Consider the following 72,089-nt stretch of genomic DNA (forward strand, 5'->3'; position numbering starts at 1 on the left):
GAAAATTAGGTAATGCATGGAAAGACTGGAGTAGGAAAATAAGACAGTGTCTTATATTAACTTTTGCTCCTAAAGAGGCACTAGGTCTTATTTTCAGGGGATGTCTTATTTTTCCATTAGCAATACCGTATATACTCGAGTATAAGCCGACCCGAGTATAAGCCGAGACCCCTAATTTTACCACCAAAAACTGGAAAAACCTATTGACTCGAGTATAAGCCGAGGGTGTAGTATACAGCCAGCCCCAAGTGGTATACAGCCTGCCCCCTCATGTATACAGCCTGCCCCCTCATGTATACAGCCTGCCAGCCTGCCCCCTCATGTATACAGCCTGCCCCCTCATGTATACAGCCTGCCAGCCTGCCCCCTCATGTATACAGCCTGCCAGCCTGCCCCCTCATGTATACAACCTGCCAGCCTGCCCCCTCATGTATACAGCCTGCCAGCCTGCCCTCTCATGTATACAGCCTGCCCCCTTATGTATACAGCCTGCCAGCCTGCCCCCTCATGTATACAGCCTGCCCCCTCATGTATACAGCCTGCCCCCTCATGTATACAGCCTGCCCCCATGTATGTTGGGCACATTTAAAAAAATAAACTTAATTCTCACCTTCCGGCGATACTCACCCCCGATCCTCTGCGGTGGCTCTCGATCCCCGGCAGCGTCTTCTGTCTTCTCTTGCTGGCGGAGGAGCGTCCATGCGATCTCCCCGGCGGCGCTCACTATGATGCGGCGGTGTTGCCGCTGATTACGTCACACCGCTGCATCATAGTAAGCACCGGCGGGGAGATCGCATGGACGCGACTCCGCCGGCAAAAGAAGAAAGAAGACATCCGCAGCCGGGGATCGAAAGCCACCAACGAGGATCGGAAGCCGGCGCCGTGGATCGGGGGTGAGTATCGCCGGAAGGTGAGAACTAAGTTTATTTATTTAATGTGCTGAACTTCGGGAGCCGCCGCCGGGTATCGGGAGCCGCCGCTGGTGGATCCGGGCACCGGAGGGTGAGTATTAAATTTTTTTTTTTTTTAATTGACTCGTGTATAAGCCGAAGTGAGGTTTTTCAGCACATTTTTTGTGCTGAAAAACTCGGCTTATACACGAGTATATACGATAATTCACATTTATTATGAATCAACTTCTCTAGCATCCTTATAACTCTCCAAACAGAATTTCATGCTGAATTTCTTGTCACTCAATTTCTATTGGAATCATTGCCCCCAAACTCTCATGAATAGTAATATCACTTTCCTTGAATGAGCCCTTTTTTGTCTGGGCACCTGCTTGTATCACATTTGCAGTGCAACAGCCAGTGATTTTTTCCATGAATTCTTCACTTGTGTCCCAGACTCTTGCAGCATCTAAAAGATCTACTAATACTAATGTATGGTGTGGAGCGGAGATCTAGCAATGACTGCTGCTAGGTCTTATTTTCAGGGGAGGCCTTATATTTCAAAGTTTAAAAAAATTGTACTAGGTCTTATTTTTGGGAGATGTCCTATTTTAGAGGAAACATGGTAGTAATCTACACATATCACTACCTTATGACTTTTTAAGGGGTACAAATAGTAAAGATTTAAAATGTGGAGTGTCATAAAACTCACTTACTCATAAATCCAGCCACAGTGAGGGTAATTTATCATTGTTTTTTTTTGTCTATGTTTGGCATTGTTTTGGCGCAATTGAGGTACAAATCGTGTTTGGTGACTTTCCATTGCGCAAAACAAACATAGGACTGTGCAAAGTCACTTTGTGCAAGTTTCATTATTTGCATATACTGTACCAGTTTTCACAATGAAACAGAATTCATGATTTTTTGATTTGGTGCAAATTAACATTTAGGAGCACATTTTTGCGAAAATTCACGCCAGTTCCCACCCTGGTTGTTGCAGCTTGTGATGTTTTTTGAGACTTTCCAATGGGACAGTTGCCATAAGACACAAGCAGGTTTATCAAGTGCCGAAACTACTTTTATGAATCTGACTGTGGCAGAACTCCGAAAACAGACTTAGAACTGCTGTAAGGAGCCGGGATAAAGATAAATTACCCACAGTGACTAATATTCTTCTTATATTTGTTATCCATGGCCTCCTTCCTTCTAAGCTCAACTTTAAAAAGTATGCTATTGAATCTGAAGAGCTCTGTGGAGTATTACGAGGGAACCTCCATGCTCTTGGTTCATTGACTCTTAGACTCACCCAACCTCCTGCTCCTTCTCCCCCAGACCTCTTCTGACTCAATAACATAATAGTAAAAGTTAGAAGTAACCACTTTGGTTACTATTTTCATCAACTGCATCTATAAGATTATCTGCAAATATTAGGTATCTTTTTATTTTTCTCTTACTCTTCTAATGCAGTGTTTTCCCTGAGGTTTTGTAACGATGTGTTTCACATCCAGACCAAACTTAGCCCGGAGTAAGTGAATGTGGGAGTGATAATAACACTTGAAAAACCCTGAACATTGGCCAGCTATTAGTGTATTTATAATATAGAGCTGGTGATGTTAGAAAATCACAATTTTATGTATAAACTACTAAAATATTTAAGGTTGCTAAACCATAAATTTACAACTCCATTATAAAAATGGTTGTTGAATTTTATTAACTTCTGTCATGATGGCTGTCTTACGCTACTATAAAATGGGAAAAATCAATCACATCTATAAATGAGAAGATGAGTGAAATATTGGGTACTTGTAAATAATACTCTTCAAAAGTTTTGTGTATTAATGAATAAACTGTCTTAATAAAGCTGATATCGAGAAATTATTTGTTTATTAAAATTTGAGAAGAATGAAATGTGATATACTTAATGGCTGCCATTCAGCATTATGAACAGATACATTATTGTATAGTACTTTTCTATAGATCCTATATTCTCTGTTGTACATTAAACTCAATTGATTTCAAAGTAAAATACCCATCATTTAGTGATGAAAAATATCTTAATTAAATCCAAATACAGTTTACAAAATTGATGTTGAAGGCAATACAATGTAAAGGGCTTGTCTGACTCAAAGACATTGCTGCTTGAATGTGGCAATGTGTTTGAGTAAACTATAGTTACCCACCCATTCTCCATAGGTCATTAAAGGGGTTATGCCACAAAACAATTGACTTCAAAAAGCGGTTAAAATATTTCAAAAATCTATTTGTAATGGTTACCTGGAATTAAAGATACCTTTCTATTTGTTATTATGATGCTTGTTCAGCCTCTATTCAGCTTCACACAGAAGCAGATGTGGGAGGGGCCTAGCCAGGCACATGCACAGCACTGACAGAGGCAACTCACTGGCCTCACCTACAGAGCGCTCAGCCTTCAGAGTCTCCTTCCACCTGCTGTGCTCAAATAGTCCCTGCATTACTGATCCAATAGAAGTCCAATTGAAATGTGTCATACGCCCCATGTTAAAAGTGCACCAAAAAAAGTTGGTGCAGTCTGTCAAAGCAGTGCAGGGGGCACCAGATTCATGAAGAACGTGCGCCAGAAATCCTGAATCTGGCGCCCCCTGCACACTACACAGGACACTGCACATAGTACACGTGTACTATGTATTCTCACAGCATCATGGTCGGTCAGGCTGACATGCATGGATGCATAGATAAATAGGTGACAGCTTCTCACATGTTGCTGATCTTTAGCTACTTCCCTGCTAGTCAGGCACAGGGGCCCCTTTGCAGGAGAGCAGTGTAGCATGGAGGCACAGTGAATGGAGGAGAGCACAGGAGGAGGACTGCATCAGGAGAGGTCAGAGCTCAGCCTGTTACTTGTGTTATCTCTGCAGCCTCCTGTGTGACCTGACTAATGGTGGAGGGAGGAGAGGGCTGCTACATTGCTATGATCCATGTTAGGGGAGGACTCCTCTGGGCAGCAGATAGTCATGTATGTCCGCAGTTACCTTGTATCTGCTGCTGGAAGCAACTGTGGAGCAGTGGAAATCACCTCATTCAGTGGTGTAGACGGCTGAGCTCTCTGCCCCCTGTCTCACTTCCTATTGGCTGCAGTGTGTCAGGTGATCTCTCAGTGTGAAGAGGAGCAGTGAGCCCGTGGAGTGATCTGTAGTGCAGAGCAGCTGCTGCCTCCTTGTGCGCAGACTCGGCCAGATCAGCTGTTGCTCAGGACGGGACACAGCTACCACTAGAGGGCGCCAGCAACCAGGACAAAAGGAGTTATCTCAGTAAGGCTGCAGATTTTGTAATAAGTGTAAATGGTGAAAGTACTTGTCACAATGCATTGGACCCAATTACAGCCATGTGCTATGGTGACACAACCCCTTTAAGTAACATTAGCTGTTGCTCTGGCATTTTTGCTTTGGAGCTGTGCAAGGGAAAACTATAGTAAAGGCAACAATCCAGGAAAACTTTTAATCCTTCCCTGCCCCCTCACCTCGCACAGGGTAATGTGCACAGCTACAGACTGTGTTATCACTAGCTGCTAGGAGATTGTGTCACTGTAATATGGTACAGAGAGCCTTAAATTGAGTACATAAAGTCACCTACACAAGATGGCGCCTTTACACTAAACCATACTCACTTAGCCCTAGAACTCTCTTTCTTCCATTAATACAATGCTCAAAAATTAAAGGGAACACACAAATAACACATTGGAGACACATTACAGGCTGATCAATTTTGATTGAATGTCCTTAAAGCAAGACAAAATGAGGCTCAGTATTGTGTATGGCCTCCACATGCCTGTATGACCTCCCTACAACACCTCGTCATGCTCCTGTTAAGTCTATAGTGCAACGTGTTAATTGCGTATGGAGCGAGACATCCCAGAAGTGCTCAATGCTCAATTGGGTTCAGGTCTTGGGAACAAGTGAGCCAAACCACAGCTTCAATGCCTTCATCCTGCAGGAACTGCTGACACACTCCTGCCATATTTGTTCAATAATGAACAAATAATTCACAGATTATATCTCCCAAATAGAGAATAAAATTATGCAATTATCTATACAATAACTCGCATATTTGCAGACTTTTGTCTTAATCTTCTTAATTTCCCCGAGACCAGAATATTTATACCCCAACATTGCTCCCCCAAATACTTTTCTGGCTACATATTGTGACCTCAGAAAAAAAGTTGGCCAACAAGAAATGCAAATAATAACAATATCCCCCAATTGTGTCTGATAGGAAACTTTCATACTTGAGAAAGGCTCCTGTCCTTGTGAACTGAAATGTTGCTTTGGACACTGCATAAATAAAGAACCTTAACTTTTGTCACTGAAATCCTTGGAGTGCTGTTGTTCTTTTTTAACCCCTTAAGGACTGAGGGTTTTTCGGCTCATTTCTCGCTCTCCAACTTCAAAAATCCATAACTTTTTAATTTTTTTGTGTACAGACCTGTGTGAGGGCTTATTTTGTGCGTAACAAATTTTACTTTCCCGTAATGTTATTTATTTTAACATGCCGTGTACTGCGAAGCTGAAAAAAAATTCCAAATGTGGAAAAATTGAAAAAAAAAACGCACATGCGTCACGTTCTTGTGGGCTCAGTTTTTACGACTTTCACTCTTCGCTCCAAATAACACGCCTACTTTATTCTTTGGTTCGGTGTGATCACGGTGATACCAAATTTATATAGGTTTTATTGTGTTTTAATACATTTTCAAAAATTAAACGAATGTGTATTCTGACGCTAATAACTTTTTCATACTTTGGCGTACGGAGATGTGTGAGGGGTCATTTTTTGCGAAATGAGGCGACGTTTTCATTGCTACCATTTTGAGGTCTGTGCGACATTTTGATCATTTTTTATTTCATTTTTTATGTTATGTAAAAAGGTGTAAAAGTCGCATTTCGGACATTTGGGCGCCATTTCCCGCCTCGGAGGTCACCGCCGCCTGTAACCGTTTTTATATTTTGATAGATCGGACATTTTAGGACGCGGTGATACCTAATATGTTTGTGATTTTTACTGTTTATTATGTTTTATATCGGTTCTAGGGAAAGGGGGGGGATTTGAACTTTTGATATTTTATTAATTTTTTTCATTTTTTAAACTTTTTTTTTTTTTTTTTTCACTATCTTTTAGCCCATCTAGGGTACATTAACCCTAGATGGTCAGATCGCTCCTACCATATACTGCAATACTTCTGTATTGCAATATATGGCATTTTTGCAGCACATTCATTACAATGAGCCACTGGCTCATTGTAACGAATCTGCAGCTGCCAGATAGCCTCGTGTCAAAAGAAGACACAAGGCTACCATGGAAACCGATCGCCGCCCCCCGATGACGTTCGGGGGCGTGGCGATCGGAAAAAAGATGGCGGCGCCCGCGCGCCGCCGTCTTTTAAATGCCGCCGGCGACTTTGCCGGCGGCAACGGGGGGGTTAATAGCCGCGATCGGTGCTAGCACCGACCGCGGTTATTAGCGGTGGGGGTTTTATGCATTATGCAAAAACCCCACCTTTGTATGAAGAGGACTCAGCCCGTGAGCCCTCTTCATACATCCCTTATACCTCTGCGCCGTAGAGCTACGGCGCAGAGCGTTAAGGGGTTAATTCCTTATAGTATATATTTACTTTATGTATATGTCTGCATACATTTTTTTGGGGATCAATTAAACTTTATGTTTCCACTCATATATTTGGTGGATTTATAAATGTATATAAATTATGCTTTGATAATTAATTACTATTTAACATTAAGTAAGAAATTATATTTCCATTTCTCTTTTAGTATTTTCTGTAATATAGTCAAAAAACATAAAATAGTGTGCAGTTTCAGTTTCCCATGATTTTTTGTTCTTAGTCTGATGTATTCCAATATTTCAGGGAATGGATGTGACAGTATAATTCTCTATTTGCTGTAACAATCTGTTGGTAACTTCCAGTTGGCAGAAATATGAGTAAAATATGCACGAAAAAGATGTTCTCAAACCTTTTATTGTGAGTGTCTTGGCTATTATTATGTCACTTATATGGTTATCTCTAACTGAATAATTTGTACCAAAGCCAAGAAATAGAATTGTTTTATATCACACTTCTATCAGGCCTCCACAGATAACACCTCACTTGATAACACTCCCTTTTACAAGTGCCTCTGGCTATCTTTTCGTTAGTTCCCCAAAGGGATATGAGCAGTACAATAATAACACTTAAATATTTATTATAATTTTTACATGATGAATGACTAATTTCTTACTGTGGAAGAGGTACAATGTCAAACTATTCCAAATTACTAACTTTCACTTGTCAATGCAGCTTACGATATTTGTGATTAGATCTACTAGACACGTATAAAACATACAGCAAATAAAATATAAAGGCATGTAACTGCATTTGGCTAAAGTTAAATACATCAAAATTACCAATACACCTTCTATATATGGCTAAAAAAAACAAATGACCCCTGTATATAGAAGCAAAGTTATGTTAGGGATTGGAAAGTTGTCCTGCCTTAGGGCTCATAAAGCACACACAATCAAGATATGTGACTGAGCTGAGTAGAACCTTTTTACACTTTAATACCAAAGGCTTGAGATGTAAAGAAAGACTAGGTTTTACGAAAGTTAACTGTGATGGACAGGTTTTTTGCTCTATTCATTTAATTTAATGCATATGAAACCTTCTATGGACCCTGGGATGTCTGTTGGTAAGTAAGTTCTCAGATGAAATTATGGCCATTGCTCATTCATAGCCTCACTTTTTTCATTGTGACATGGAACTCAGTGGGTTTTAGCATCTTCCCTGCCCTTACTACAGAATTAAATGAATATAGAGTCAGTATTTATCAACATGTCTGATTCATTGTATTACCAAGACACAAAATTGAGACACATTACTGTATTACTGAGACACAAAATTCTCAGGTCCCCACATACAGTCCCTCTTAACTTCCGCCAACAATGCTAACTTGCTGAAGAGAAATCATCTCACTCATTGCCCTTTCCTCAGGAACTCTCTTGAGCAAGTCACACAGAGAGCCAAAGTCTCTCTAAATTCTCTTCAGTGAACCATACAGCCAGAAACTTTCTCAACTCCCTAGTTATCTGTCCCTTCATTCCTGAGGGGTGTCCCGGGTTAACAATATCAATGACAGTTAGGATATGGGGTAGCTTGACTACATGCTATAGCTCCTGCTGCTTCTGTGACTGGATCTTTAACCCCTTAACGCTCAGTGTCCGATATATCGGACGCTGAGCTCAGTGACTTAGCGCTCAGCGTCCGATATATCGGACGCTGAGCTGATGCCGGTTCAGCTCAAGATTTGAGCCGAACCGGCATCGGGAAAAACGGGGTGCCGGCTGTGACTGATAGCCGGCACCCCAGTGTAACACCCGCGATCGGAGTTGTCTCTGATCGCGGGTGATTAACCCGTTAAATGCCGCGGTCATCGCGACCGCTGCATCTAACATGCATATGGGGTGTCTTTCCCCCACGATCGCCCCCCCCCGAATCATTTTCGGGGGGCACCGATCACTGCTACGGTATCACTGGGGTCCGATCTGGACCCCAGTGTTACCTGCAGGAACTGCCGGTAAGATGGCGTCTGTGACGTCATCTTACTGGCACAGTGCCACCCTATGCAAGTGCATAGGCTGACACTGATAATGCCCTGCAATACATAAGTATTGCAGGGTATTATTATGAACAAGCAATCAGATGATTGCTTGTTCATTTCCCATGGTGGAAAAAGTAAAAAAAAAATTATTCAATAAAAAAATAAAGTAATAAATCACCAAAAATGCCCAAAAGCCCCAAAACATATAAAGAGACATATAACTAAAAAAAAAGTCTAAATCATAACACAAACCCCACATATATAGTATCACCGCGTCCGTAACAACCCGTAGAATAAAAATAAATAATTATTGAACCCGCACGATGAACGCCGTAAAAGAAAACTGTTATAAACCCTCCAAAAATTATGATTTTTACCTATTCAATCCCACAAAAAATGCTATAAAAAGTCATCAAAAAACCATATGTACTCTAGAATGATACTGGTGCAAAGTACAGCGTGTCCCGCAAAAAACAAGCCATCAACCAGCTCTGTAGCCAAAAACGTAACAAAGTTATGCCACTTGGAAGATGGCAATACAAAAATGATATATTTTTCCCCACAATAGGGTTTTATTTTACAAATTTAGTAAAATGCAAGAAAATATATTCGTGTCTGGTATCCCCGTTATCGTATCGACCCATAGAATGAAGATAATATGATTATTAGTCTATACGGTGAACACCACAAAAAAAAAAGTAAAAAAAACAGTAGAGAATTGATGCTTTTCTACTCCTGCTCTCAAAAAGAAGTTCCTAAATTTTCAACAATAGGTGATACCAACCCCAAAATGGTAACATTGGAAAAAGCATCTCATCCCGCAAAAAAAATGCCATCACATGACCCTAAAAGCGCAAAAGCGAAAATTTTACAGCCTTCAAAAGAGGCCAATGAGGAAAGTAAAATCCTGGCAGCTGCAGGGTGCTCCTTCCCTTCTGCGCCTCACTGTGCGCCCATAAAACAAGTCACGGCCACATGTGGGGGGTCTCTGCACTCGGGAGAAATTGTAGAACAAATTGTATGGTGGGTTTTGTATTTTTATCTTTTGTAAATGTGTAAATTTTAGGGCTAAATGAACGTATAACCGGCACAATTTGACTATTCTAAATTTCGCCTCCATTTTGATGTAATTACTATGAAGATCTCAAGGGGTTAACAATCTTCGTAAAATCTGTTTCTGATAGCTTGAGGGGTGCAGATTTGAAATTGGGTTGGTTATATGGGGGGTTTTGATGCTAAATATGTAAATTTTCATTCAAAACTGTATTTATCCCCAAAATAGTCAATTCTGAAAATCCGGAAAAGAGCTATTCGATTTGTAAGCTGCGTGACATCAAAATAAATTATCCAGACATTTCAAAAATGGTGAAAATGTAAAGTAGACATATGGGAAATGTTATTCAGCAATTTATTTAGGTGGTAAATCTATCTGCCTTAAAACGCAATGATTTCAAATTTCAAAAATGGCAAATTTTTCAGAAAATTCATCATATTTTCTTTTTTTTTGTAAATAAACGCAAAACTTATCAGCCAAAATTTACCACTAAAATGAAGTACAACATGTGGGGAAAAAACAGTCTCAGAATCGTTTTGATAAGTAACAGTGTTCAAAAGTTATAACCATATAAAGCGACGCATGTCAGAATCCAAAAAATGGGACTGAGCCTTAAGCTGTAAAATGGCTGTGTCCTTAAGGGGTTAATAACAGAGGGCATCAATAAAAGTCTTTTTAGAAGAATGAAGGCCCTTATCCCATGGATAGAGCCATCAGTGAAACAATGATCATCTAAAAGACATCTAAATGGTACTGTGTGTGATTTGTGGTGGAGAGCCCTGGTGACAGGATCCCTTTAACCTAAGGGAGGATATTAAAATTAGTGTTGAGTGGTTAAGAACCCTTATGAAATAAGGAAAAAGACCTTTGAAACTTAACAGATATTGCCACAGGTATTCATTGGCCCCGAACATCAATTATCTTTGTGTGTTTCCTTTCTGCTGTATATAGAAATGTATAATTCTACATACCAGGACATAATAAAAACAAATCTGGGCCTGTACTTTAAGTATACGATTACATGTTGTGGCCATGATGTTGTTGAGATGTGGTTATTTATACAAAACAAAGGTTTTTTTTTCAGTAAATGGCTGTTTTGGAACCTGCACAAACATGTAACTGTTGGCTTAAAACACTCAAACAACAAACAAGCATCACTTTGTAATAAAGTAATTAAATACTGTGGTAATTTTCAATTTTCAGCAATTTTCAGACCCATCATGATTGCATAAATATTGTACTATGGAATTCTATGGCTGTGGCAATACTCTGTAATTGCCCCACCACTTTACTGTATCTACAATTGAAGAGCCCAATCAGCCCAATATCACACCTTCCTCCAGGCTCAGTAGCCATGCCTAAAGGCCCCACCACGCCACAGGTAGAACAACATGAAACCATGAGACCATACAGTACCGCAAATAAATAAAAAAATAAACAGTCCAAACTGCATACACATACTCTAAACTACATACAGTAGTAAAATCTAGCAGTTATTATAGTGCAAAAGTATTTAGGGATTCAATTTATGATGTCACTTTGCAAAAACAACAAGGGTTAAAATGATTATTATCTACTTGTTTGTCCAGATAGTTGACGATTCATTGATTTATTTGGAATATAAGATTGTATCAATCAGTAGACATACTTTCTCCACACATATTTAAAGATGAGTTGATTTAGTCTTTTAGTTTTGAATAAGTAAAAAATAGTAGCTTAGCAGCTGTATATGTAAGAACAAAGTGATGAAATCGGAGGCAACAAAGTTTCCTAGAGGAATGTCAACTTTATTTAGCAATTCAATCAACCAGTTGTATAATACCTGTCCAGTAGCTGGGATGCAATGAGGCATATCTAGAACCTAATTACATTTTTTGCAAGCCTCTGATCAAAGAAACAGACTAGAATGATAAATAGTTTATCGCATCCCAGAGTATTTTCAATTCCACAGGTATGCTGAGAATACCGAGAAATTGGCAAAGTTTTGTGTTACTAGTTTATTTACTTAATTTTGAATCAGAAGTTTGATTTCTTATGTTATTTGTCTGTTAGTATATGGAGATCATTACTAGAACTTTATACAGTTTTAGTGCAACCAGTATAACCTTTAATTGGAGACTCATTTTTTTTTTCATTTTTGTCATGAGATTTCTTTCTTTTGGTAATCTGTCAGCTAGTGTAAGTAGATAACTCTATTTGACAGCTTTTAGAATCATAGATTGTCAGTCAAAAACTGCTGACCAACCTGGTTCCTTTCTGTATACAAACCTATTTTGTCAGTACTGGATTAATGTCCAGGCAAAATGTTCCTCTACCCGGAGTTGGCAGATTAGGTGGCAGTAATTTGTTTTGTGTTTCCTGTGTGTGAACTGCAGCTTAGGCTTTTCTTGTGTTTGGATAGCCACACCCTGTTCTCTGCAGTTCAGCTATGTCCAGCTAAGGGTTACTAGCCTGCTGGACAGCTGATTCAGTCTTCTGCTGGAGGTGTTTCCAGGATCTGCTTTATATACCTGTCTAGTCATATCAAACCTCGCTGGTTATATTATCTCAGCTTGTCTCTCGCTCGTTTTTCTTTTTTGATATTTGTTTTCTATCGCTTACTCTGGTTATCTCACCTTGGCTTTGAAATATCAACTATTCCTTTTGTACTCCAATTCTTTACTATAATGCTATCTCATTGTGACCCAAACATCTGACCTTGCTTTCTGGTTTGTTTGTCATTCTTTTTTGTTTCTCCACTGTGACTTAGGGAGCGACCGGTGCCCAGTTAGCGACCAGGAAGTAGAGAGGTGACAGCTTGGGGGCTCAGTTTAAGACTCACCATCCTGTCTGTCTTTCCCTATGCTCCAAGCCACCCCCTCTTCATACTATAACCAGCCCTAAAACTAGGCTTTTCAGGTTATGTTTTTTCCTGGATAACCAAGTGGAGGGCCTAACAGACATAGGGTGTCATTTACTAAGGGCCCGAATCATTATTTTTCGTCGTGTTTCCTGAATATTACAAAATTGCGCCATTTTCCCCTGAATTGCCCAGGGTTTTGGCGCATGTGATCGAAGACCTGAATCCTCGATGGAGAACGCCGCTGGATAGCGACAGGACCTGGTAAGTATGACCATTCCTTTGCTCTAGGAGGGAGTTTCAGGGCCTATTCCTAGGAGTCTCCCTAAAACAAAGAAATCACTACTCCTACCATCTGAGAGAGACAAGAGGATTAATATGGAAATATAGCAAACATGACTCCCGGAAAGTCTCAAATTTTTCTCGGCCACTGGAAAAATGAGCTGAGAGCAACATTTTTACCTTCTGCTGAAAACTAGGGGAAGAGGTTGCTGGGCTACAGGAGGTATAGCAACAGCACCAACAGTCAAGCTGTTTTAAAGCAGGGACTTGGTTGGTTGAATAACTCTGATAGAAGGTCTCCAAGGCCCTCCATGCAGGTCTGTAAATCAGACACTATGGGGCACATTTTCCTGAATACATTTTTTTGTTCCTTGGGGTCCATTTATGCAGAAGCAGTCCATGTTACGCTTGCGGGATCCCAACTCCTATCCATGTGACAGGGCAGACACTCCACTTTGCTATTTTGAACTGGTGTGAACCCTCCTTAAAGGCCATCTTTAAAAGAGGCTTTTAATATTCAGAGATGCCTGGGTTGGTCATCCTGATCCTAGTTTTTTGGAACAAACTATGGCTCTAACAACATGTATTGACCGCAGACTCAGGGATAAATGCAAGGCCATAACAGACTCTGATCAGCCCAGTGTGTTACCGCCTATGTCCACTTAAAAAATCTGTCCCTCCTGTTACTGTCTCTGAACCTGAGCCTGTGGTGCTGGGACAATGGATGCCAAAGCCAGAAGGGATTGTTGTTGAAGAACACCTTGTGTTTCTACTGTGGAAAGTCAAGTCATTTCATACAAGACTGTACTACGAGACCCATGTCATCACCTGAAAATCTGCAGTGTCTGAGTAGTAGTCGAGGAAGCCACTTAGGCATCCAGGTACCCTCTGTGTAAGATTTGTTTGCCAATCTCCTTGAGTGGTAAAAACAAGTCTGTGTCTGGACAGACACTGAAAGATTTGTTTTGGCTTTAGGTCTGGAGTTGATGAAGCTGGATACTGCATTCCTAGTTACTGGTGTGGATTTTGACTCAGTTCACACTGATCAGATCGAGTTTTTTTTCTGTGAAGTGGGACCGCCACAACAATTAGTGTATTAAAGCGCCAAAGCAACTTTAATAAATCTGATGGGCAGCGGCCCCCCAAAAACAGACATTGAACTGTTGCAAGGAGCCAGTCTCATGATAAATAACAATTACAAATGAGCGGGCACCATCTTCAGGTTTAGTCACATGCACACTTATGCCAAAATGGTTAAAATATTTAAAGGTATTATACACAATTTAAATCATATAAAATACATAAGAAACACATAAAGGTTTTTTAAGTGATTTATACTATTACACATATGGGTATGTCCTTGTATATCATACATCGGTATGATATTTACTAAATGTGTATATTAATTTTTCTATATGTAGTAAAAACTCTGCCGGATTTATGTTTGGAATCCAGATATTGATATTTAAAGTAATGGCAAAAAGAATCTTCTTTTAAAAAGTTGCAAATGACCAGTTGACTCATATGTTAGATTTAACAGATAAATAAAAGGAGCCCAAACCACCCAAACCCAAAAAGACAAGCCTTAATAAAGTTATGAGGCCTTAAGATTTTATAAAGTAAGTAACTTAAAGGGGTTAGCTTACCTTCAGCAATTGCAAGTTAGAAGTCACATGACCCTCCATCTGCGGTCATTTTATGATCAGGAATGTTCGGTTGATTATGTAAAAGCCATGATGCTTCACTTATCAAGAAAGCGGAGCAGAATAACAGAATAAACAGATGTATATTAATAAATTACCTAATATCCTGCCTTACCCACCCACACTTACACACACATGAAAAAAACATGAGGTAGAGTGGCCAACCCCATTAACTTATAAATCATGGTAGTTTCCGTTTTTTATTATTGCTGATATAAATTTGACACTGTTTAATTGTTTTCAATATTTTTCAATATTTGATCAATTACAGTTACAGTATGTATTCCCTCCATTTGGCTACTACCTATTTTATTACATTACAATCCTGTTAACATCTTTTTTTAAGTTAATAGTCTACGTTGGTAAAGTAAACATTATAGTATATTAATCCTAGAATGTAATCTGAAAGCTTGGCAGTATCAGGCACTAGTGTGCAAACATTGAGACTTTTGAAATTGAGTCCAAGCGTAGCTAAATGTTCATAAAAATATATTTTGCTGGAGTTTTTAAAACTGATGACTAGGCTCCTCCATCCAAATATTGACAGAGAAAAAAGTTACTGGCTTTAGACTCCTTTCAGAGATTCTTAATGTCATATTTGGCCCAACCAAACGCTCAATGGTCTAGGTATATAATTCTAGGTTTATTATAAGTCAGCAAGTGACAGCAATTCATTTATACTGATACATTTTGTATTCCTTCAATGAAAAAGCATGACGTTTTATGTATATGTAAACGTTCCTAGTTCCATTCTATTCCGTCTATGTCCTAATCTTGAAGGAAATCTGCCACCAAAATCCCCCATGATAAACCTGGGGCCTTAGGTTTATCATGGTGGATTTTGGTGGCAGATTCAGGCACTGTGATTGTGGTAATCTTCTTCTGAGCCCTCTCCATAGCCGGTAAGTCTTTGCTGCATATTGCAGCAAAGGCTTACCGGTAACACCCGCGATCGGTGCTAGCGCGTCATACTAGGCGCCTGCCGGGGAAGATCAATGGCGGCGCCCGGCAGAAGAAAGAAGACGCCGCGGACATCGGGGGAGCAGCGCAGCACATCGGGGCCACCGGAGGGTGAGTATATAAGTTTATTTATTTTTTTTTAATGCTGGGCTGGGCTGTGCTGTATACTAATGGGGGCAGTGCTGTATACTACTGGGGGCAGTGCTGTATACTACTGGGTGCAGTGCTGTATACTACTGGGGGCTGTGCTGTATACTACTGGGGGCTGTGCTGTATACTACTGGGGGCAGTGCTCTATACTACTGGGGGCTGTGCTGTATACTACTGGGGGCAGTGCTGTATACTACTGGGGGCTGTGCTGTATACTACTGGGGGCTGTGCTGTATACTACTGGGGGCAGTGCTGTATACTACTGGGGGCTGTGCTGTAATGGTAATGTTGTTGTTGTATGCCTTATGTTTATGAGCGACAGTTTTCCTGCTATATACCTGCATGTCATAAGAATTTACATTAAAAAAAGGACCATGTTAAATTCAAATCTGTTTTTTTTTAAATTTTTATTGGTGTTTTGTATGCGTTGGAAAAGGGGTAGTCTTATACGGCGAATATATCTTAAACTCTATATTTTAAACAGGAAAGTAGGGGGGTCGTCTTATACACCAGGTCGTCTTATAAGCCGGAATATACGGTATCTCAAATTAAGCTTTCCAATATCTCTTTAAGTTCAGTATTTGATTTTTTTTTTGCCATTTCTAAGCAATTGGATCCAGTTGTTAAGAACCATAGACAACACATTGAATACTTCTAATAGTTGTGCATCACAGAAACTTTCTCAACTTTCTACTTTGATTACTTTTAAATAACCCAATGATATTGGCATTCAGAATATGGCAATTAATTTTAGGACAATTTGGGTTTTATTTGATCCAATACGGTGGCTTTCAATATGGTAGCCATGTTTCAAACATAGCCCAAAAGATAAACCACCTGCTGGAGATAAGCAGTTTTGCCAAACGAACCCGGACATATTGCTGGGTCAGAGGCATTCCAGCAAACTGATGCCCATGGCTATGGCTATGCCAAATATCCATGGCTATGATTAGTCCGGGGGCTATTCAGATATGTAATTTCCCCTTTTGTTTCTTAAATAGAAATATTACATATGAATATATGGATCATGTGTGTGCACCGAGCCTCAGTTCCTTCAACAGTTAGTGTACAACTGTCTTTCTGAGAAAATCCTCACTCAAATCTTCGTAATGTCACCCTAAAATGTTACTCTATTTAATACGTTTCCAATACATGCAAAAACGAAAGCCTGGGATTGCTCACTTGAAGTTGAATTCAACTTCCTACTGTATATTTTCTCATATTTTGATTAAAAAAGCCCTTGCTCTGAATATCAAAATCTTTTCATCTGAAAAGAATCTAATAGACATCTCACAGAATTCCCTATGTCCAACGCAGCAACAATAGTACAACAATACAGTATTCTTCTCCATTCATTTCTCAACAGAAGGCTCATGTGAAATGTTCCATTCTGCAGAATGTGTGTCCTGGAAAAATGTGCTTGGTTCATGCATTACATTATAATTTGTGAAAGAAGATGCGCTATGTTATCAGCAAGTACAATAAATGAAGAAATCTATGTGTTATGGGCACATCTCTTTATGAAAAGACATAAACCCGTATTTATAGAGTCGGAAAATAAAATGCTGACTGTCTCCTCTTCACTGTCTGCCATGATTAAAGTTGAAATGAGCTGCTAGCTCAGCACTACGCTTTAATATCACAAGCGCAATGTTACTATGGAGCGAGTGGTTTAAACAGCCAATTTGTTAGTTAAGATTGTACTGTATGTTCCAAAACCACATCACTCAAACGCTGCGGCGCTATGTTCTTATGTAGTTCATCGTGTACAGTTACTTGTGTACAACAATTACTTTGTATCTTTTCAATGCTTGAAATCTGTACAACTTTAATAGAGACGCTGTATGCCAAGTTCTTTTCAGGACATGATTGTGAAAGTAATAGATTCTGAAAAATGGAAAAAAAAAAACTAAGTGAAATTTTCGAGACTGGGCAAAAGCGAGTAAATTAATGAGCTATGTCATTGCCCATGAGACGGGGACTTTTATTGATTGTTTTATAGTCTAACTTCAGGGAGTGTCAGCAAGGGGTACCCTTAATTTAATTTATTTTGTGTGAGACCATTAAGCACAGAGATACCTCAGGGTTCTCTACTTGCCCACCCGCTGCTATTCAAAGTCATAAATACATTACCTGTCATACCACAGCAAGGTTTTCTCTGACTTTTAGTATTCGCCTTTGTGTGTAAGGATCATAATATCACACTATGAAGTTTATCTAAAGTGTTTCATATTGATTCTTCAAATTAATTAGTTTATCAAAGCTAATGGAAATAAAATGAGTTGCTGTTTTGAATCAATTCACTGGCTTTTCAGAAAGTTTTTGACAGGTTCGGGATCAGGCCTTTTGGTTGCTTTATGAAAAATACTTCTCTAACTTTCTTCTTTCCTAGTTAGGTCCAGATTTGCATCTCACAGCCTGACATGTTTTTAATAAACATTCTGATTGCCTAATGTTGAATTGAATATTTTTGAAGTGTATCAGACGGTTTCCCTTGTAGCAATATTATATTGTCTTATTCAAATTTACAATTAAGCAACATATACTGTGAATTTAAACATCCACTGAATATAATTAATTTTTTTTAATGCATAATAGAAGCCATAAGTATATGGAAACACAGTAATAAATAATTAACCACTTCTGCTGCTGTCGTGTTATCCCTTTAAACTCTAAATGGACATAGCCACAGTTTCTATGAGTCAACATTTCCAATGGTAAGTTCCATGTAAACACTAAGTGCAGTAATACTAGTTATGTGTTGCTATATATTCTAGATTTACCTATACAGAAGTGATATATAGGCGTTCCCCAACTTAAGGAAACCTGACTTACAGATGACCCCTAGTTAAAAACGGACTCCTCTGCCCACTGTGACCTCTGGTGACGCTCTCTGGGTGCTTTACCTTAGTCCCTTGCTGCAATGATCAGCTGTAAAGTGCCTGTAATGAAGTTTTATTGATGATCCTGGGTCCCATTATAGCAAAATATTTTGAAACTCTAATTGTCACTAGGGCAAAAACAATTTTTGTTTGGATCTACAATTATAAAATATACAGTTTCGACTTACATACAAATTCAACTTAAGAACAAACCTATGGGCCCTATCTTGTATGTCACCCAGGGACTGCATGTACCTATATTTATTAGTGATGAGTAAACCCATTTAAATGGGGTTGAACTTAGACCCAATTAATAACATATGAACGGTGCTGAAACCAATAGCAGGTGTTAATTGTTTAACCCCTTAAGGACGCAGGGTTTTTCCGCTCATTTCTCGCTCTCCAACTTCAAAAATCCATAACTTTTTCATTTTTACGTGTACAGACCTGTGTGAGGTGTGAGAGCTTATTTTGTGCGTAACAAATTTTACTTTTTCAGTAATGTTATTTATTTTAACATGCCGTGTACTGCGAAGCTGAAAAAAAATTCCAAATGTGGAAAAATTGCAAAAAATCACGTTCTTGTGGGCTCAGTTTTTTCGACTTTGACTGTGCACTCAAAATAACACCTCAGCTTTATTCTTTGGTTCTGTGCGATCGCGGTGATACCAAATTTATACAGGTGTTATTGTGTTTTAATACATTTTCAAAAATTAAACGAATGCTAATAACTTTTTCATACTTTGGTGCACGGAGATGTGTGAGGTGTCAATTTTTGCGAAATGAGCCGACATTTTCATTGCTATCATTATGAGGTCTGTGCGGCATTTTGATCATTTTTTATTTCATTTTTTATGTGATGTAAAAAGGTGTAAAAGTCGCATTTCGGACATTTGGGCGCCATTTCCCGTCTCGGAGGTCACCGCCGGCCGTAACCGTTTTTATATTTTGATAGATCGGGCATTTTGGGACGCAGCGATACCTAATATGTTTGTGATTTTTACTGTTTATTATGTTTTATATCAGTTCTAGGGAAAGGAGGGTGATTTGAATTTTTAATATTTTATTATTTTTTAAACTTTTTTTTTCTTTTTTTTCCCACTATTTCTTAGACCATCTAGGGTACATTAACCCTAGATGGTCAGATCGCTCCTACCATATACTGCAATACTTTTAAACGCTGCCGGTGTGTTAAGGGGTTATATGTCACTGGCAAATTCACTAGCGGCATTTAAATTACTGCAGCCTAATCTGTTGTCATTACATCTGATGCTTCCATTAGGAGTGACCATTGTTCTAATAATGGTTGACAAGTTATTGCTCCGCTTTGCAGTTCTGGTCCAATCAACCTAGAGTAGTTGTACATTTTGCTCTGCCCTATTTTGACCTGTGTTCCCCAGAGAATTTATTCAGGGATGGGATCCGGTTATTAAAAACATGACCAGTTTGCCAAGCCAAGGCAAAGCAGGTCAGCGCTCTAGTTCCCACACCTTACTGCAGCAAAGCATGGGAGCTCTCTTGCTCCGTTGCTCTTCTCCCATCCCACAGGCCAACATCTTGGGGCCATGTGTTGGTTGATCCTGCGCAGGGGAAGACTGATGACGCATCCACCTGTGCCAGGTCAAAAGGGTGGACATTTGAAGAAGCTTCGGGATCAAGGTGCAAGTAAAGGAAGAAAGATATTTAAGTTTTTTTTAAATTTGTTTATACAATTAACTCTTTAAAGGGGTTATGCCACGAAACTATTTACTACAAAAAGCTGTCAAAGAGGTTAAAATATTTCAAAAATCTATTTGTAATGGTTACCTGGAAGTAAAAATACCTTTCTATTTGTTATTATGATGCTTGTTCAGACTCTATTCTGCTCCACACAGAAGCAGATGTGGGAGGGGCCTAGCAATCAGCCTTCAAAATCGCCTTCCACCTGCTGTGCTCAAATAGTCCCTGCATTTACTGATCCCCAGGACAGCAGGAATCTGCTATTGGTGCTGTGTGTCACCTACCAAAGCCCTGACACTGCTTCCTCTCCTTTTAATCATTGTCAATATATACTTGAATAAGAAAATACATGTCAAATTAGGGGGCGTTCCAGTGCTCAGTCTGACCATGCGCCAGATTTAACATGCAAAGTCCAATAGAAACGTGTCACACGCCCCATGTTAAAAGTGCAAAAAAGTTGGTGCACTCTGTCGGGGCAGTGCAGGGGGCACCAGATTCATGAAGAACATGCGCCACAAATCCTGAATATGGTGGCCCCTGCACATTACACAGGACACTGCACATAGTACACACTGCACTGTTTTTAGTAAAGGTGCCCCTATGTATTCTCACAGCATCATGGTCGGTCAGGCTGACATGCATGCCGGAGGTCTAGGTGGGTGCAGGGGAGACAAACCCGACGTGTATCGTCACTCCAAAGTGACTTCAAAGTGAGGATACGCATGCAGTTTGCCGTCCCTGCATTTTTCTAGACCTCCGACATATTTACACTTTACTGTCCGCCTGACTGACCATGATGCTCTGAGAATACATTGTTTTGCTCTACTTGTATGCATTGATTGTACAAAATTAGGTGCATTAACATGGACCTTTTTAGTTGTTTTTATGACTTTTACTAATAAACTTTTGTATTTTTGTATGTTACTTTGGGGGCGTTAATTGCATCTCTTTCTATGTATTTTGTAAGGAATTGCAACTAATTCACTAGATAGATAGATAGAGATAGATGGATGGATGGATAGATATGAGATAGATAGATAGATATGAGAGATAGATAGATGACAGGTGATGGATAGATAGAAGATATATATGAGCTTGATGGATAGATAGGAGATAGATAGATCGATAGATCGATAGATAGGAGATAGATAGATAGATAGATAGATAGATAGATAGATAGATAGATAGATAGATAGATCGATAGATAGATAGATAGATAGATAGATAGATAGATAGATAGATAGGAGATAGATAGATAGATAGATGACAGATGATAGATAGATACATAGATAGATAGATGGATATGTGATTGATAGATAGATAGATATGAGATGGATGGATGGATAGATAGATATGAGATGGATGGATGGATAGATAGATAGATGACAGGTGATAGATAGATACATAGATAGATGGATATGTGATTGATAGATAGATATGAGATGGATGGATGGATAGATAGATATGAGATGGTTGGATGGATAGATAGATAGATAGATGACAGGTGATAGATAATAGGACTTGGATAGATAAATAGGTGACAGCTCCTCACATGTAACTGATCTTTAGCGACTTCCCTGCTAGTCAGGCACAGGCAGGGTCGGACTGGGGTGCCAAGGGCCCACCAGTGAAATTAATTCTGGGGGCCCACCAGCTGCTTCATGGATACGTGCGAGCCACCCCCATGTATATTTTCATTGCGTTTATGAACGTGCTGAAAATGCAAGGTGTGAATGCAGCCTGTGGCCATGTTCACACATTGCGTTTTTTGTTGCGTTTTCAAAGCTTTAGAAAGACGATTCTCCTCTTCCATTTGAATGCATTTCTTTTTGCCATTCAGCCGACAAACTTAAAATTTTTGCAACAAAAAAAACGTAATGTGTGAACGCAGCCTCAGGCTTTCTGCACACTACACTTGTGCAGTTCTTGGGATGCAAACAATTGTCCCATGGAATGATGCATGAGGGTTGCTTGTCACCGGATGTAAGTACATAATAATAGCCTGAACAGCAAACATGGTTAGGACCTGCTCTGTCATTTCAGCTCAGACATATTCACAGCCATGTGCAGGAGCCCATAGAAGTGAATGAGGATGTGTAAAACAATCCTGCAGAAAACAGGCCTCAGGCCCCATGCACACTTTTTGGTACTGCATTGGAAACCTCAAAACGCAGGGCTTTGCCAGAACACATATGTCTTTCTACTGAAACACTTTTGTTCTGGATGAGCCCCTCCCTGTTGCGTTTTTTAAATGGAATTAAAACAGATCAAGAACTGCAAGGTGTGAATGGGGCCTGAGGCTTGTTATCTGCAGGACTGTTTAACTCCCTGGAATCAGTATTTAACATCTTAAAGGAAATCTATCATCAGGATCTCCTCTGGCAGGATCTCCTCTTCTTTTTTTTTTTTTTTTTAAAGTGTTTATTTTTGGGTTATTTGGAACATTTGTAAGAACAACAGTAATCCAACTTAATACAGAAATACAGTATCATACATACATTGCGGCATCAATATTTTGACAGGAGTGGCGTGCCTTGGCCTTATAAACGTAATTAGACACAAATATTGCTGCTAGATATGATATAATATAAATGGAATGCTACCGCAGCCCATGCTACCTACACACTCATACAACACACATACATCAACAACAACACCATACATTCGCTTCCTCCCCCTCCCCCCTTGACACATCAAGTGGGATTAAAAGTGTTAGAAACAAGAGTTGATACCCTTACACAGCAGTACGCGGGGTGCTACACCACCTTGCCCAAATCAGGTCTAATTTTTGCGGACAACCTCTGTGTTGATAGACTGTACGGTAGTGGGGTACAAACTTATTTATTAGTAGGATCCACCGCTTTAAGGTGGGGGTGTCATGATCTTTCCATGACATTACGACTACCTTACGTGCATAATAAAGGGCAAATCTACAGAAGATCTTATCATAATGTCCATGAACTAACTCATTAATTATACCCAGGAGGCAAACTTTGGGTGACAGGACTCGGGGCATGTCAAAGTGTGAATGCAGAAATTCCATAACTGCGACCCAGAACGGCTGAACCCTGCTGCAGGACCACACACAGTGGAGAAAGGACCCAGTGGCAGCCTGACATCGGAAGCAAGTGTCCTCCTCTATAACGCCTATACGATGTAGATTTTCAGGGGGATAGTAAATGCGATGAAGGAACTTTGTTTGGACCAGAGAGTCCCTAGCGCTTACAATGTTTTCAGGATGAAAGGATGATTCAACTTCTTTCCATTCCTCATCCAAAAGGTCTGGGATATCTTCCCTCCAGCGCAAAAGGGCCTTATCGAAGGGCCTTCTCCGCGTGGACTGAAGAAGAGTGTAAGATTGGGTGAGTGGTCTAGACAGCTCCGGGGAACTCAGTAGTTTTTATAGAGAAGTAAACTCTACAGACAAGTTGAGGGAGCCAAACTGTGCTTGGAATGCATGACGCAGCTGGAGGTAGTGAAAAGAAGCTATTGCCGGTAGGCTAAATTGCTCACTTAATTCAGTATAAGAAAGAAATTCAGAGGTTGTAGACAAGAGCTGACCAAGGAATTTGATTCCTACACATCCCCACATGGTCCAACCAGGGAGGGAGACAAAGTGGACCAACCACGGGTTCCGCCAAAGAGGAGTTCTAGGGGACTGAGGAGCAGGGGCAGCAGTTTGGACCAACCCCTGAGCCCGTTGCCAATTTACTGCAACTGCTCTCAATGGAATAAGGACAGATGTAGATGACTTGAATCTGTATAGTAAGCTAGTGAGGGCTTCATACGATCCCAGAAGAGCCCCAGCCAGCGCAGTGACCGCGTTTGATCTATCAATATCGATCCACCACCTAGCGTAAACTAGTTGGGAGGCCAAGTAGAACAGATACATGTCTGGGGCTGCCATACCCCCCCCCTCTCTTTTGGGGCCTGCAACAGTTCCAGACTAAAACGAGGGGAACCCCCCTGCCAGTAGAACGCACGCAACATGCTTTCAATGCGCCTAAATAACCTCCTAGGGAGCAGAACCGGGCAGACATGAAAAAGATATAAGAATTTGGGGAGGTATATCATTTTAAAAAGATTGATACGGCCCAGTAGGGAGAGTGGGAGAGAAGACCAACTACGTAAGCGGGATTCTGTGTCTGCCATTAGAGGATCAAGGTTAAGTTCTGGGTAGGCACGGACATTCCCAGAGACCCACACACCCAAGTACTTAAAACGAGAGACAACCTGCAGGGAAACTGGGAAAGACATGGATGATACATTTATTTCTGATAATGGGAATAACACAGACTTGCTCCAGTTGACCCTGAGACCCGAGAATGAGCCAAACCTATCAATCAGGGATAAAAGGGACAGTAGGGAGGGCCCTACATCTTGCAAATAGACAATAGCATAATCTGCGTATAATGACACCTTTTCTACTATTGAACCATGGACGATGCCACGTATGTCAACAGATTCACGGATCGCCAGGGCAAGGGGCTCTATAGCAAGGGCAAACAGGAGAGGGGACAATGGACAACCCTGCCTTGTGCCTCTCCCCATAGAGAATGTCCCAGAGACATCCAAGTTTGTTCTGATCCTGGCTTTGGGCTCATGGTATAATAACCTTACAAAGGCAAGAAATCTAGGGCCGATCCCTATTTTCGATAACAGGAGCCATAAATAAGGCCACTCTACCGAATCGAATGCCTTACAAGTGTCTAATGATAACACATAACCAGGATCAGTAACATCCCCAGCAGCCGCTATATTCAAAAACAGCCTTTGAATATTAATGTCTGTGCTCCTTCCAGGCATAAAACCAGTTTGGTCTGGATGTATCAGGGAGGTGATCACTTTATTTAGCCTTGTAGCCAATATTTTTGCAAGGATTTTAACGTCCGAATTTAGGAGAGAAATGGGACGATAGGAATCGAGAAGTAGAGAGTCCTTTCCTGGCTTAAGCAGGACCACAATTAGGGCCTCCCGCATAGAGTCCGGAAGAGAGCCCCTCTCCAGAGCTATAGAGAAGATGTTAACCAAATGGAGGATCAGGATGTCACTGTTATCTTTATACCATTTCCCCCCCAACCCATCCAGACCGGGAGTCTTACCCAGAGGGAGAGAATTAATCGCCAGCTCCACCTCCTCGGCCGAGATCGGAGCATCCAGTTCAGAGGACTGCGAGGGGGACAAATTCCATAGGGGAAGATTTTCCAAAAAGAGCTCCATATCCCTGGCAGAGGCGGGGGACCTGGAGGAATACAGGGAGGAGTAAAATTCCTTAAATACAGCATTAACTTCCTTGGGAAGAGATACCAGGGTATTATCAGTATTAATAATTGATAGAACTGAGGCTCATGGCCGCTCAGCTCGGGATAAATAGGCAAGCAGCTTCCCGTTCTTGTCCCCGAATTCAAATACTGATGCCTCAGTGGCAATCAATCGTTTCCTAGTCTGCTCCTTGGCCAAACCCAGGTGCTCCCTTTGAGCGTGTGCCCATTTGCGTTTGTTTTCCTGACTAGGGTCATCTAAAAATTCCCTCTCCCTCTCCCCCAAAACCCTTGTCAGGTCTGTCTCCCTCTGTCTGTGAACTCTCCTCTGTCCAGCCACCCCCGAGATGAAAGCCCCCCGGACACTAGATTTGTACGAGTCCCATGCGGCCAGCGGATCAGGGTGATCAGTGTTATTACTCCAGTATTCTAGGTGCGTGGCTTGCACCACCTCTTTGACTACCGGGGAGGTCAACCAGGCCGGATGTAGCCGCCATATACGAGAATCTGCTGGAGGGCCAATCAATAGGGTTAAAAGCAGAGCAGAATGGTCTGAGGCACTACGGGGGCAGTAGGAGATCGTATCAACTGCTGGGAGTAGATCAGGTGAAACAAAAGCTAGGTCAATGCGTGAAAAACTTTTGTGAACTAAAGAATAAAAGGAATACACCCGTTCCATGGGGAATTTCCTCCGCCAAACATCCACCAAACTAAGAGCAGTGCCCCAATTATTCAAATGTGCTGAAGCAGGATCAATACCACTAGTACGGTCTATAGATGGATCCGGTACAGCATTAAAGTCTCCCACACACACCAATGGACCGGGAGGCATAGCAGCTAATTTATTGGAAATAAGGGTTAACAGTGCCGGGTCCATTGGCGGAGGGATATAAATAGAAGCAATATTGAAGGCAGTACCCCACAAAACACAATGCAGTATGACAAATCTTCCAAAGTGGTCACATGCTACTTGAACTACCTCAATAGGGAGGGCCTTAGTAACTAGTATGGAGACTCCCCTAGCATATACGGAGTAAGTGGAGTGGTACCCCCTTGCTATCCAAGCCCGCTTTAGCGCTAGTACCTTCTGCCCAGTCAAGTGAGTCTCCTGAATACAAATTATATGCGGTGACTGTTTCTTAAAAAAGTCTAGTATTAAGGCCCGCTTAAATTTAGAATTAAGACATTCCAGCTTAATATCTTTAGCGGAGCCATATTATCTCAAGGGGTAAGGAAAAAGAGAGGATATTGATACCCATATATCAACAGAGCTTGGGGGGGGAGGAGTCACAGTCAGCCATCCATTCACTCTCACAAGCCACACAATTACCATACTAGGTGCCAACAGCACAATGTAGACACAAAACTAAAACAACCTATTCCCCAACTAAGTAACCCCCTGTAGGATCTCCTCTTCTTTAAGGTGGCTATGCCCTTGTTTTTAAGAAAAAAGGGCCACTGTGACCTCTCTGAATGTTACTTTAGTCCCAGACTGTAATGATCATCTGTAAGGTGTCTGTAATGAAGCTTTATTGATAATCTTCAGGTTTCATTACAGCAAAAAATTTTGAAAATCTAATTGTCACTGGGACAAAAAATTTTTTGTCTGGATCTACAATTATAAAATATACAATTCCTACTTACATACAAATTCAACTTAAGTACAAACCTAAGGAACCAATCTTGTAAATAATCCAGGGACTGCCTGTATATGAAGAAGGTTCACAGGCTGAGTCCTCTTTATACACAGCGGGGGGTGCGATTATAAAAGCAACTATGCCACCTCCATGACATGTGGGCGTGAAGGGGTGCAGGTTGGGCGCGGGGCTTGCCTGAATTATTTTGAAAAACCTACAAACTTTTGTTTGCTGTTTTTATACAAAACTACATCAGGATGGACCTGGTGTGATTTTGCCCGGCGGCTGCTTTTTCCAGGAGATACATCAAGAACCAATGTAACCAATTGCATATTTGTTTGTATAGAAACAGATGTGATCGGCAATCAGCGCCGTTGTATTGTGCAAATGCAAGACACCGGGTGCGGATTGTCGATCGCATGTGTTTTCATACAAACGATTACTGTATGCGATTGGTCGCGGCACAACACACTGCATTTTGAATGAGTTACAAAACACAATTAAAATGCTAACGTGTGACAATACCCTAAGTCTCTCCAGATATCCGGGAGGACATGGGGGCATGGCCGATGAATACCCCCCTAAATGGATTGCTGGTACCAATCACAGGTATTAACCTACAAAATGCCACTGTGAGCATTAAAAGGGCATTAACACCTGTGGAGGAGCCTGGAGCCCCTCAGGCTCATTTGCATACAGGCTTTCATCCAGGTCGCCAGATATTGCGATGCAGCTATATTGTTGTAAATGGTAGGAACGAGAAGCCCTTACGGCCTGCAAATACAGTAAAAAAAGGTCAGTGGGACCCCTCGTTTTTGCAATTTGCACTGAGACCCCACTGATCAGTAAGTGATGCCCTATCCCATGGATAGGGCCTAACTTGTCTTTGTGGGAAAACCCCTTTAAGATATTTTTTTTTTTTGTAACAAAGGTTTATTTTTTTATATAAAAACTGAATAAAAGCTTTATGAATTTGGTGTCCTCGTGATCACACTTACCCAAGGAATTAAGGGGAGGTATGATTTGGAGCATACAGTGAAAGCCATACATACGTAGCCCACAAAAAAATGGCATAAGTATGTTTTTTTGTCAATTTCAACACATTGGGATTTTTTCCCGCTTTCCAGTACATGGCATAGAATATTAAGGACAATTTGTTATGCAGAAAACAAGCCTCATACAACTCTGTACATGGAAATAACACCAATGGATTTTTAAAGACACTGAAGTAAAAATGGAAAATCAAAGATGAAAATGGTCTGGCCTTTAACCCTTTAAGGGTTAATATTCCGTTGAACCTGGAGAAAAATTCCAAATGTGGTATAAATGACAAAAAAAGTTGCATTATTTTTATTACAGGCTCGGTTTCACACACCTCTTACTTTTTTAAACTTTAATGTACGCAGCTGGAGAAGCTGACGTTTTCAGTGATATCAGTTTGTGAAGTGAAGAAGCTTTTCATCACTTTTTATTCAAATGTCTGTGCATTGAAATGGTGATGAATCTGCAATTTGGACACCATGACGGGTGCAGGGGGGAGGGTCGTTGGTAATACTGAGGCTGCAATCACACGTAACGCGGGGTATGCTGGTAATACTGAGGCTGCGGTCACATGTAATGCGGGGTATGCTGATAATACTGAGGCTGCTGTCACACGTAACGCGGGGTATGCTGGTAATTTTGAGGCTGCGGTCACACGTAACGCAGGGTATGCTGGTAATACTGAGGCTGCAGTCACAGGTAACGCGGGGTATACTGGTAATACTGAGGCTGCAGTCACAGGTATCGTGGGGTATGCTGGTAATACTGAGGCTGTGGTCACATGTAACCCGGGCTATGCTGGTAATACTGAGGCTGTGGTCACAGGTAACGCATGGTATGCTGGTAATACTGAGGCTGGGGTCACACGTAACGCGGGGTATGCAGGTTATACTGAGGCTGGGGTCACACGTAACACGGGGTATGCTGGTAATACTGAGGCTGTGGTCACACATAACGCAGGGTATGCTTGTAATACTGAGGCTGGGGTCACACGTAACAAGGGGTATGCTGGTAATACTGAGGCTGCGGTCACATGTAACGCGGGGTATGCTGGTAATACTGAGGCTGCAGTCACACGTAACGCAGGGTATACTGATAATACTGAGGCTGCGGTCACATGTAACGCGGGATATACTGATAATACTGAGGCTGCAGTCACATGTAACGCAGGGTATACTGATAATACTGAGGCTGCGGTCACATGTAACGCGGGGTATGCTGGTAATACTGAGGCTGCGGTCACACGTAACGCAGGGTATGCTGGTAATACTGAGGCTGCAGTCACAGGTAACGTGGGGTATGCTGGTAATACTGAGGCTGTGGTCACATGTAACCCAGGCTATGCTGGTAATACTGAGGCTGTGGTCACAGGTAACGCGGGGTATGCTGGTAATACTGAGGCTGGGGTCACACGTAACGCGGGGTATGCAGGTTATACTGAGGCTGGGGTCACACGTAACACGGGGTATGCTTGTAATACTGAGGCTGCGGTCACACATAACGCAGGGTATGCTTGTAATACTGAGGCTGGGGTCACACGTAACGCGGGGTATGCTGGTAATACTGAGGCTGCGGTCACATGTAACGCGGGGTATGCTGGTAATACTGAGGCTGCAGTCACACGTAACGCAGGGTATACTGATAATACTGAGGCTGCGGTCACATGTAACGCGGGATATACTGATAATACTGAGGCTGCAGTCACATGTAACGCAGGGTATACTGATAATACTGAGGCTGCGGTCACATGTAACGCAGGGTATACTGATAATACTGAGGCTGCGGTCACATGTAACGCGGGATATACTGATAATACTGAGGCTGCAGTCACATGTAACCGAGGGTATACTGATAATACTGAGGCTGCAGTCACACGTAACGTAGGGTATGCAGGTTATACTAAGGCTGGGGTCACACGTAACACGGGGTATGCTGGTAATACTGAGGCTGCGGTCACACATAACGCAGGGTATGCTGGTAATACTGAGGCTGCGGTCACACGTAACGCGGGGTATACTGGTAATACTGAGGCTGCAGTAACAGGTAACGCGTGGTATGCTGGTAATACTGAGGCTGTGGTCACACGCAAAGCATTGATTCCTTCAGCCCTTGCATTTGGACAATACAAGACACTGGGTGCCTTTACCGATCGCATGCGTCTGCATAGAAGCGCATCTTGCCCCCGTGCGTTTTGCTTCAAATTCTAAACAGAGTCCGATACGTGTGACGTCCTTATTCTACATCAATACTTAATACAGTCAATCAAAGTACTACAACTTTAATCATCTCATTCAACTGCTGGGAGTTGTAGTTCTTGAGTCCACTGTTATTCTATATGTATGTACACATTGCAGGGATGTAATGAGGTGCACTGTGTGTGTGTGTAAATGTGATGCACTTTTATTTTGTACCTTTTACTTGTGCTGGAAGCCATCATAGGGGAGAGCAGCAGCTCCTCATCCATCCTGAGCTCCTGCACATGAGGGCAGCCTGTGCTGTGCCAGGGGGAGGAGCTCCAGCATGACCAGGAGGAAGGGGGCCCACTGTGACAACAAGGGGGCCCACGTCCTCTGGTCTGTAATTAGTGACAGCTCACTGTCTGCTCCTCCAGTGAGGCAGCAGCAATGAATCAGGGGCCATGTTCTCCTGCAGTGACGCAGGGGCTGAGGTGCTCAGTGCGGTGAGGAGGAAATGTCTCACTCACTGCCCCAGCGCTGCTATGGGAAGAGCAGAGAACCTGTCTCTCCCTCCTGCAGGACGTCATAGTCCCCCCTGCTGCCCCCCTCCTCCAGCCTCAGCTGCTCACAGACACAGGCAGGAGATGGTGACTTATGATAAGGGCCCACTGGGGTTTTGACCGGTATTCCGGCAGGCCAGTCCGAGCCTGGGCACAGGGGCCCCTTTGCAGGAGAGCAGTGTAACATGGAGGGACAGTACATGGTGGAGAGTAAAGGAGGAGGACTGCAGGAGAGCAGGGTAACATGGAGGGACAGTGAATGGTGGAGAGTGCAGGTGGAGGACTCCATCAGCAGAGATAAGAGCTTAGCCTGTTACTTGTGTTATCTCTGCAGCTTCCTGTGTGACCTGACTAATCGTGGAGGGAGGAGAGGGCTGCTGCATTGCTATGATCCATGTTAGGGGAGGACTCCTCTGAGCAGCAGATAGTCATGTCTGGCTGCAGTTACCTTGTATCTACTGCTGTAGGCTCCTGTGTGACCTGACTAATGGTGGAGGGAGGAGAGGGCTGCTACATTGCTATGATCCATGTTAGGGGAGGACTCCTCTGAGCAGCAGATGCCATGTCTGGCTGCAATTACCTTGTATCTGCTGCTGGAAGCTCCTGTGTGACCTGACTAATGGTGGAGGAAGGAGAGGGCTGCTACATTGCCATGATCCATGTTGGGGGAGGACTCCTCTGTGCAGCAGTCATGTCTGGCTGCAGTTACCTTGTATCTGCTGCTGTAGGCTCCTGTGAAGTTGGTAAGCAGTGGCCATCACAGCACAATCTCTGCCCCTCCTCCTCTCTCACTTCCTATTGGCTGCAGTGTGTCAGGTGATCTCTCAGTGTGGAGAGGAGCTGTGAGCCTGAGCAGTGATCTGTAGTGCAGAGCAGCTGCTGACTCCTTGTGCACAGACTCGGCCAGATCAGCTGTAGCTCAGGACGTGACACAGCTACCAGCAGGGGGCGCCAGCAACCAGGACAAAAGGATTTATCTCAGTAAGGCTGCATATTTTGTAATAAGTGTAAATGGTGAAAGTACTTGTCACAATGCATTGGACCCAATTACAACCATTTGCTATGGTGACACAACCCCTTAAGGATGCAGCCATTTTACAGCTTAAGGCTCAGCCTGATTTTTTGGATTCTGACTTACGTCGCTTTATATGGTTATAACGTTTGAACACTGTTACTTATCAAAACGATTCTGAGATTTTTATTTTTCCCCACATGTTGTACTTCATTTTAGTGGTAAATTTTGGCTGATAAGTTTTGCATTTATTTACAAAAAAAATGAAAAAATGATAATTTTTTTGAAAAATTTGCCATTGTCGAAATTAGAAATCATTGCGATTTCAGGCAGATAGATTTACCACCTAAATAAATTGCTGAATAACATTTCCCCATATGTCTACTTTACATTTTCATCATTTCTGAAATGTCTGGATAATTTATTTTGATGTCACACGGCTTACAAATCGAACATCGATTTTCCATATTTTCAGAATTGGCTATTTTGGGGATAAATCCGGTTTTGAATGAAATTTTACATATTTTGCATAAAAAAACCAACCCATTTTCAAATCTGCACCCCTCAAGCTATCAGAAACAGCTTTTAGGAAGATTGTTAACCCCTTGCGATGTTCATAGTAATGAAATCAAAATGGAGGTGAAATTTAGAATGGTCAAATTGTGCCGGTTATACGTTCATTTAGCCCTAAAATTTACACATTTCCAAAAGATAAAATCCACAATACAATTTGTCCAAAATCCACCATACAAGTCTTTTTTCCTTTTTTTTTTTCGTGTTCACCAGTTAGCCTAATAATCATGTTATCTTTATTCTATGGGTCGATACAGTTACCATACGGAGATACCATACATGAATATTTTTTCTTACGTTTTACTAAATTTGCCAAATAAAACCCTAATTTGGGTAAAAACTATCATTTTTGCAATTTCGTCTTCCAAGTGGCATAACAGTTTTATTTTTTTGGCTACAGAGCTTTTTTTTTGCGGGAGATGTTCTACTTTGCAACAGTATCATTCTGGAGTACATATTTTTTTGAACACTTTTTATTGCATTTTTTGGGGGATTCCCAAACTTTGTGGGAATTACAAATGCTTGTAAGTACCTACGTAAGCTTGATAATATTGTAGATACTTATGGGAAAACAAACGGGATTGGGTGGAGAGGGGTGTAACGGGGGTGTATACCCTGTCCGCTCTCTGATTGGTCCCTTGGTCTAAGCTTTGATTGGTTAGAAGCAACGCCACTCATGACATGTATAATAGAGAAAACACGTCTTTTTGAATTGGATTCATACCAGAATATGTGTGTTAGGCATTTAAAGAAGCATTAGGGTATCCCTTATGTAACGTCATTATGAGAAATATTGATATAAAGGACCCGTAAGGAGAAATCTGTAGGTTCACTTGTACGAATTAAGAAATAATCATCAAGAAGCATATGTATGGTATGGTACATGTAAAGTCAAAGATATTGTCGTCAACTCAAAACAGTTTTGTATATATTTGAATGAAATGTTTTATATGTGTTGGAGACTTTGTATTTAAATGTCGGATATTGCGTCAAACGCCAGGCCCCGGAAGAAGCCGAAAAGGGCGCTACTTTTATATTTGATTATAAAAGTAGCGATTTTAATTCAGGTTTGTGAGTATGAGCCAATAAATTCTTTTACCCTTTATCCCGGTGATCCGCACTATTTGTATGTCCGCTCCTAGTGCAGGTTTTCTGGTGGACACTGAACGAGGTACACAGTGGAAGCCTGATATGGGACGTATACAGAGGGACAGGAGGAATTAACGAGAAATTCTTTTATTTTCAACATGCTGCGGATGCGGTGAGAGTACCATATGAGACTGTACTATTGGGACATCTCGAGGGTTGGGCAGGTTACTGTATCTGCAATTATAATTTTTCAGTAATATGGATTATTTCTGGAATGTGTTAATCTGCTTGTTAAGGTACTTGTGTGTTTTCAAGGATGGAACCAGGAAAACCTCACCTCTTTTTTATGTTCTGAAGGGAGCCCCCTTACCATCAAGCATGACTTTCAGAAAGGCTAATGACATGATGTGGGATTAAAACCAGTAAATCTGTTCTAGAAGGAACACATTCCCACTTGTTGACACCATTTCAACACTGCGTCTCTACTACTGGTTTAGCTGAGTGAGAGGTTTTTCTCTACTGTCAGGGAGTAAGAGTATTCCATATGGAGACTTTGCCAATTAAGGTTGCCTTGCAGATGTGTGGAGACATATAGCCATTGATGCTCCACTAGGGGATTCTGATATATATGTAAATAAAATTTACAGGATGGGGCAAGGAAAACCACACCTGTTTTTCTACTTTGTAAGGCAGCCCCCTTAACATTAAGCATGACTTTCAGGAGGCCTAATGACATGATGTAGGATTAAAGCTAAACCAGTATATCTTTTCCAGAAGGAACAGATTTTGAAATGTAGACGGCACTGTTAAAAGTGATTGTGTTTCTTCAGAACAGTGTAGGGAGCATTAATGGCTACCAGTGGCTTATTAAATGTTCCTGGGCCCTGGGCTATTTACACGACTAGAGCCCCCCAGCGTCCAAACCAACCTTGTGCCCCAAGGACAAATTTCCTCTGCTTGATGACACCACCACAGTCTGTACTGGCCCCCTTTAATGAAATGTCTATAGCAGAGCCCCCCTTTAATGAAGTGTCCACGGCAGATGCACCCTTTACAGAAATATCCAGTGCAGAGCCCTCCATTACTGAAATGTCCACAGCAGAGCTACTCTTCACAGAAATGTACACAGCAGAGTGATCCTTTACAGAAATGTCCACTTTAGAGCCCCCTTTTAATGAAATGTCCACAGCCACTTTTACAGAAATTTCCACAGCAGAGCCCCCTTTAAATAAATGTCCACAGCACAGCCCCCCTTTTACAGAAATGGCCACTGCAGAACCCCTCTTTACATAAATGGCCACTGCAGATCCCTCTTTAAAGAAATGTCTACATTACAGCACCCTTTCAACAAAATGTCCAATGCAGAGACCCCTTTAATGAAATGTCCACTACCGAGCCCTCCTTTAAAGAAATGTCTACTATAGAGCCCCCTTTTACAGAAATGGCAGAGCACCCTTTTAATGAAATGGCCACAGTAGAGACCCCATCAATTAAATCGCCACAACAGAGCCCCTCTTCACAGAAATGTACTCAGCAGGGTGCCCCATTAGAGCCCCCTTTTAATGAAATGTCCACAGCACAGCCCTCTTTTACAGAAATTTACATAGCAGAGCCCCCTTTAAAGAAAAATCCATAGCACAGCCCCCTTTTACATAAATGGCCATTGTAGAGCCCCGCTTTACAGAAATGGCCACTGCAGATCCCCCTTTAAAGAAATGTCCACATTAGAACACCCCTTTAATGAAATATCCACTGCAGCCCCCCCTTTAATAAAATGTACACTGAAAAGCCCTCCTTTCATGAAATGTCCACTACCAAGCCCACCTTTAAAGAAATATCCACTGCAGAGACCCCTTTTACAGAAACGGCAGAGCCCCCTTTTAATGGAATGGCCATAGCAGAGACCCCATTAATGGAATGGCCACAGCAGAGCCCTCTCACATAAATAAAATGTCTGCAGCAGAGACCTTATTTAATGAAATGGCCACAGCAGAATACCCTTTAAAAGAAATGGCCATATCATAGCCCCCTTTAAAAGAAATGGCCACAGCAGAGACCCCTTTTAATGAAATATCCTCTGCAGAGCCCTCTTTACAGAAATATTCACAGGACCCCCCCCCCCTTTTATAGAAATGTTTACAGCAGAGGCCTCCTTCACAGAAATGGCCACAGCGGAGCCCTCATTTAATGAAATGGCCGCAGCAGAGACCCCATTAATGAAATGGCCACAGTAACAATGCTATTAATGAATTGTCCACAGAAGAGCCCTCCCCCATAAATGAAAAGTCCACAGCAGGACCCCCTTTTAAAGAAATGATCACAGCAGGGTCCCTCTCTTATAAACATTTCCACATTAGAGCCTTGGAAAAAAAACTCTATAATTACCTCCAGCTTATTTTCCCTGTAGCTCCATCTTCTCCTCTTTTGTCCCCCATTTAATGAAATGTCCACTGCAGAGCCCCCTTTAATTAAACGTCCACTGCCAAGCTCACCTTTAAACAAATGTCCAGTGAGCAGCCTCCCTTTACATAAATGGCCATGGCAGAGCCCCCTTTTAATGAAATTGCCACAGTAGAAACCCTGTTAATGAAATGGCCACAGCAGATCCCTGCAGAATCCCTACTTGATTATCGCCACTCCAAAGCATTTTGAGGGGTTCTGATTGGCGCTATGGAAAACCTGGGATCTGAGATAAGACCTTAAAGGCAGTTAGTCAGCCTGTGCATTAGCATAGGGTGACAGTTGTAACACCCTGCAGTACCTCAGTATTGGAGGGTATGATAATGAACAAGCAATCAAATGATATCGCTTTGGGCATACATCAAACGGTCCCAAACAATGGTCTCTTTCCACTTGAATAAAGGGTTCCTCACAACCTGAAATGAGTTGTGCTCTTTGAGACATTAATTTCAATAAATTCCTATTTCCGTTCGCACCTATCATGTCGTCTTCTTACTACCTGTTTGCACCAGATGTTTCCACTTCTATTCTATCCCTTCGTCATCCAGTCCAGAGTGGCTACTATGACCAGAATATTCTCCTGCAAGGCAGCACTTAATGGTACCTGTATGAGGTGAAATTTATTGTTGTGCCTAAAATTATTTAGCACAGCCACGTCTGATGATCTTCTCTTCATTTATGTTGAGCACAATCCATTGCTAATTAGAGAAATGACTACTCTATGAGATCTTTGTCTTTTCTCCTTTGCCTTTCTATTCTCTAATGTGGTATTACACATGGGGTTAAGAGGGTGCATTATACAGTTTGGGAGGGTGACTATAGGACTGGAGGCATTATCCAGTGGGAACCAATAGAAAGGGGGTATTAAATACGGTTGTTGTCCCAGGAAGGGAGCATTATACTATTTGGAGACACAGTAATGCGTCAGGGCTATAAACGTGGATTATACTGTGTAATAATACCAGTAAGTAAGATAATGATGGTACAAGGAGCATGGCATAGGGCATAGAAATTTCTACGGCATGTGTTAGGAGCTATGATTTATAATTTGTTGTCTAGACAACACTACTACCTCTAGAACCACTCTAGAGCCAGGGTTGCGTCAGTTTTCATTGGACATAGAGAAGCAAGTTGCTGCAAATTAATAATAATACTAATTATAACTAAATAATGATAATATTGATTATCTCTTTTCCTTCCTTCCCCTCAAATTATTTATCAGGGGGAAGGGTACTAATATGCTACATTCACATGTACATATGCTCACCCATCCATAACCGGCAAGCATACGGCAGCACACAGCTCACCCCTCCCCACTCCATAGGAAACAGTGCCGCATGGCCATACACACGGGGAAAGATAGTCCATGCCCTATCTTTTCCCCATGTACTGAAATGTCGGGCGTCTATAGCCATCTATAGGGATGGATATTGCAGCTGGATATATGTCCTGCCCAAATCATCAGGCTTATCTGCTGGAGGTTTATATTATATTATTATATTTCAATTACTAATCTGTTTATTCTCAATTCTGAGGCTGACATACATCTCAATCTCTTTTGATTAATTTCTACTCTGAATAAATCATGGGACTTCTTAATTGCTTATGCTGCTTTGTTTTCTGAATACATTAACAGAATTTAGCCATACACTGCATTAGGACTACATGCATATTACATCATTGAGATTACAATCGAAAAAACAATCCTGATCTAACATATTCTATTCCTATTAAATTGTTGAGTAACAAATGGGTTAAATGGAATGCAATAATTCTTATTTTATGTAAATAAATTGCATTTGTCAGGGATGTGACATTTTGCACAATTATAATTTGGTTTAATCAGCTCTACAGCCTTCACACTATGGAGCCGGGTCCAATTGTCACATTGTGAATACTGAAGATACAAATAAAAAACACTTGGGAAATTCATGAATAATAAACAAGGAAAACCTCTTATACCAAGAATCAGGAATCATCAGGGAGCATAAAACAATTATTATCATCATTAGATATGCAAAAGTAACTTCCAATACAGATTTTCTACTTTTCAGTCAATAAACAAAACATTCAGCGCTACAAAAACAATACAACAATGTGAACCAGCATATGTTAAGAAACATGTCTGAAATTCAATTAAAAGACCAAATCATAGATAAACTCTCATCTAGTGAGATGATGAAAAATAATTTGACTAGTGATCTAGAGGTTATAGCAAGATGATATTTACTATGCATCAGCAAAGGGATGGTTTCTGTGAACAGTCTCAAATTTATGGTTTGTATTGGTTGTTTGTTCCTTCCTTTATATCACTGCTTCTGCTTCTATGACCGCTATACTGATTGGCAGAAGAATTGGATGCCTGAGCAGGGAAACTACCTTTTTTTCCAATCCTCCTGTCCTAGCCTTAGATGTGTTTAACATTATATTTTCTAAAACACACAAACTGTAGTAAAAACTTTTCCCTTAGAAAAAATACTCAGGCCCCTTTCACACTTGTGTTTTTCACATGCGTGTTCTGTGCATGTTTTTAATTACACTCTGACCCATTGTAATCAATGGATTTTTTCAGACTTGCATTCTGACTTTCAGACTTTTTCACACATCAATTGCCATAGAAAAGATAGAGCTCAGTCCTTTTCACGTGCGTTATCTACGTGTGAAAAACGCATTGAAATTGCATTGAAAATGCATTGAAAACACGCATGAAAAACTGAGACTCTGAACAAACTCTGACTGAAAACTGATTGAAATCTGATGAAAAATATGTGGTGGGGTTTTATCGAGGATGGATTGTGTTTTATGATCTTGGATTGAAAAATAAAGAATTTCAAAATCGAAGACTTCTCAGTGCCGGAGTGAATTAACTTTCAAGTTTCACTGACCAAACCCTGATCGCACCCTGATCAGACTCTGACAACACAAGTGTGAAGGAGGCCTAAATCTCTCTTTTTTTTGCATCTTCATTTTCCATTCCTCTAGTTCATCAAGCCATAACTTTTAGATTTTTTTGTTTACAACGCTATATGTTATATATGAAATTTTATTTTTAGTGGCAGCATTTAATATTCTGTGCCATATACTGGGAACATGGCAAAAAATTCAAAAGCTGGTGGAATGGGCAAAACAAACCACAGTTGTGCCATATTCTGATTTATTTGTATGGGTTTCAATGTGTGGTTGAGATGATGCCTCTCTGTTATTCTTTGGTTTAGTATGATTGCAGTGATATCAAATAGTATATAGTTTGCTAACGTCTCAATAACTTTAACCCCTGTTTCATTTTTGTATTTCTTCTCCCCACCTTCAAAAATCTATAACTATTTTATTTTTCCATGTAGAGAGCTTTGTGAGGACTTGTTTTCTGAACTTGTACTTCATAGTGATGGTATTTAATATTCCATGCCATGTACTGGGTAGTGAAATAAAATGCAGTGAAATTGATGAATTACTACTATGGTGCACGTGATTAACTGGTTAAAAAATTCAAAAACCTTGCATTAAAAAAAAAATGCCTTGCTTCACCATATACTCACACCCGCAGCTTTTACATACTTAAGTGTCCGGAGCTGTGTAAGATGTCATTGTTTGTGGGATGAAATGATGTTTTCATTGATACCATTTAAAAAAAACTGTACGACCTTTTGAAAAATGTTTATTGTAGGCAAAATGGCAAAAAAGTGGCGATCTGGACATTCAGGAGCTATTTTATGTTGAGTTGTGCATCATTGGATAATTGTTTCTATATTTTAATATCAGACATTTTGGGATGCAGCAATACCTAAAATGTTTATGATTTTACTTGTTTGTTTTTATATGTGTTTTAAGGAAAAGTGAAGTTATTTGAATTTTAGATTTTTTTCTTTTAATTTTTTCATATTTTTCAAAACTTTTTTAAAATAATTTTTTACATTTTTCAGTCCCCCTAGGGTGCTTGAACCCCGGAGAATCTTATCACTCAGAAAATATAATGCAATACAACCGTGTAGCAGTATGTTGTAGATATACTTCTTACATATTACAGTATGTCTCTGACAGCTGTGGGAGCCTATAATAGGTGATGTCACAATGATGTCACAGAGGACACTGACTGTCATTTAAAGATGGCGTTGCCCATCAGAATGCCTGTTAGGTGCTGTAGTCAAACGCCCAGGTTAACTGCTGCGATTGATGCGGTGTAATACAGCCGACACCCACCTTCGTATGGAGAGGGTCCCAGCCATGAGCCCTCTCCATAATCCCCTGAAGAACAGGCAGGATTGCAATATTCGCAGTATGTTGCAGTTGATGAATTTGAAAGATTGAACTCTTGTTCACGTCCCAGAGGGGACAACAAATTATCATTGTTTTTTTTGTCTATGTTTGGCGTTGTTTTGCCAGTTGTGGTACAAATGTTTTTTTTTTTCAACTTTCAATTGCATCAAATAAACAAGGGACAGCGCAAAGTGACTTTGGCATAGATCCTTATTGCAAATTAGTTATTTGCATAGACTAGTTTTCACAATAGGATTTTATGAATTTGCAACTTTGTAAATTGACTTGCTGAAACCTGCAAATGTTCACCTTAGTTCTTCTAGAAGGGAACATAATGTTAAGCATTTCTTATCACCTTCAAAGCGGAAAACTGGCAGAATTTTTTTTTGTTTTTCCTTGCTGTGCCTCTTGCACCTTATTTATTTTTCTTGCTTTTCCAATACTAACAACTTGTTCTTTTTTTGGGCGCAAAATTGTTGCGCCACTTGTGAATTTGTTAGTTTTCTGGTGCCTCTAGTTTTGTGGCTCAGTTTTTGGTGCAAAATTAGAGCATATAAAGCTTGTCTAGGGTGCTTGTCTAAGGAGTTCTATTTCACCTTCATAAATGGGGAGACAATTCTTAATCTTTATGTCCTTGCACCAATTTAGTAATCCCTTGCGCCACAAACTTACCTTCCGCTGAAAATTATAGCACGCTTCCTGCCCACCATGCACCCAAATTAGTAAATGTCCACCAATATTTTATAATTGTTTACAGAATTTGATAGTTTGAAGATGCAACTACAATATATAGCAACTAAAGAATGCCAGAAACCGAGTGTCAGTATAACATATATATTTTTTTATTAACTTACAATATAATAATTTTTACATAGATTCTAATATCCAAACACCAATCCTAAACACCTATTCTGGTGTCCTAAAATGCAGTCCACATACTTATTGTGTAAATACAGTGCCAAATTTAGCATAATATATAACCATCCATACTGTGAATGTTATATCCAATACAAATAATGACCCAATATTATTGAAACCACATAATGGTATCATTGTGTGATATCACAATCACCTCAAAAATTAGTGCAACAAATATTATGACAAAGCAGAAAGTGGAACACAAGTCATATTGCCATTTCCAAACATGCAAGTGATACCCTCTTATATCATAATTACCTCACAAGGCAATTCAGAAACTGGCTTAATTATTAATTATATATCTGTACTTTTATTTATGATAAGTGTATCCTACAATAAATGTTACTTATTTTAGAACCTCGAATAGTTTAATGTTAAGCCAAGAACACCAATCACAGAAGTTTCTAATGCTGTATAATAAATTTTAAGATTTATGGCAAGAATTTATTAAGACTGCCATATGGACCAGCGTACTGTACATTGTAATTACTAAGAGACTCAAGCCTCTTAGTATATCTGGTGAGTACACTGCTAGAATGAAATCTGCACCAGGGTATAGATTTCAGATGTGGTTACCACCAGTAACATGAAAACTGACAAAAGTGGCGCTATTGGGGCTTATTACATGCCTTGTTTGCCAGAAAACTGGTGGACAAGGGATGCAAAATTCCCCCTATAAGTAAATATGCCCCACCCCCCCAAAATGTTTTTAACTTGGTTTTTGTTTTTATTTCCATTCAATCTATAACAAAATAAAACAAGGCACCAAATATTATGGATATTGCATTAATCAAGAATAAAAGGCGAATAGGCAAAGGCCACTGCAGTGCCAACCTTTTGGGGTTCAAAGATTAGTGTAAAGATTTTAAATTGTAATTTAATACATGGATTGAAGGGGTGGTCCACTTTCAACAAATAATTGATATTGTTTGTGCAATAAAATTTTATACAATTTTCCAATATACTTTCTGTATCAATTCTTCATGGTTTTCTAGATCTCCTCTTGCTGTCCTTCTATTAAAAGCTTCTTTGTTCTCTTCCAGTACATATAAATCTGTCCACGGGTCATGTGATGGAAACACCCACCAGAGCCCCTCCAACTCATTTTCAAAAGTTGATTTTAGAATGAAGAAGGCCATAGATAACAAATTCAAGAATATATCCACAGTCACAGTGCCTGGATCTTTGAGTAAGTGTCCCTGGTTTATGCATGCTGGATTTTGATGTAGATTTCCATTAGGATCACCCATGTATTAGTTAAATTAAATCTGAAATTCTTTATGAACTATTACAATTTTATCAGAGCCATCATAAAATATAACATTTTAATCTCTGGAATCACATAAATATGGCCTATATAATTATGTGTTTGCGATTATAGTTTGAAACATTAGCAATAATGGGATTAAATTACTTCAAGATATGAAAATTGCTTCATAGTTAGAAAATATCAAGCAGATGTTTCTTTTTTCATGCATGAAAATAATTACAATTTTTGTAAGATAAAAACTATCATAATGAAAACAAACTCATATTCTTTATTTTTGAGGGATATATTTTAAAATAACATAATGCTTAGAATAGACCAACATTAGAGTTGAATGAAATAGCTAAGATTCAATATGTTAAAGCTCAGTCAAATATTTCAAGATTAGATTTATATTTGAATACATGTTTAACCAATTTTATTTAATTTTCTTTACCACTGCCCCTTCCCCCTGCTTTTCAATAACATTATGGCCAGAGGGGCTGCTGTCGACGGGACACAGGTCCGTGCAGTCAGTGGTGACAGACTTGGTGGTGCATCGAGATCCACAAGCTTTCGTCCCACAAGCTGCCACACTCAAGGAAAGGACCGGAACGTGGTGTCCATAAAATGATTTTTATTATTAAAGGTAGAAGGCAAAACACTACGTGTTTCGGCTCCGGGCTGGAGCCTTCTTCAGGTGGTCTGTGCACCGGAACACCCCTTTTAGTACAGAATTTTGTGTTGCAGACACTTTATAAGTATATATGAAAGCAGATTGCACTGAATAGAACGTGCAGAGTCAGACAGAAAACTGTCGCAAACCATTTAATAAATCTGGGCCTATGTTTATTATTACTATTTCCTTTCTTAAAGAGGTCCATAGCATGGGATGAAAATTTGGCTGCTTTGGTCATGTCACACTCTAAAATCTGTAATCCGTAGAGAAAACATCAAAAGGAAATTAAAAAATTGAACAAAGAAACACCAAAATAAACCTAAAAGTTCAAATTACCCCTTCTTTCCCTAGAACTGATATAAAAATAAGCAAACAAAATCATAAACATGTTAGGTATTATGGCCCAAAAGGTCTGATCTATCAAAATATAATAGCGGTTATACTCAACCCAATAACCAAAAACAGTGCCCAAATATCTGAAAAACCATTTGTTTGCCAATTTTCAACATATAAAAAATTATCAAAAGTGATCAAAAGGCCATACAGTCCCAAAAATTGCTGCAAAAAAAAAAAAACATCTGGTCATTTTACAAAAAAATGGCACTTCACACGGCTCTGTACACTGAAGTATGAAAAAGTTATTAGCTCAAGACATTTTGTTGTACTAAAGGTTTAAATTTTTTTTAAAAACACAATAAAACATAGTTAAATTTGGTATTGCTGTGATCCTACCAATCCAGACCTCTGTGTCTCCGACATCGTGAGAAATCTTCCTTTACTGCCCTGCCTCACCTTCTGCAATTCAAATACATTAACACAGTATTGTGGCGTCCCAAAAGACTCAATCTATCAAATTATAAAACAAGTAACTTCAGGCAGTGAACTTCGTAATGGAAAATAGCTCCCAAATGTTGCCACCTTTTTTCCATTTTGAAACTTATAAAATTACAAAAAAAGTCATTAAAAGGTTTTCCAGTCGCAAAACTAGTAGTTTTACTACAAAAAACATCAGAATATCCCACAAAAAGTGACACCTTTTACAGTTCCAAATAAAAAAAAAAAAAAGTCCCCTGATCCTATATAAAAATCAAATACAACATATATCACCATTTTGTAACAACCTATGCAATAAAATAAAATTGTCACTGAACCAGTACAGTAAACGTGGTAAAAAATGTTATCACAAAAATTATGAAGTTTTCACATCTAACCTCAAAAACAGGATAAAAAAGTAACATTTACCCCCAACATGATAACAAAAAAGTACAGCATGTACCACAAAAAAACAAGCCCTAAAACCGCTCTGTAAACAAAAAAAAATATATATTGCTATGTCTATTAATAAAGGGTGATACAAAAACAAGCCAATTTCTCACAAATTGACTTCTATAGTCTGCAAAACAAGTTAACCATAAAAAAGCTTTATAAATATGGTATCTCTGTAATTGCAGTGACCCATAGAATAAAGATAATAAACAGGAGCATAACTAGGAAAAGCAGGGTCCCTAGCAGACTTTTCATGGGGCCATATTATACACACATTTATATACCTATATACATAAACATACAGTTCTTCACTCAGACACACACATTTATATACTCTTATACACATACGCACACATATATACAGCATATATACATCACATATATGTTATATACATATTATGCTGTACAATATTTTGCATAATAGGTATATAATGATACACATCCCCGATTATTTAGTGCCAGGTCAGATGACGTGGCCCCCTGACTCTGTGGGCCATATAGAGGCTGCAATGGCTGCTAAGGCTGTAGTTATACCCCTGATAACACATTATTTTTATGGTACGGTGAACAGCCCAAGAAAAAATTTTTATAAATTAATGATTTTTTTTAACCCACCACCAGGAAAAAGTTAATAAAATCTAATTATTAGCTACTGAACCCGCTAAATTATGTATCTGAAAAGTGGATCTCATCTGCAGAAAAATAATACCCCATGTCCAAATTACCAAAAAATAAACATTTTATAGCCTGCATTACAGGCAGTCCCCGGGTTACGTACAAGATAGGGTCTGGAGGTTTGTTCTTAAGTTGAATTTGTATGTAAGTCGAAACTGTATAATTTATAATTGTAGATCCAGACAAAAAAATTTTTGGCCCCAGTGACAATTGGAGTTTAAACATTTTTTGCTGTAATGGGACCCAGGATTATCAATAAAGCTTCATTACAGACATATTACAGATGATTATTGCAGTCTGGGACTATAGTAAAGCATTCAGAAAGCTTCACCAAAGGTCAGAGGGGTCTGTCTGTAACTATGGGTTGTCTGTAAGTCGGGTGTCCTTAAGTAGGGGACCGCCTGTATTAATGTGTTACAAACTCCAACTAAGAATTTTGTGTCGTGTTGGGTATAGTGTAGTTGCATTACAAATGCATTGTGGATACTTACAATTACATGTGAAGCAGTTTTCACTGAAAAACAACTTAGAAAGTCAGACAAAAACTGCTGAAGGGGCTTTAATCAATGTCGGTCAATATCAACAGAATACTACTAAATACTACTGCTTCTAGTAGACTCTCTGATATTGCCTGCTGCTGATTGGACAACATGAGAGAAGAATAGCATAACACACACTTCCAGCTCCAGCCCCATAACATTCTTTAACCCCTTAAGGACGCAGCCATTTTGCAGGTTAAGGCTCAGCCCGATTTTTTGGATTCTGACCTGCGTCGCTTTATATGGTTATAACTTTTGAACACTGTTACTTATCAAAACGATTCTGAGATTGTTTTTTCCCCACATGTTGTACTTCATTTTAGTGGTAAATTTTGGCTGATAAGTTTTGCGTTTATTTACAAAAAATAAGAAAATATGCTAAATTTTTTGAAAAATTTGCCATTTTCGAAATTCAAAATCATTGCGTTTCCAGACAGATAGATTTACCACCTAAATAAGTTGCTGAATAACATTTCCCATTTGTCTACTTTACATTTTCATAATTTCTGAAATGTCTGGATAATTTATTTTGATGTCACGCGGCTTACAAAAAGAATATCGCTTTTCCGGATTTTCAGAATTGACTATTTTGGGGATAAATACAGTTTGGAATGAAATTTTACATATTTAGCATCAAAACCCCCTATATAACCAACCCATTTTCAAATCTGCACCCCTCAAGCTATCAGAAACAGCTTTTACGAAGATTGTTAACCCCTTGAGATCTTCATAGTAATTGAATCAAAATGGAGGTGAAATTTAGAATGGTCAAATTGTTCCCTTATACGTTCATTTAGCCCTAAAATTTACACATTTCCAAAATATAAAAAGAGAAAACCCACCATACAATTTGTTCTGCAATTTCTCCTGAGTACAAAGACCCCCCACATGTGGCCGTTACTTGTTTTATGGGCGCACAGCGAGACGCAGAAGGGAAGGAGCGCCCTGCAGCTGCCAGGATTTTAGTTTCCTCATTGGCCCCTTTTGAAGGCTATAAAATTTTCGCTTTTGCGTTATTGGGGCCATGTGATGCCATTTTTTTTGCGCAATGAGATGCTTTTTCCATTGTTACCATTTTGGGGTTGGTATCACCTATTGTTGAAAATTTAGGAACTTTTTTTGAGGGCAGGAGTAGAAAAGCATCAATTCTGTACTGGATTTTTTACTCTTTTTTTTTTTGGTGTTCACCGTATAGACTAATAATCATGTTATCTTTATTCTATGGGTCGATACGATTACGGGGATACCAGACTTGAATATATTTTCTTACGTTTTACTAAATTTGTCAAACAAAACCCTAATGTGGGGAAAAATCTATCATTTATGTATTGCCGTCTTCCAAGTGGCATAACATTGTTACTTTTTTGGCTACGGAGCTGGTTGATGGCTTATTTTTTGCGGGACATGTTGTAATTTGCACCAGTATCATGTCGGAGTACACATGGTTTTTTGATCGCATTTTATAGCATTTTTTGTGGGATTGAATAGCTAAAAATCATAATTTTTGGAAGGTTTATAGCAGTTTTTTTTTACGGCGTTTATCGTGGGGGTTCAATAATGATTTACTTTTATTCTACGGGTTGTTACGGACGCGGTGATACTATATATGTGGGGTTTGTGTTATGATTTAGACTTTTTTTTTAGTTATATGTCTCTTTATATGTTTTGGGGGTTTGGGGCATTTTTAGTGATTTATTACTTTATTTTTTTATTGAATAACATTTTTTTTTTTACTTTTTCACTTTTATACCATGGGACATGAAGAAGCAATCTTCTGATTGCTTCTTCATGATAATATTCTGCAATACTCATGTATTGCAGAGTATTATCAGTGTCAGCCTATACACTTGCATAGGCTGGCACTGTGCCAGTAAGATGACGTCACAGACGCCATCTTACTGGCAATTCTAGCAAGTAACTCTGGGGTCCAGATCGGACCCCAGAGTTACTATAGCAACGATCGGCGCCCCCCGAAAACGGTTCGGGGGGGCCGATCGTGGGGGGAAAGACCCCCCAGAGGCATGTTAGATGCCGCGGTCGCGCTGACCGCGGCATTTAACGGGTTAAGCACCCGCGATCGGAGTCAACTCCGATCGCGGGTGTTACACTGGGGTGCCGGCTATTAGTTACAGCCGGCACCCCGTGTTTCCCGATGCCGGTTCGGCTCAGATCTTGAGCTGAACCGGCATGGGCTCAGCGTCCGATATATCGGACGCTGAGCGCTAAGTCATTGAGCTCAGCGTCCGATATATCGGACGCTGAGCGTTAAGGGGTTAAAAAGGAGAAGATTCAAAAAATTCATGCCAACATAAAGTTATCATAGTTATCAATTTATTTGAGTGGTATGAGATTTTTTCTTTTTTCATAACTAACCACAAAAGAAATCACCCAAAGTTTTAAACTGACTTGAAGCATTCTGGGTGGACCCAGCAGGAGGGGCATGGTGGAGAGAGGAAGTACATAGAATGACAGTATATCTTTATGTAGGGCTCCAACTTGCAGGTACAAAGGCTATGTGCGGTACCGCACTGGATCAGAGAGAATCTGGCCACTGACTGAGGAGATGACCAGGGGCTTCTCAGGTTGGACCACAGGGATGTGAATCTGAGAGACCAGAGCAGCATCCAGAAAGTTTCCTACACACCCCAAGTCCAAGAAGGCACACTGTGACAACATTGAGGAGCACGTGAATGTTTAGACGTGGAGAAGCTTTATTCACACCTAGGTACGCTTCTCCGAAGAACCCTAGGTGCTAGCGTTTCCCGGACACTGAGGACGGAGTGGACAGGCCTGAAGAAAATGTTCTGGGCTGGCACAGTAGAGGCAGAGATCCTCCTGACATCATCTGGAGCATTAAGTCGGGCTCTGTCCACCTGCATTGCACCACACCACAGGAGGGTGAATTTGGAAGGCAGGTGCCAAGCGGGGCAAACGTCGAACCCGGGCTTGCGGTTGCTTGAGACGTAGCTCTGCAGTGCGCTCCTTATAATGATTATCAATCCAAGTTGCCATAGTGATGAGACCACTCAGAATAGACGGCAAGTCTCATGCAGACAGTGGGGCACATTTACTAAAGGTCGGAATCGCTCTTTTTCGTCTCCCGAAAATTACCGTTTTGCGCCAAATTGCCACGGGTTTTTGGCGCAAGAGATCGGATTGTGGCGCATCGGTGCCGGCATGCATGCAATGGAAATCGGGGGTGTGGCCGTCGGAAAACCCAACGTATTCGGGAAAAAACGCAGTATTTAAAAAAAATGTGTTGCTTCACACGCATTTACATGCACCAGGAATAGGTTGATGAACTCCGGCGGACCTCGGGGCAGCAGCGACACCTGGTGGACATCGGGCGCACGACCGAATCGCCAGAAGACCCGAATCTTTGACGGAGAACGCGCCGCTGGATCGCGACAGGACCGGGTAAGTAAATGTGCCCCGGTGTGTCTTTAACTTGTCCCAAATGTCTTTGAAAGGTTGCAGTCAGGACTGCATCGCTCCAGGTGAGTTCAGAGGCCAGAGTATAGAACTGAAATGCATAGTCACCAACAGACAATTCCCCTTGATGCAGGTTCAGCAGGGCAGTCTCAGCTGAAGACGCCATGCAGGTTCCTCAAAAATGGACCATATTTCAGCGAGGAATGCTGTGAGAGTAGCCATTACCGGTTTGTCTCTGTCCCAGAGAGGAGTAGCCCAGGTCAGGGCCTTCCCAGAGAGGTGGCTGATGATGAATGCCACCTTAGACTGTTCTGTGACAAATTGAGATGGCATAAGTTCAATGTGCAGGAAGCACTGGGTGATAACGCCCCTGCACAACTTGGGGTCTACATCATACTTTGACGGCATGGAGAGTCTCAACCTAGGTTCAGTGGCAGGTGGGCTAAGCATTGTATCAGGAGGAGCCGCGGGAGCGTGACGCTGTTGCTGAGTTGCCATCAGTTGCTGCAACATGGCGGTGATTTGACCAAGCTGTTCTCCCTGTACAGCAATCTGCCCGGACTGCTGGACCACATTGGTGGTAAGATCAGCCAGTTTAGACAGCAGACCTTGGCGGGGTCCATGGTTGGATCTTACTGTCAGGCTTCAGGGTAGTGGACCCTTCGGACCACCACAGACGATAACACAAACCGACACCTGGGACCAAAGTCTAAGTTGCACCCGGTCTTCACCAGAGCCCATCACAAAGCGGGTTGGATTTTCTGCGGTGTGGTACCACCAGGTCGTTCCACAAGTGCAACTTTGTCCACCATGGCAGCCAAGGTGAGGTACAGAGTCAGAAGGTAAGTACGTGCTCAGGGACAGGCAGGAGGTCAAGACAGACGGCAGAGGTTCAGGGTTAGAGAGCAGAAGGTCAGGGCTGGCAGCGGAGGAGTGTAAACGGGAACACGTCCAGTGTCAAAACGGGGAATCAAATAGGCACAGGCACAAGGCAAAGGAGCAAGCTTTCTGTTAGGCATAGAGTATGAAAATCTGGCAGGGAATTCTGGGGGAAGCCGGCTGAAAAATTTCAGCACCAATCAGCGGAGTGCTGGCCCTTTAAATCTCCTGTAGCCGGTGCATGCACCCTAGGAGACCCCTGCAAGACCCTGCCAGACGGGAGCTAGGAGCAGGTAAGAGGATGCTGTGAGGTGCTAGGGCACACGGAAGATCATGGGTGAGCCTGCGACTCGGTAGCTAAAATAGCCATGGTTTTTCTTATACCATCCTGGAAAATTTTGCATATTTTCCCAAAGATATAACCACTTATAGTGACACATGTCTGATTGTAAAAATATTGCTTGCTTACAAAGTGGAAAACTGGCTGATTGACCAAGGGGTTAATATTCAAAGCCATGTAAATTACTTCTTCAGATTTCCTTGTTTATACTCTTTTTACAGGGAGGTTGTCAACCGCCTGCAACCCTAAATCATACCTTGCTCCAAATATATGTTTTAAAGAAATTAAATTATCACAGGGACAGTGAAACAATGTTGCATCTTGCTGTTATAACGCTCCTGGTAACCACCAAGGTTTGTTCTTTCAAAATATTCTTTAATCATCAATCAGTCTGGTCATTTGTGTCAATAATGTGAAGCTAAATTACTTTATATTAAAATAAACATCAATTCAAAGGAACTACTGTTGTTTGCCACCTCCACACATAAACACACACAACTGACCTTTTAACAGAATAAAATAACATAAAGAATAAGGGTGCAGGCACACATTTGCATTGCAACTGGAATGGATAGGAGCTTGTGGTGATCACATCTGTGTTTCAGAGAAAACGCTTTCAATCAGTAACAAACACCACAGGGCCTATTTACTAAGGGTCCGCGGATCACATTTTCATCAGACTTCCCAACATTTTCGTGATTTGTGCCGCTTTGACAGGGATTTAGCAGTGGATTGTGCTGTACACAATCATATTTTTATGAGACAGAAATGGGGGGGGGATCGGTGATGGGCGTCGGACAATCCGACTGATTCGGACTGAGCGTGGGATTTAAGATTCAAATTATGTTGCATCCAATGCACTTACAGACACTGGGAAGAAGATGGTGAAGTCCGGCAGACCTTAGTGGGGAAGTGACACTTGCAGGATTTTGGGCGCACAATCTTAGTGAATCGTGGCACAGTGCATTGTCATCTGCCAATGCACTTTCGGAAACTACGAGGGACCGAGTAAGTAAATGTACCCTCATATGTTTTACACTGTTTACAAACCAAGACCAAAATCAAAACTATGATGCTATACAAAATTGCTAGGCAAATGGGTAGTCAAACATACAGGCTAAAGTGTACCAGAACACAAATGAAAAAGGACAAAAACACAAATACATGAGTATCGCAGGCAAAAAGCCCTGGTCCATGAAATCATAGCCCTGGCATGAGAGGTGATTGGATAAATTCTCATATATTAGACAGGATGGGGAGAGATTCTGTAAATCACCAAAGACAGATACCTATAACTATACCTGGTCGCACCTAGGCCTAAGCCTCTACACAGGAGCGCAGGCATATGATAAATCTCCCTCTGTAAAACCATATTCAGACAGAGGTTGAAGGCCAGAGCATGTGTAACATCTATATCAGTGTGATCCTTGGCCTGCGATTTACAGCTGAGGCGATGCTAATTTTTTTCCATGTTATTTCCATGTGTGAACACACACTTAGCTTGCTGTCTGAATTGGATTTCATTGTGCCACACCCTTATCCTCCTGCAGTATTCTCTGGTCCAGCAACTGTTATTTGTTGTGACTGGTAGAGCACTGTTCCAATAGCCTGGTGAAGTCTTTTAGAAGTGTTTCTTCACACTTCCGGTGTCCGGTGCCAGTTTTAGTTTAACATCATCTGCTCCCTTGTTTGTGAAAGATGCTGTTTTTGTTAATTCTGGTATTTTGATCTAGGCTATTGCTCTGGACACCCTTCTTCTGTCGTAATTTGGTAATTGTTTTGCTATTTCAGCAGTAATCCAGTTTGTTGACAATTCTTCTGTGTTTTTGTTGTTCATTTTGTTTCGTATTGCACTTTGGCATAGGAAGGGATTGTCTTTTAGTTATCTACCCCCTACTTAGGGGGGGTCAGGCAAAAGGATGGATAGCTGGGGAGTGGGGTTAGAATCACAGTCTATATCACCTGTCTGTTCCCAGGGTCTGCATTAAGACATGGGCCTGCAAAATTATCTTCAAGAATGCAAAGCCACCTGTGTAAACTTGAGTACATTTTTACATTTAATTAGAGATGAGCGAACACTAAAATGCTCGGGTACTCGTTATTCGAGACGAACTTTTCCCGATGCTCGAGTGCTCGTCTCGAATAACGAACCCCATTGAAGTCAATGGGAGACTCGAGCATTTTTCAAGGGGACCAAGGCTCTGCACAGGGAAGCTTGGCCAAACACCTGGGAACCTCAGAAAAGGATGGAAACACCACGGAAATGGACAGGAAACAGCAGGGGCAGCATGCATGGATGCCTCTGAGGCTGCTTAATCGCACCATTATGCCAAAATTATGGGCAACAGCATGGCCATGACAGAGTGACAGAATGAAGCTAGATAGCATGTAAAACATCCAATAATTGACCCTGACACTATAGGGGACGGCATGCAGAGGCAGAGGCAGCGGCAGCAGGCTAGAGAGTGGCATGGCGACATACCCTAATTGGACTCAGGCTTCAAACCAATGGGTGTCAGAGAGGAACCAAAGGAGGTGAGCAAGAAGCGCTCAAATAATATCGGTACATGATAAAAGTTTGCCAGTATATTTTGTGGATTACACAGCAGGGTGGCGACAAAGTTAACATGGAAGCCATGAAAACAACCCAAAATTCTGCCTGACACAGCTCGTTTGATAAGGGGACCATGTATGCTTACAGTTCATGCCAGTCGCTGCACTGGCTGCCAGTCTCCTTTCGAATACAGTTTAAAATAATAATAACCCTCATCCATAAAGCTCTGTATAATGCTGCACCCCCCTACCTCTCCTCTCTTATCTCAGTCTATCGCCCAACCCGTGCTCTTAGATCCGCCAGTGATCTTAGATTAACCTCTACCCTAGTGCGGACCTCCCACTCGCGTCTCCAAGACTTCTCTAGAGCTGCACCAATTCTATGGAATGCTCTGCCCCGGACTATCAGACTAATACCTAACCTCCAAAGTTTCAAACGTGCTCTTAAAACCCATTTCTTTAGGCAAGCCTATAACACTCATTAACTGCATGAAGTTTTAACTCTTCTACTAACCCGTCCTGTGTCGTCCTCCCATCTGTTATCCAGCAACCAACAGGCACCAGACTTCTCTGCAGTCCCATTCACCCTGGACCTGGTATATAAGATGACGGCTGAGTGGTTCAAGCGACAGCAATTCCATTTATTATATTTTTTTCTATTCCCTAAGAAGAATGGCTTGACCATTAAATATTCTTTTACCTCGTGTTACCCCATCATCTTCATAAACCGTAAGCTCTGGCGAGCAGGGACCTCACTCCTGTTGTTCCATACAAATGTTGTGCTCTGTTACATTACATTTGTATTTGTTTCCTATGATTTGTAAAGCGCTACAGAATATGATGACGCTATATAAATAAAGATTATTATTATTATTATTATGGAGGCAGTGAACTAGTAGTAGATTAAAGGTGCTGCAACTATGTTAGTTGGATCTTGGGATGGAGCTGGCGCTCTGCAGCCAGGCGAGCTTTTGCCAATCCAAGCCCCTGTCTCTAGGCTACTCCCCAAACAGCACTTCTAAGAACCTTTTGTATAAGATCAAGTGTAGTAGCGTTCTTATAAGTTTAGGATATGGCGGGTGAGGGGAATGTAAACAGATGCGCAAGAAGCGCTGAAATAATATCCCTAAATGGTAAAAGTTTGCAAGTATATTTTGTGGATTACACAGCAGGGTGGCGACAAAGTTAACAACTTTGATGTGGAATGCCCTGTAATAGCTCTTGGGCGGTGTGCCTTTTATCGCCTAGGCTCAGCAGTTTCAGCACCGCTTGCTGTCGCTTAGCGACGGCACTGCTGCTGTGCCTAGAGCTACCGACTGATGGCGCCATGCCCACGGATGGTAATTCGGAGGAGGTGGAGGAGGGGTGGGAGGAGGTATAGTAGGCCTTTGAGACCTGGACCGAGGTAGGCCCCGCAATTCTCTGCGTCGGCAGTATATGACCAGCCCCAGGGTCAGACTCGGTCCCAGCCTGCACCAAGTTAAGTGTAGTAGCGTTCTTATAAGTTTGGGATATGGCGGGTGAGGGGAATGTAAACAGATGCGCAAGAAGCGCATGATGCGCATGGAGCTGGCGCTCCGCTGCCAGGCGAGCTTTCGCCAATTCAAGCCCCTGTCTCTAGGCTACTCCCCAAACAGCACTTCTAAGAACCTTTTGTATAAGATCAAGTGTAGTAGCGTTCTTATAAGTTTAGGATATGCCGGGTGAGGGGAATGTAAACAGATGCGCAAGAAGCGCTGAAATAATATCCCTAAATGGTAAAAGTTTGCCAGTATATTTTGTGGATTACACAGCAGGGTGGCGACAAAGTTAACAACTTTGATGTGGAATCCATGAAAACAACCCAAATTTCTGCCTGACACACCTCGTTTGATAAAGGGACGATGTATGGAGGCAGCTATATGGACGACTTTTGGAGGTAGCAATGGAGACAACGTGTGGAGGCTGCTATGGAGACAATTTAATTTGGATAGTGCCTGTATGTGGCAGTCCCAAACATTTTTCAAACCAGAGGAGCAGGTAGGTGGCCCTGCAGTAAAATGGAATAGATTGAGTGCCTGTATGTGGCAGTCCCAAAAATTTTTCAAACCAGAGGAGCAGGTAGGTGGCCCTCCAGTAAAATGGAATAGATTGAGTGCCTGTATGTGGCAGTCCCAAAAATGTTTCAAACCAGAGGAGCAGGTAGGTGGCCCTGCAGTAAAATGGAATAGATTGAGTGCCTGTATGTGGCAGTCCCAAAAATGTTTCAAACCAGAGGAGCAGGTAGGTGGCCCTGCAGTAAAATGGAATAGATTGAGTGCCTGTATGTGGCAGTCCCAAAAATTTTTCAAACCAGAGGAGCAGGTAGGTGGCCCTCCAGTAAAATGGAATAGATTGAGTGCCTGTATGTGGCAGTCCCAAAAATGTTTCAAACCAGAGGAGCAGGTAGGTGGCCCTGCAGTAAAATGGAATAGATTGAGTGCCTGTATGTGGCAGTCCCAAAAATGTTTCAAACCAGAGGAGCAGGTAGGTGGCCCTCCAGTAAAATGGAATAGATTGAGTGCCTGTATGTGGCAGTCCCAAAAATGTTTCAAACCAGAGGAGCAGGTAGGTGGCCCTGCAGTAAAATGGAATAGATTGAGTGCCTGTATGTGGCACTCACAAAAATTGTTTCAAACAGAGGACCGGGTAGGTGGCCCTCCAGAAAAATTAAATGCATGAAGTACTATAGCAAGAGCCAGTGGGCCCTGTCAAAAAATAGCCATTTTCCTCTGCTTTACTGTACAAAGAGGAGGAGAAGGAGGAAAATGAGGAGGAGGAGGAGTGGATCAATTATTCAGGTTGAGCTTCCTTCACCTGGTGGAGATTGGAAATTCTGAGAAATCCAGCCTTTATTCATTTTAATAAGCGTCAGCCTGTCAGCGCTGTCAGTCGACAGGCGTGTACGCTTATCGGTGATGATGCCACCAGCTGCACTGAAAACCCGCTCGGACAAGACGCTAGCGGCAGGGCAGGCAAGAACCTCCAAGGCGTACAGCGCCAGTTCGTGCCACATGTCCAGCTTTGAAACCCAGTAGTTGTAGGGAGCTGTGTGATCATTTAGGACGATGGTATGGTCAGCTACGTACTCCCTCACCATCTTTCTGTAAAGATCAGCCCTACTCTGCCGAGACTGGGGACAGGTGACAGTGTCTTGCTGGGGTGACATAAAGCTGGCAAAAGCCTTGTAAAGCGTACCCTTGCCAGTGCTGGACAAGCTGCCTGCTCGCCTACTCTCCCTCGCTACTTGTCCCGCAGAACTACGCACTCTGCCGCTAGCGCTGTCAGAAGGGAAATACTGTTTCAGCTTGTGCACCAGGGCCTGCTGGTATTCATGCATTCTCACACTCCTTTCCTCTGCAGGGATGAGAGTGGAAAGATTTTGCTTGTACCGTGGGTCCAGGAGAGTGAACACCCAGTAATCGGTGCTGGAATAAATTCTTTGAACGCGAGGGTCACGGGATAGGCAGCCTAGCATGAAATCTGCCATATGCGCCAGAGTACCAACGCGTAAGAATTCACTCCCCTCACTGGCCTGACTGTCCATTTCCTCCTCCTCCAACTCCTCCAACTCCTCTTCTTCTGCCCATACACGCTGAACAGTAAAGGACTCAACAATGGTCCCCTCTTGTGTCTCGCCAACATTCTCCTCCTCTTCCTCCTCATCCTCCTCCACCTCCTCCGATATGCGCTGAGAAACAGACCTGAGGGTGCTTTGGCTATCAACAAGGGAATATTCTTCCCCTGTCTCTTGTGACGAGCGCAAAGCTTCCGACTTCATGCTGACCAGAGAGTTTTTCAACAGGCCAAGCAGCGGGATGGTGAGGCTGATGATGGCGGCATCGCCACTGACCATCTGTGTTGACTCCTCAAAGTTACTCAGCACCTGACAGATATCAGACATCCACGTCCACTCCTCATTGTAGACTTGAGGAAGCTGACTGACCTGACTACCAGTTCTGGTGGAAGTTGACATCTGGCAGTCTACAATCGCTCTGCGCTGCTGGTAAACTCTGGATAACATGGTCAGTGTTGAATTCCACCTCGTGGGCACGTCGCACAACAGTCGGTGAGCGGGCAGTTGGAGGCGGCGCTGCGCTGCCCTGAGAGTGGCAGCATCTGGGCTGGACTTCCTGAAATGCGCACAGATGCGGCGCACCTTCGTGAGCAAATCAGACAGATTGGGGTATGTCTTGAGGAAACGCTGAACTATCAGATTTAACACATGGGCCAGGCATGGCACATGTGTCAGTCTGCCGAGTTGCAGAGCCGCCACCAGGTTACGGCCGTTGTCACACACAACCATTCCCGGCTTGAGGTTCAGCGGTGCCAGCCACAGATCAGTCTGCGCCGTGATGCCCTGTAATAGCTCTTGGGCGGTGTGCCTTTTGTCGCCTAGGCTCAGCAGTTTGAGCACCGCCTGCTGTCGCTTAGCGACGGCACTGCTGCTGTGCCTAGAGCTACCGACTGATGGCGCCGTGCCCACGGATGGTAGTTCGGAGGAGGAGGTGGAGGAGGGGTGGGAGGAGGAGGAGGCATAGTAGGCCTGAAACACCTGGACCGAGGTAGGCCCCGCAATCCTCGGCGTCGGCAGTATATGAGCAGCCCCAGGGTCAGACTCGGTCCCAGCCTCCACCAAGTTAACCCAATGTGCCGTCAGAGATATATAGTGGCCCTGCCCGGCAGCACTCGTCCACGTGTCCGTGGTCAGGTGGACCTTGTCAGAAACGGCGTTGGTCAGGGCACGGATTATGTTGTCTGACACGTGCTGGTGCAGGGCTGGGACGGCACATCGGGAAAAGTAGTGGCGGCTGGGGACCGAATACCGAGGGGCGGCCGCCGCCATGAGGCTGCGAAAGGCCTCGGTCTCTACTAGCCTATAGGGCAGCATCTCCAGGCTTAGCAATCTGGAAATGTGCACATTAAGGGCTTGGGCGTGCGGGTGGGTTGCACTATATTTGCGTTTCCGCTCCAGCGTCTGGGGTATGGAGAGCTGAACGCTGGTGGATGCTGTGGAGGATCGTGGAGGCGACGATGGGGTTTTTGTGGCAGGGTCCTGGGCAGGGGGCTGACTAGCAGCTGACACAGGGGAAGGAGCAGTGGTGTGCACGGCCGGAGGTGAACGGGCTTGTTGCCACTGAGTGGGGTGTTTAGCATTCATATGCCTGCGCATACTGGTGGTAGTTAAGCTAGTAGTGGTGGAACCCCTGCTGAGCCTGGTTTGGCAAATGTTGCACACCACAGTCCGTCGGTCATCCGGTGTTTCCTTAAAGAACCTCCAGACTTCTGAAGATCTAGCCCTCGCCGCAAGAGCCCTCGCCACGGGAGCTTCACTAGTTGACACATTTGGCGCTGATGCACCAGCTCTGGCCCTGCCTCTCCGTCTGGCCCCACCACTGCCTCTTCCAACCTGTTCTGGTCGAGGACTCTCCTCCGTCTCAGAAGCACTGTGTTCACCCGGCCTCTCAACCCAGCTTGGGTCTGTCACCTCATCATCCTCCGATCCCTCAGTCTGCTCCCCCCTCGGACTTCCTGCCCTGACAACAACTTCCCCACTGTCTGACAACCGTGTCTCCTCATCGTCGGACACCTCTTTACACACTTCCACTACGTCAAGAAGGTCATCATCACCCACAGACTGTGACTGGTGGAAAACCTGGGCATCGGAAAATTGCTCAGCAGCAACCGGACAAGTGGTTTGTGACTGTGGGAAGGGTCCAGAAAACAGTTCCTCAGAGTATGCCGGTTCAAATGCCAAATTTTCCTGGGAGGGGGCAGACTGGGGGGGAGGAGGCTGAGGTGCAGGAGCAGGAGGAGTGGCGATTTTGGTGACATGGGTGGACTGCGTGGAAGACTGACTGGTGGTGGACAAATTGCTCGAAGCATTGTCAGCAATCCACGACATCACCTGTTCGCACTGTTCTGGCCTCAACAGTGCTCTACCACGAGTCCCAGTAACTTCAGACATGAACCTAGGGAGTGTAGCTCTGCGGCGTTCCCCTGCTCCCTCATCAGCAGGTGGTGTCTCACCCCGCCCAGGACCACGGCCTCTGACCCCTGCAGTAGTTGGACGCCCACGTCCCCGCCCTCGTCCTCTACCCCTAGCCCTCGGGTTAAACATTTTTAAAATGAGAGTTATAACTTTATTTTTTTTTTAACTTTTTTTTGTTTTTTTTTGTGTTTTTTGTTTTTTTTTGAGTTTTTAAAACCAAACAATGCTATCCTATTGCTATGGCTATTTTCTAGCCAAGTATCGAAGCACACTACTATGCCAGATGAGATGACACTGAGTTAGTGCCTAATTGAAATCCAACCCCTACTAAATTTTCCCACTTCGGTCTTTGCTATGGATATGTGCGTCACTAAGCGCAGAACACAGCGGTCGCAAGTCTCACTACAAATTGCTCAGAATTGGCTAGTACATGCACTGCAGAAAGTACAGCCACCAGCAGATCAACCAGAAATCAAATATATAGAACGCTACTGTATGCGTAAGTAAGCTCTTTGTATTCTCCTATGGCTATTTTCTAGCCAAGTATCAAAGCACACTACTATGCCAGATGAGATGACACTGAGTTAGTGCCTAATTGAAATCCAACCCCTACTAAATTTTCCCACTTCGGTCTTTGCTATGGATATGTGCGTCACTAAGCGCAGAACACAGCGGTCGCAAGTCTCACTACAAATTGCTCAGAATTGGCTAGTACATGCACTGCAGAAAGTACAGCCACCAGCAGATCAACCAGAAATCAAATATATAGAACGCTACTGTATGCGTAAGTAAGCTCTTTGTATTCTCCTATGGCTATTTTCTAGCCAAGTATCAAAGCACACTACTATGCCAGATGAGATGACACTGAGTTAGTGCCTAATTGAAATCCAACCCCTACTAAATTTTCCCACTTCGGTCTTTGCTATGGATATGTGCGTCACTAAGCGCAGAACACAGCGGTCGCAAGTCTCACTACAAATTGCTCAGAATTGGCTAGTACATGCACTGCAGAAAGTACAGCCACCAGCAGATCAACCAGAAATCAAATATATAGAACGCTACTGTATGCGTAAGTAAGCTCTTTGTATTCTCCTATGGCTATTTTCTAGCCAAGTATCAAAGCACACTACTATGCCAGATGAGATGACACTGAGTTAGTGCCTAATTGAAATCCAACCCCTACTAAATTTTCCCACTTCGGTCTTTGCTATGGATATGTGCGTCACTAAGCGCAGAACACAGCGGTCGCAAGTCTCACTACAAATTGCTCAGAATTGGCTAGTACATGCACTGCAGAAAGTACAGCCACCAGCAGATCAACCAGAAATCAAATATATAGAACGCTACTGTATGCGTAAGTAAGCTCTTTGTATTCTCCTATGGCTATTTTCTAGCCAAGTATCAAAGCACACTACTATGCCAGATGAGATGACACTGAGTTAGTGCCTAATTGAAATCCAACCCCTACTAAATTTTCCCACTTCGGTCTTTGCTATGGATATGTGTGCCACTAAGAGCTAAACACAACGGTAGCAAGTCCCCCTGCTAATTCCTCACAAAATGGTACTAGATGCAAATTAAAATAAAAAAAGTAGAACGTTATTGTAGCCCTAAGAAGGGCTGTTGGGTTCTTTGAGAATCACTCCTGCCTAACAGTAAGCTAATAGAACACCCTAACGCTTTCCCTGACCAGCAGCAGCTCTCTCCCTAGCGGCATCCAGACACAGAATGATCCGAGCAGCGTGGGCAGCGGCTAGTCTATCCCAGGGTCACCTGATCTGGCCAGCCAACCACTGCTATCGACGTGTAAGGGTACCACGTCATGCTGGGTGGAGTGCAGAGTCTCCTGGCTTGTGATTGGCTCTGTTTCTGGCCGCCAAAAAGCAAAACGGCGGGAGCTGCCATTTTCTCGAGCGGGCGAAGTATTCGTCCGAGCAACGAGCAGTTTCGAGTACCCTAATGCTCGACCGAGCATCAAGCTCGGACGAGCATGTTCGCTCATCTCTACATTTAATATTGTGGTCTATAAATTCTGAAGGCTAGTCTGTATAAATACCGTGTCAATCTGCTTGTATGAGTGTGACCTATACTTTCCACATTAAAAATGTTTTAACACATACATCCAAGTATTATTATAGTTGACAAAAATTACAGAGGTCTCTAAATCGATACACCAATAGGTCAATCATGAAATATTTATAAATTTGCATTTACAAAATGAAATTCTCTTTGAAAAATAATTTAAAAATTAATCATATAAGAAGCTAAAGGTAAAGAAAATAAAAGATTTATAAAATATACAACATAAAAAAAATGCAGGAAATGTATGCATATAGAGACTATAGAGAGAGCACTTGCTTCATCTGTCTGCAGGACTATTGATTGACAGCTCTATGTAATTATTGACAGCTATATGTAATTGTTCTCATTTAGTTACAGAACAATTGACACATTAATTGAACACATTTGAGGACGTGTATATAGTGGTCACTTTGTTGTGACTAAAGAATGTATTTGATTCACCAAAAATGATTTTAAATATGTTTTTGCATATTGTTATACTATCTACTCTACAGTAGGTGAAATAAATACTGACAATTACTCACATGGAGGCAGTTACCAAAATAGTTACCAAAAGCTTTTGAAAATTGAAACTACTAAAACACAAACATTTTGCATCTTACGTACATGCTGTGATGGGGACACTGGACTTAGGGACAATAGATGAGACGGAGCCCTAAACTTCAGCCCCACAAATGCCCTTCCTGCGTTCCTCTGCATATCCTAACCTAAGCAATGTGGGAAAACTACAAAGACAGTCACTTCCTATGGCAAAGTGGGGATATGGAAAAGGGAAAACAGTCAAATAACACAAGAAAAACAAAAAAAATTAGCATCTATCGAGGACACAACAGATATTGCATATAAGGCATAAAATCACAGATACAAACTTTTAACCAGCAAAGAACAAAACAAACCCTCCAGCTATCACCTGAGGCTGTCAGTTACAGAGTGTTAAATGTTGCCGATCCTGAGTGAGGCTGCAGGGTAGAGTGGTGTGGTGGATGCAATCGACCGTGCAGAAACTAAACTACTGTTCACAATGGTAAAAGAAGATGAGACACAAACATTATCAATGTCCCCTTAGTCTTAGTCAGGAGATAGATCTTAGGTCATGTAAATCAGTGCTGCATTTCTAAATTGATAAGAACTATGAAGAGAACCTGTCAGGCAAATTAACCTGCCAAAACTAAATAAATTTTAATAAACTTCCACTAGAAATCATTGCCCCTATTCCTACAGTGTCCCTCTACATGCCTGTAAACTTAAACAATTAGGTCCAAAAGCTGTATGCAAACGACCTGAGATGAGTCCAATGAGTCATTATCATATTCAGCAGACCACCTTATTCATGAGTGGGAGGAACAGCCACACCCCGAGTGCTGGACTGACAGCCTGTATAATGAAGTGACACTCCATGTGATGGCAGCATCTATGTGCTTCCTGGTGCTCACTGCCATTTTCAATGTAGCCTGTGTTATTTGTAGAGATACAACTTCTACAGTATGCAACCTATGTGCATGGGAGAGCATGCCAGGTACTTGTGTAACTGATGTCTGTGTCTCTTACATGTGTATAGGAGAACACAGCATGTCAGGCACTTGTGTAGCTGATGTCTGTGTCTCTCACATGTGTATAGCAAAACATGTCAGGTACTTGTGTAGTTGATGTCTGTGTCTCTCACATGTGTATAGTAGAACAGAGTATGTCAGGCACTTGTGTAGCTGATGTCTGTGTCTCTCACATGTGTATAGGAGAACATGTCAGGTATGTGTGTAGCTGATGTCTGTGCCTCTCACATGTGTATGGGAGAACACAGCATGTCAGAAGATAAAGCACAGAAACAAGCAAATGCTTTACTATTAGAGATGAGCGAGCACTAAAATGCTCGAGTGCTTGTTACTCGGGTCGAACTTTTTCCGATGCTCGAGTGCTCGTATCGAATAACGAAACTCATTGAAGTCAATGGGAGACTTGAGCATTTTTCACTGAAGGAACACATTGAAAGAACACTAAAGAAGAACACATTGCAGATGTTTGCAGATGTTTTCACTGAAAGAACACATTGAAAGAACACAGTGAAGAACACATTGCAAATGTTCTGTACATCTGCTAACTTATCCGAAGACACACGCGCCGAACGGTGTTCTTCACAATAGTATGTGAAGAACAATATGTGTGAAGAACAATATGTTTGAAGAACAATATGTGTGGACAACATACTATTGTGAAGAACACCGTTTGGCACGCGTGTCTTTGGATAGGTTAGCAGATGTACTGAACATCTGCAATGTGTTATTCACTGTGTTCTTCACTGTGTTCTTCACTTAAATGATTCTGTGTTCACTGTGTTCACTGTTTTCATTGTATTCTTCACTGTTGTTCACTGTGTTTCGTTAAATAAATGCTCGAGCTCGGACGAGTATACTCGCTCCTCTCTGCACACAAACATGAGCAGGGGGAGGAGTAACAGAAGTGACATCAATGTCTCTCTCCATTTGGCCAGTTCCATTTACATAATAAAGAACTGTGCGAAAAAAGTACAGTGTGTCCTGACCAGACCATTTTTCACATATCGCCAAGGCCAATGCTCAATGTCTGTTTTTCCTTGCCACATTTGTGTGCAGCCTGAATGACTACATCCGTCAAAGGTATGTGTTTCTTCAAGTTATAGACTCAAGTACAGACTTTACATTATAAACCAAGCTGCATGTACTGCAGATGCCTGGATTAAAATAGTTCCCTCACCATGTAATAGCAACTTTAAAACTGGTATGTGGTGTGGGTTTTGATCCATCAAATCAAACAGCAAAGCTTAAAAGCTTAAAATGTGAATGACACTAAAATAATGTTCACTATAATAAGGGAAATCAATCACCTAATTTGAGCTGCATTAACCATTATTACTCTCAGCAATGCTATTAGACTTATTAGAGAATATTTAATAGGGCTTCTGTGTCATGCCAGGGACCCTATAATTGCAAATTATTACCAGCACTTGCGATTATCACCCCCTTTCCACCACCTACACGCCAGAAGAGTGTGGAGGGGCTTGGATGGAGCATGCCCGACTGGGTGTTGAGCGTGGTCATTCTAATGTTAAAGTTCATGTCTGTTAAATTAAGAAACCACTTCAAATGCGATCTGAGAGACTTGATTGTCTACACTATAGTGCAGAAAACTCTAACTTTTTGCAAGTTTGAGTCTTTCAGCATAACAAAAAAATTCTATTTACTATTTAAAGATATCTTCTATTTTCTATTTAAAAATAGTATAAATTGTGAGGACTTTAAACACAAAACAAATTCAATATTGTCATAAAAACCTGCTGCCTTGTCATGTGACTTTGGGTGCGACTACCAAGGATTCATTTATTTAGCTCACTCAATCTTGCACTCACCTTTCACTCAGATCACAAATTGAGCATAAATCACACCCAGACACTCCATTTATGAAATATGTGCTGCCACCACCCATTGCATTCTGGGCCCAATATATCCCAATGCACATCTATCAATCTTGCCTCTCAAACAGCAACCTTGTTATCCCACTTGACACGTACTCTCAGCTCTCTAGCAGTGTAAAACTTTACAGGGCTATGGATTCACATAGCATACAGGGACCATTATTACAGTAAATTGCTTTTATACAAAGTGATACAAAATAAAATGACACACAACACAGCGAAACAGTTACAAAATGAAAAGGGAGAAAAATAACAGGAGTCTGGAGAACCATTGAACACTTTCAAACTAGGCTGTCTCAACCAACTGAACTATGTCTTCCTGTATAGTAACATAATTTGTACTGCTTCCATGTGGTTCAGATTTTAGAAAAAAAACATTGTATAATAAGTCAAAAGTGTCTCCAAATCAAGGGTAATTGGGAAGGGTGTCCATGTGCCCCTTTGAAGTTGTAGAGGGTTACAGAGAGCAGGCTTACCAAGCTGTAAAAATCCAGGATGTCATTAAAACTGCCTGGACACTTCAAAATGTGTTCATTGCCCGTTAGTTTTACTGGGAATTAAGGTATCCCCAGTGTAAGTCCCCAAGTGGGACAGTAAAAAATAGTTAAAAATAAATAAATTAATTAATTAATTAAAGAAGGGGAACTGCGTAATAGTTTTAATTAAAAAAACAAGCAGCAAAACAGCTTATTTTATTCTGTACGGTTGCAGGAATGAGTTAATACATTTGAATGTTATTTTTACCATAAAAATTAATCCTTTGGAAAATAAATATCTTCTTACAAAAAACAAGCCCTCATGTTCCCATGTCAGATAAAAAAAATTGTTAGTTTCAAAAAAAAATTGTAAAAAAGATATATTTTGGAATTTGAGCAGATAAAAAAGACAAAAAAGGTCTGTTTTTAAATTACCTTATGGCCATTTTAAGCCTTGTCTTTAAGGTGTTAATATTTCATCACAAATATGCTTTAATAAATATGTAATTTATTTTAAACTAAATGTACATAAATACATTAAAAAGAAAATTATTCTCAAAAAATAAATCAGCTTAGTGTGATATACGTGTAATTCACTCGATCAGTTCTAACATCTACTTATCACATCAATATAGCATATAATTATTTACCAATTACAACATGAATTATAGTTCATTAAAGGAAAATCAATATTCAAATGGGTAAACTGCAGGGATTCCATGTAGCAATTTATGGTTTTGTGACACAGCATTAGTTGTATGACATTTCTTCAATTTTCTATACACCGACACTTTACATAAATATTAAATCATTTAGCACTTTTTAAATATTTTTCTTTATATAGTATCATCTCAATCACTAACAGTAAAAAAGCATTGTTTGGTTGATTTATTAGCAGGCTCTATTACATATATTACAAACTGTACCTATAAGTGCAATATTTTAAAACTCAGTAAAGTGAAACTCCCAACAATCATTTTAGGTCTGATTTGGGTCAATTCATTGATTACATTTATGTCGTTCTGATTAATAGAGTTGGGCGAATTTGTTGAAATTTGGTTCAACCCGAATCGCCAAATTTTTCGAAAAATTGATTCGACCTGAATCGAATCATGATGAATCATGTTAACAAACAGGTATTTCCTGCCTTCAGAGAGCCTGTACGGTGTTGTAGATTATTGTACCATGCGCAAATATGCATAGGGGGTGTGGTTTCGTCTTCAAACAATACTGTGTTTTACTATGACACACACATGACAGCTGCCACTCTTAGAATCGCTTCACTCTTAAATTCTATGGGCGCTTACAAAGGACAACTTCACCAAATAAGTGAAGCAGGAACGCAGCCTGACAAGGTAACGTCTGTGCCAGCTTGGAAGGACTGAGCTGAGGGCTAAGATCCCACTATAACATCTAAGAGTTCACTCTTTTTACACTGACATCAGATGATTCCATAGATTACGACAGAACCTGTTCTGTTAAACGCAGATACATGTAGAAACACACCAAAGGAGTGGAGAGGCTGTCGGCAGTAATTTTGCATTGACATCACTGAACATTTTGCCCTTCTTTTCATCTGTCAGTGTCCGCTTTCAACTAGTCAATAATCCATCAGTATTGCTAAAGCCAAAAACAATCAGGAGTGGATCCAAAACAGAGATGACCAGTAAATGAGATATATTTGCATGTCTTCTGTGTTTTGTATCCACTCCTGCTTCTGGCTATCAATCCTGAGGCTTTTTATTCCTTCTCACAGATTAAATGAAGGGGAAAACCAAACATAGTGGCAAGTCATAGAGTGGTGGAGGGTGAAAACAGCATTATGGAAATCACGAGGTGTTCCAGGGGAACAGTGGTCAGTTGGCAGCAGCATGAGTAGGCCGCAGAGTGGCACAATGACAAATTATGGAGGTGGTAGGAACATGGTAGGCCAAAGAGTGGCACAATGACAATGAGTGTGGAGGTGGCAGCAACATGGTAAGCCACAGAGTGGCACAATGACAGAGTGTGGAGGTGGCGGCAGCAGTACGCGGTCAGAGAGTGCCACGATGATGAATTCTTTAGGTGGAAGTAACATGGTAGGCTAAAGTGTGGCACAATGAGAAGTTTGAAATTAATTTGAAGTTGAAATTGAAATTTGAATTTAAAGATTACAGACGCCACATGCATCCTTCATTACAATTTTCCTGAAAATACTGTGTCTTTGCCATAAAAGAACTGCAAAGATGGCACCAGCAGCAGCATGAGGTCAGAGAGTGGCACGAGGATAAATTCTTTAGCTGGCAGCGACATGGAAGGCCACATTATGGAACAATGACAAAGTATAAAATGAAGTTGAAGTTGAAATATTTAATTTTAATTAGAACTTGAAGATTAGAGAAGCCACATGCATCATACATTACAATTTTCCTGAAAATACTATGTCTTTGCCAAAAAAGAATGGCAAAGGTGGGAGCAGCATCAGTGTAAGGTCATAGAGTGGCCCAATGACAAATTCTGGAGCTGGCAGCAACATGGGAAGCCACAGAGTGGCACAATGATATAGTGTGGAGGTGGCAGCAACATGGTAAGCCACAAATTGGCACAATGATATAGTGTGGAGGTGGCGGCAGTAGCAGCAGAAGCCCGCTGAGTGGAAAAATGTCAGAGTGGAGGTGGCAGCAGCATGGTGAGCCACAGAGTTGCACAATGATATAGTGTGGTGGAGGCGGTAGGAGCTCACAGAGTGGCAAAATGTAAAAATGGAGGTGGCAGAAACATGGTGAGCCACAGAAGGGCACAATGATAGAGTGTGGAGGTGGCGGCAGTAGCAGCAGGAGCCCACAGAGGGGAAAAATGTAAGAGTGGAGGTGGCAGTAACATGGCAAGCCACAGAGTGGCACAATGCCAGGAATCCCACAGTCAGACCTGACAGAGGATAGACAATGGCGCGCAAAGGCAGCAGCCAACTGTATTTTTGAGTATTTCTCTATACTACGCCAGTTGTTCCTCCCTCTCGGGAGCTGGAAAAAAGTCACCCATTTTTAACCGGTAGCGTGGGTCCAAGAGGGTGGACATCCCTATGCCGGATGTTGACCATTCGGCTATCACTAGTTAGGAAAAGCAGCATGCTGCTGGCCATTTGCGCAAGTGACTCTGAGGGACTCCCTGCCTCCATCTCCACTGTATTCTGCCACGGTGCTTCTGGGTCATCTGCCTCGTCTTCTACCTTCTCCGGATGCTCCTGTTCCTCCTCTCTTGTCACCTGAGTTGAAAAACCACTGATTTCACCAGACTCTGCTTGTCCTCCAATGTCCTCCTCCTCCTCGTCCAGTTCAGCCCCCACCGGACTCTTGTGGCCATGAGATGTACTCGCCACTTCTCCAGTGCCCTGACCAGACAGATTTTGCAGAGTGAGTTCCAGAACATAAAGCAGTGGAATGACATTATTCATCTTGCAGTCCTGGCGACTGAAAAATTATGTGGCCTCTTCAAAGGGCCTGAGTGAATGGCAGGTGTCACACATGAGTTGGCGGTGGCTGACATCAAAGTTACACAGGGGAGTACTACGGTCCACTTGCATCATCAAAAAATCATTAATGGCTTTTCTCTGGTCATACAGGCGGTCTAACATATGGAGGCTGGAATTCCAAAAGACGGAAACATTGCATATCAGACTATGTTGGGGTAGGCCATTCTGCGGCTGCAACTTGAGGAGGGTGTGCTTGGCTTTGTAAAAATGGCTGAAGTGCATGCACAGTTTCCTGGCCATTTTTAAATGTCTTGCAGATGGGTGGAAGACTTGAGGAACCTGTTGACAACCAGATTGAACACGTGTGCCATGCAGGGTGCATGGGACATCCCTCCTCCTCCTCCACACCATGTTCCTCCAATTGTCTGTCACATTGGTTCCAATTTTCAGTTGTCACGGAGAAAGCCACAGATGTATTTCTTTTTGCATGACGCGGAGCAGTTCCTCCCCTGTGTGACTTTGTTCGCCCAAGCAAACTAGGTGTAGAACTGTGTGAGACCACTGTGCCATGCACATGTGATATGCTGGAGCAGCACTTAGACTTGCGGAGGCTGAGGTGGTGGTGGAGAAGGAGGAGTCGGACACTAGCGCAGTAGCAGCAGTTTAACAACGTGGAGGAGAAAGCAGTGTCTCTTGTTCAAGTTATTGGTGTGGCCGGGCGGGAAGCACATTCACCCCGTGGGCTGTAAAGGACATGTACTGGCTCTGACTGTAGTTACAGCTCAACACGTCCGCGCTGCCATGCACCTTGGAAGAAACTGATAAGCTCAAGGACTGGCCCACCTTCTGTTGTACATATTGGTGAAGGGCTGGCACTGCCTTTTTGGAAAAAATATTTTGACTTGGAGCTCTGCACCACGATTCGGCACAAGTCATTAGAAGGGTGCAGAGTCCACGACTTGGAAAGGGAGGAAAGGGAGCCACAGACTCTTGGCTGGGGTTGTCAGATGTCATGTAAGAGGAAGTGGAGGATCGAGTCAACCAATCAACAACCTTTGAGTTGTTTATAAACACACTACCACCAGATGACAATGGCAGTTCTGGCCCCACAGAGTCACCCCTGCCGTAATGTCCCCTTATTGTGCTGCGACCTGTGCCTGCTCCACCTGCCACCTCTCTGTGACATATTAGTCAACTATGTTGATTTGACAAGGATCTACTTTATCTACCAGAAAAACTTGAAATTTGGAGTATACAGAAGCACACTTTTTCACTTCAGCAACAAAAAAGAACTGCTATTTTGGTTATACAGATCCCCCAAAACAGACACCCAGGGATTGAAGCAGAAATCACTATAGAAAGTATTTAGATTTTACACTGATTTCTTCCTATTCACTTCAGCAACAAAAAATAACTGTTATTTTATTGTGCTGCTGGAATCTCTCTCCATTGTTTCAAGTAAAACACCATTCAAAACTAGGTCAGAATGTATGCCTGATATAAGAGAATAAGTAGCAGACAGCAAGCGTGACCACCTTTACTGACAGGTCAAGAGTGCCAAAACAAGGAGAAACATGTGGCGGATGGTGTCCACCTTTGTTCTGTATATACCTGTGTATGTAGTCAGTGAATTCCTCTGGGTAATGTGCAATACTTGTTCAGAAGCAAATACCTAGACTTGTTCTTAGGACTAGACCTTCTATACCTCTATACAGGCTTATTGTGATCTATTTATCCGGTATATTGAATTATTTTTACCGTTGGTGGATTTTTTTTCTATGTACGTTGTCTTTTTAAATCTATTGGTTTCAATTGACCTAATAAAGTGTTATTATATAGTTTGTACATTTTGGTTATCATTTCCCTTTTTTGTGGTTTTAATTGATTTTGGTAACAATTTATTTAATTTAGTAGGGGTACATTTTATCCGTGCCACCTGTTACTTTGGTGTTCAATCTACATATATTGTACAATCGACCCACATAAAGATTTGAGATGTTGGCTTTCGTCAAATAATTGATGGTTATAAGTGAGGACAGTCAGAACAAGAAATCACTAAACATGTATAGATACATATCTAATGTGTTACATGCATATAATGTTCTGTATATTGTGTTTCCTTGCTTAACCACAAACACTGATTTCTCAGATTGTTAAGCTTCAGAGTTGACAACATAATTATTATATTTACTTTTCCCAGGAGTACAGATTGTCAGAAAAAGATTAGAAATCTTAAAATCCTGCAGGGGATTCTTGTCAGCAAAACGCTGTAATGTATTTAGTGCTGTATTAAGCATTATTCCTTTTATCTTGGGAATATGGATGCATTTTGTGATTGTATCAGCCCTTTCATGGAATTATAACATTATGCTTTGTCCTGGTGCAGTGATTACATTGTTGTACATTTGTCACCTTAAAGCCTAAGTACAGCAATAAAACATGTGCAGTTTATAACACATATAACTAATAAAAAATATTTTCCTTTCTTCTCCAAATAGCGACCTCATGAAATTAGTCACAAACCATATTCTAAATGTTGTTATAGTCAATAATTTACAGTCAATAATTTACATTTAAGAGTATAATGTTTTACCTTTGGTTCCAGTGGTCACCAGAGTGATCGGGTGATCACCAAAATTCTGGTACACAGAGGCAGCTGCTTAGTCTCATTAGACACTGCAATGTCCTAGAAGTCAAACATCTCACTAAACCCTGTTTTCTTTTCCCTGTGTGTAGGTATCAGTTACAGTTGGAATCCAGTTCCTGACCTAAAACTTCTACTAACAGAAATTAATACAGCGCCCAATGATCGTGTGCTACAAGGTTGATAGGACCACCGTTATGACTTCGTAGCATAAAAAGTTCTGAGAGATCAATGTATAATTGACTAGGTATATTTAATTTTTTCTCACAAATCTGAAACCAGTTTTCTCAGATCCTTCTGCTTAACAGTTCATGTTTTCCCTTAAAGTTCCCTAAAAAATTACACATAAAAGAACTGCCGTTGTAATATTTTCATTACAAAAATAGCCTTTATTTTAAAAAAAATCATTCCTATGTTTACATTTCTAGAAATAACAACCCCTAGATTGACATTCACCATGAAATCTCTTCAGTTCAAAGAAGCATCAGATTATAAATGTCTTTAAATAAATTTTAGGCTAAAGTGCCCAAATATGGGCATTTTCCGTGCCATAAACAACAAACGCGGCAGTGTTACCATGTTAGCGTTATAATGGTAACTAACACTGCCATGCTGTACATTAAATTGCTTTAAGAGCTGTCTGGCGTATTCATGAGGGGGCGAGATTAGGGGCGGTGACTGCCACATGACACAGTCACTGCCGGCCTATGGAGTGAGCTGGGCGGTCCTAGAAAGAGGCAGCACCTCGGGCCGCCTCCTCATGAATACGCTGGACTGCTCTCAAAGCGGAGAATTCCGATAAAGCTAACGTTATAACACTGCCATGTTTGTTTTAGCACTAGGAGTTGCTTACTTTAGTAAGCAGCTCCTAATGCTGATTTTCAGGGTGACAGGTATTCTTTAAAGTCCCATCCAGGTCAGCATCTACAAAGTGTTTGTATGTTCTCTCTGTGCTTGTGTAGGTTTCCTTCTGGTCCTCCGCTTTCCTCCCACACTCCAAAACATACTTGTAGGTTGCTTAGATTTGTGAGCCCCATGGGGACAGGGACTGATTTGGCAAACTCTGTGTAAGTGCAGTGCTGTGTAATCTGTGTGCGCTATATAAACAAAGGAATTATTATTATTATAACTAGCCCGTGCCAGGTTCCGGAGCAGGCTATAGTGCAGTTTTGTACCAGGCCAGCACCCAGTGAGTTCACCCACCAAGCACAAGATATATCAAGAATTAAAAATAGAGCCTATGGTGGAAAAAATGAGTCATTCAATAAGAAGAGATAGCATTACCCCCC

The sequence above is a fragment of the Engystomops pustulosus genome, chromosome 3, assembly GCF_040894005.1.
Source record: "Engystomops pustulosus chromosome 3, aEngPut4.maternal, whole genome shotgun sequence".
In the NCBI taxonomy this organism is placed as follows: domain Eukaryota; kingdom Metazoa; phylum Chordata; class Amphibia; order Anura; family Leptodactylidae; genus Engystomops; species Engystomops pustulosus.